This window comes from Homarus americanus, unplaced genomic scaffold (assembly GCF_018991925.1).
Source record: "Homarus americanus isolate GMGI-L3 unplaced genomic scaffold, GMGI_Hamer_2.0 scaffold18789, whole genome shotgun sequence".
Taxonomy (NCBI): Eukaryota; Metazoa; Arthropoda; class Malacostraca; order Decapoda; family Nephropidae; genus Homarus; species Homarus americanus.
The window spans coordinates 886,127-958,215 of record NW_024728725.1 but is presented as its reverse complement, the minus strand read 5'-3'; the positions used below and the strand labels follow the sequence as shown (position 1 = coordinate 958,215).

Here is a 72,089-nt window from a genome sequence, read left to right as displayed (position 1 = left end):
GAAACAAGATCAAAATCCTTCCGTAATCTGTGAACGAAGAGCAAATAAAGGAATTTCTCATCACTAATTCTCTCTTCCCTCCTTCTTTCCTCTCTCCTTTCTTCCATCCGACTTCCTCTCTTCCCTATTTCCTCTCCTCTCTCATTTCTTCCCTCCTTCCTTCCTCTTTCCTTTCTTCCTCCCTTCCCTCCCTCCTTCCCTCCCCTTCATAACGTGTGTGAGAACGACCCTATCAAGGCCCGCAGGTTAATTAATCCCTCCCTCCTGACTGTCACTCACACCCCAGCAAATATATACACTTGACCCCATCCCTCTCAATCCCTACCCAATCCCTATGACATATAATGAAAAGGTCAAGTTGTAATCAAACCGCTGGACGCAATCCCTACCTCTACAAGTTGTCAATTTGTGTGTGTTTATGTGTCGCGGAGGGAAGGAGTGGTGGTTGTTGTGGTTGTGGATGGAAGGTGGAGTTAGTAGTGGGTTGTTGGGGAGGAAAAGTTGTTGATAGTGGTTGGTGGTGGAGGTAGTTTTAGATTGATATGGTAATTGTTGTTGATACTGATGGAGATGGTATAATTAGTTAGTAGTGGTGGTTGGTTAAGGGATTACATCAGTTGATGATGGTGGTGATAGTGGTAGTAAATGCTGATGATAGTGGTAGTCAGTCAATGCTGGTGATAGTGAGTGATGGTTGTTAGTGGTGGTGAAAGGTGATAATAAAGATAGTAATGGATGGTGGTAGCGCTTGTTGGTGACGCTGGTGGTGGTAGTGAGAGTCAGGTTGGGGGGGAGGGGCGAGGGTGAAGGTGAGTGGATGTGAGGGGAAGTGGAGTGGGGGTGAGGGGAAGGGTGAGTGGGGGTGAGGGAGGAGGAGCCACATGGCTTACGCAAATCCAGGAGACTATTGTGGTCTGTCTTAATGACTGACCTCCCTACCGAACTCCTCCACCCCCATGACCCCTCCTAACTCCCAGGCTTGAGGGGATCAGGATGGATAGGGAGAGATGGAATATCTCTCTCTCTCTCTCTCACCTGTCATAGAAGCATCAAGGCAAAGATCGTGTTATCTTCCTATTAACGGGAAATGTAATTATATTATCGCTTCATTCTGAGGGAGAGGGGAGGAGAGGGGACGGTGAGGGGAGGGGAGGGGGGGAGGAGGCAGATGGGAGGGTGAGGGGGAGTGAGGGAGTGAGTGAGGAGAGAGTGAGGGGGGAGTGAGTGAGGAGAGAGTGAGGGGAGAGTGAGGAGGGTGTGAAAGAGTGTAGAATAGGAAGGGTGACGGAGAGAGAGAGAGAGAGAGAGAGAGAGAGAGAGAGAGAGAGAGAGATTCTATATATTTTTTTGTTGTATGTGTAAAGTAAACTCTTGTAAATAGTACAACACACACGCACACGCACACACACACACACAGACACACACACACAAAACTCATCTAATATCACTGTTACATATTTCTAACTCACCCGAGGCTATGTAGTATCCGTAAGGCTGTATTATATAAAGGGAAATACAGGCATTTTTGTAATATATTTTCACTGTTACTGTAATCTGCTGGCAGTAACGTAGAGATAACACCTGTTTTGTTTTGTATTTTTACGGGATTAATGTCGCCAATTGTTACAGGTGATAATCAGGTGTGGATATTAATGGATAATGTGAGTAAATTAATGGGAATGGGGTAATGGGAATGGGGTAATGGATACAAGGAATGGTTTAATGGGTACATGGAATGGTTTAATGGGTAATGGGAATGGGTTAATGGGATTAGGTTAGTGAGTAATGGGAATGGATTCTTGGGCAAAGATAATAGATCAATGGGTAATTATAATCCTGTATAGAAAGTGCTAAAGTGCTTGAATTTATGGGTTGTGTGAGTAGCTTAATGGGTTGTGTGAGTAGCTTAATGGGTTGTGTGAGTAGCTTAATGGGTTGTGTGAGTAGCTTAATGGGTAAGAGTATTAGGTCATATACGAACGAATGAGTCATAGATAATATCTCATGTACGTCCCAGTCTGGCTTACTGTATAGAGACGTGGAAACCCTGCCTCCAGAAACACCCTAACATCTCTATAGCAAAGGTGTAACACAGAGCGATTAAGATGATTCCTGAACTATCTCATCTCGATTATCCAAGTAGACTGAGGGACTTAGGACTAACAACCCTTCAGACAAGGAATAAATACACAGAACCTCTCATCAAAACAACAAACACTCAACAAAAAGGAAACAAGAATCCGACTTCGATAAAAACGAACGCATCGAAATCCGACTTCCTCTTCACTTTCATCATCCGAACGACTATAAATACCTGACCTATTACCCAACCAACTTTTAACTTTCTCAAACTATCGTAAAAAAAACAGGGGATCATGGTGGGTGTTAGCGATGAATGTTGACAGGGTCTTTGGCTAGTAGCATAACCCGAGGCGCTAACGAGGTGATTCTGTAGTTAAGAGGTGTGTTTATTGGGGGGTCGACATATGCAAGCGTTTTTGAAGGTGGGTAGTTTTAAGCGGACAAAAGACTTGGTTAATACCTTGTTAAATGGGTTATGTGATCGATGAGGAGGTGCTCTCTCTCTCTCTCTCTCTCTCTCTCTCTCTCTCTCTCTCTCTCTCTCTGTAATCGATGAGGTGTTATAATACACTTGGGAGAGAGAGAGACACACACACAGAGAGAAACACAGGCATTAAGAGAGGCAGAATTTCCACTACTCAAGCACTTTGATGTATTTATGCAGGTTGGTAATGGTTAAAGGTCCTCATTCTGTTAAAGCAGAAACAACAGTACAACTACAGGTTCAACAAAACACAAACATTACTCATGACCACTGAACATTATTTGTTCACATCAGAAAACGAAAAAAAAAGAGAGAGATAAAGTGTAATCCATTTCTGGTAACCCGTTAAGGTCAGTTAGGATATAGCACACTGAACCTTAAGCCCTAAGGTAAACAAGGGTACAGCGTGGCCAACACTGAACTACACAGCCTCTCAGTTCCTCAAGTGTAAAGTTAGGTACCCTTTAACATCTAGGTGGACTTGGGGTGCCTCGCTCAGTGAACAGCTGTCGGATTCGAACCAGAGTACGTTGGGTAGGAGGGTGAGTACTATAATTACTCGACCATCGTACCCACATTAGGAAGTGAGGTGTGACAGTAGTGTGGATGTGCAGCAGTGAAGTTTGAAGCCGTGTGGAAGTAAAACAGTGAGGATATGAAACAGTATGGACGTAAAACAGTGAAACATGAAGCACTAATTGTGTGAAACAGATGAACCAATGAATGAAACAGCGAGGTGAGGAGTTGTGTAAAGTAATGCACTAACATTAAGAGTTCTAAATACACTTCATAATTATACCTGTAAGTTTAGTTAAAACAACATTCTAAAGAACCTCACTCATGTTAACACCCTGGGAAGCTGTATTTCTGAAAGACTCGATGTTGCTACTGGTTGTTTTGACGTTTCTACAAATAAATCCTAAAATCTGGTGGTCTCATATAGAACAAAATCCTGTAATCTTAAAATCTGGTGGGTAATTATATAGCAACACCTTACAAATTCTAAAATCGGGGGGAGGTTTATATATCAAAATCCTGTAATCTTAAAAGCTGGTGGACATCTCTATAACAAAATCCTACAAATCTTAAGGTCCGATAGTCTTTTATATAGCAAAATCCTACAAATCCTAAAATCTGGTGGTCTTTCATATAACAAAATCCTACAAATTCTACAATCTGGTGGTCTGTTATATAGCAAAATCCTGTAATCCCGAAATCCCTTAATCCTTTGGTCTTACCCTCGTCAAATTTGGTCTGTTGGGAGAATGGTCAGTTCTGGCGCGGGTCAATGGAGGATTATCTTAAGAGGGAGAGCCAATATTCAGTGTCTAATATAACATGGACAGGCAGCACCCCCACACACCCCAGGTAGCCACACACATCAGGCAGCCCCCACACACCCTAGGCAGCCCCCACACACCCTAGGCAGCTCCCACACATCCCGGGTAGTCCCCACACACCCCAGATAGCCCTCCCTCTACACAGCTATACTCAAATGCTCTCACAATCAATAAGCCCATTGAATATCAAATCTAAAAACGGCAAACCTGATAATGGAGAAATAATATTAACCCGAACAAGAAAAATTGAGAGAGAGAGAGAGGGAGAGAAGGAGAGAGAGAGAGAGAGAGAGAGAGAGAGAGAGAGAGAGAGAGAGAGAGAGAGAGAGAGAGAGAGAGAGAGAGAGAGAGAGAGAGAGAGAGAGTGGCGTAGCTTAAGGTTTTGCAATAGCTTGTAGGGTTTAGCTGTTGACCTTTAGCTTATCTAACCCCCTGGTAAAAAAAAAAGAAATTAAGCTAGAGAGAAGCACTTTGTAACCTAACGAATGAATATGTCTAAAAACAATAAGGTTTACGTACATCAGGTATATAAATAAAGAAGTGGGATGGATTTATGTAAGGGGAAAGAACATAATAGTGTGTTAATTTTGTTACGTGTTTGTGAAGTGTATGTTGGGAAGGTATTTATTCGTGAGGCGAGAGACTGGGCACTGGTGGTACGTCTATGATGGAGTGTGACATGTGAGTGAGTGGGTTTGGGAGGGAGGGAAGGAAGGAAGGAAGGTTCGGTGATTCAACTATTAAGAGGTGATGATTCTGTTAGTTAAAAGTCAAGAGCTAGTTTAGGTGTCACATTACTGGTTACGGTTGATGTTATGTGATGTTTGTGACTCAGCCTGGATGTTTACGTCACAGGTGTTGAATCAGGGATTGTGACGCACATAGATGTACAGTCAACCAAAAATGCATCGATCTTACCCCGGATCTGGTACTTGTAATTTTATCTGGTAAAGTATGTATTCGGGAATGTGTTTGCTGGATCTATTTTCGTCTGTATCATTGTCAGGATGATTATTAAACAGTCTAAAGGTGGTACGTTTATAATAATAATAAACTAACCATCGTTATTTAAGATTATGAAAACTTTCTAAATATTCGAATGTTTCCTTAAATAGTGAAGAAATTATACTCATGAAATGGCAACTCAACTACAGTCATGGATGCCAAAAGATTATCACATCAATTTACTTCATTATTTAAGCAAATATACGAACACTAGGAAATATCTCATGATCTTAAATAACGATGAATTGTTTATTATTATAAATATGCTAAATTAGATTGTTTAATATTTATCCTGACAGCTGAAAATAGATCCACCAAACACACTCCCCATTACTATTGCCAGGTACTAAAATTACGAATACGGGAGCCAGGGTGAGTCTGATGTATCCCCAGTTGATTGAACCACTACACGAAGCATGAGTGAAGGATATGAAGAATGACTCTCTCTGTCTCTCTCTCTCTCTCTGTCTCTCTCTCTCTCTCTCTCTCTCTCTCTCTTTCTCTCTCTCTTGTTCACTCTCCCTCTCTCTCTCGTTCAGTCATTCTCTCTCCCTCTCTCTCTCAGTTCAGTCATTCTCTCTCTCTTCTCTCTGTCACTGGTGTAACAGATGGCTTCTACTGCGGGGCTGTTTTACCACAACACGACCCTCAAGCATTCATTTACTTTAACCCAATTTTGCTTTATATACTCTTCCCTCTCCCTTTCCTTCCTACTCAATTCTCCTGCTTATCCTTCTCTGCCTTTCCCTCCCTTGGTCTACCTCTCCCTCCTCACTTTCCTCCTCCCTTCACCTGTCCTCCTCTCTTCTGCCCTCACTCTTTCCCTCCTTTTACCCTCTCCCTTCCTTTTCCTCTCTCCTCCCTCTGGTGATTCTACACACACACACATTGTCAATAATACCCTAAAAAAAACAATTGTAACTAAGCATTTCTAAACAAAAAGACACAAACAAACACAACTCGAATACAAAGTTCAACAGACCATAAACAATATCTCACAAACGAATCGTACGTCAATTTTAGCCTCAAGTTCCAAATTCTTTTTTTTATACACTGTGTAATGTACAACCCACTAAATCAAAGGATAAATATATATTTTAATCAGAACACACACACACACACACTTAACCCCTAACCTAACCTAACCTAACTTAACTTCCAACTTAACTTGCTCTACCTGTTGCTAAACTTCATATTTTGTCTGTCAGAAAATTATTTATTTATGTTTTGTTTTATATTGTTTATTATTATTATTATTATTATTATTATTGTTAATATTATTATTAATATTATTATTATTATTAATATTAATATTATTAGTATTATTATTATTAATATTATTAATAATATTATTATTATTAATATTATTGTTAATATTATTATTAATATTATTATTAATATTACCTATAAGTCCTCACAGGTCTACACAACACACAGGTCCTCACAAGACCTCACAGGTCCACACATCACACAGGTCCTCACAAGACCTCACAGGTCCACACAACACACAGGTCCTCACTGGCCCACACAACACACAAGTCCTCACAGGTCCACACATCACACAGGTCCTTACAGGCCCACACAACACACAAGTCCTCACAGGTCCACACAACACACAAGTCCTCACAGGTCCATGACACAAAGTCCCTTTTCACAGGTCCATTACATCACACAGGTCCCATGTCTACACAACACACAAGTCCCTCACAGGTCCCCACACAACGCACAAGTCCCATATCCACACAACACACAAGTCCCCAGGTCCACACAACACACAAGTCCCTCAAGCAGTCCACACAACACACAAGTCCTCACAGGTCCACACAACACACAAGTCCTCACAGGTCCACACAACACACAAGTCCTCACAGGTCCACACAACACACAAGTCCTCACAGGTCCACACATCACACAAGTCCTCACAGGTCCACACAACACACAAGTCCTCACAGGTCCACACATCACACAAGTCCTCACAGGTCCACACAACACACAATTCCTCACAGGTCCACACAACACACAAGTCCTCACAGGTCCACACATCACACAGGTCCTTACAGGTTCTCACATACCACTTACCAAGTACCATAAACATTGACTTTCATTTTGTTGGTAATAACGGACACCTTCAATCAACAGGCGAGTTGCGCTGCTCGCTCACATTACACTGAAAGGACCGCATGTTTACAGGGAATGCATGACGGTGTAATAACATGCATTACAGCTATACGTATAGTTTCTTATACGCCCGTGGCACGCTACTAGACTCGGGTACTTACCTTGCTTATACGTATATAAACCTGGTTTAACAGATGGGTTTTGTTCCATTGATACGCATTCAAAGTGATGGATTACTATTCGAGATGGGAGTTGAATCGTTTGGATTATAGTGTTTTTGGTCATTATTTTCAGACTCGTATAGTGATTGTAGTGCCTGCTTCGTACAGTGGTTCATTTTGACTCTATGGTACTGATTCGAGGCGATGGTGTGTACTGTTCGAGATGGGAGTCGAATCAGTCAGGATCATAGTGTTTGAGGTCATTAATTTTCGACTCTTATAGCTACCGTACTGCCATGACTGGTTTAGTTACCTGTTTCATTGTGGGTAGTGGTGCTTCGACCCACCGAATTACTGTTCGAGACGCAAATCGAATCGTCCGAGTTATAGTGTTTCAGGTCATCATTCTCCGACTTGTACTGTGACAGCACTTAGCTCGTGTCGTCTACTCCAAACAATGGTTCATTCTGACTCTATAGTTTTGGCCATTTCGAACCAATGGATTGCTATTCGATACGGGAATTGAATCATTCGGATTACTGTGGTTTACGTCATGATTCTTTGCTTCGAATAATTGTTTCCGCCGCTAGATTCATCTCTGTTATACATAGAAGTTAATTGGTTCAGGCACAATATACTTTTAATTCGAACCAATGGATTACTGTTCGAGGCAGAAGTCGAATAGCTCGGATCATATTCTGTCAAGCCACAATTCTCTGTTTCGAGTAAATTAAAAATTATGACTTTTGCCATTTGACTCTTTCAAAAAGCGCGTCCGAATATTGCAGTAATTCGACACAAAAAAAATGTTCGAAATAGAGTTGATATGTTCGGAACTTTTTTAATTTCATAATTCTCATTTTCAAGTATTTAATTGTAATGTTCGAAGCTTCATTATCAGAAACTTTGTTCGAATACACTAAAGAGTATTGTAATAATTCGAATAACTTCCTCTAAAAAAAAAAATTAACCTGTTCGAATAACACAGTATCATACAACAATTCTCTGCTTCATCTATTCACTATTTACATTTGATACCACACTATTATGACGCTTACGCAAACATACTTACTAGTAATATACTGTTTCGAGTCTCAAGTAGAAGCTCCAGTTGTTCAGATCACATAGTCTCAAGTCATATACGTTTTCGACTCACGTAAGTACCTATGATGCATGATACTTGTAGGTACGAGGAGCACATAAGTCAGTCTGTCTGTCTGTCTGTCTGTCTGTCTCAAACACACATACATCTTATCTGTCTTTCTGTCACATACAAACACTTGTCTCTTTCTCTCACACATACACACATAAACACTTACACACACTCACCCCTCTCTCTCTCTCTCTCTCTCACGAAATTTACTGAACACGAACCACCTGATTTCTTCGTTTCGTGCTGTTTCGTGCCATAATTCCGTGGTGGGAATAATTACTTGTCCAGAACTGTACTACATTATCCCACACCCTCGTTAGCTTGTTCCAGTAACAGCTTTGTGGTTTTTGGAACAGCTCCATCCATCAGGCGGTAATGCTGTGTTCCTCACATGCTGTTACCACCTGCCACAGCACCGGTCTTGTTCGTGTGTGTGTGTGCGTGTGTGCGTGTGTGTGTGTGCGTGTGTGTGTGGGTGAGTGTTATAATAATAATTATAATAATGATATTAACAACAGCTATAACACTAATAATAATAATAATAATAATAATAATAATAATAATAATAATAATAATAATAATAATAATAATAATAATAATTATAATAATAATAATAATAATAATAATAATAATAATAATAATAATAAACAAATTAAACAATAATGACAATAATACGTAACACAAACGACTTAAACTCATTCAAACAAAACAGATTAAAATAAAAAAATCTCGCTGGAAACAAACTCTCCCTCCTTTGTTTTATTAAGTTCAATCTCGATTAAAACACAAAAGAGAATAAAAACACCAAACAAGGCTGGAATTAGCTGAGGATGCCTTGTCTAAGTTCCCCTGAGCTTGTGTTTGGTGGTGTTGAGATTAATTAAGAGGCTCAGGTGAGTTATTAAGTGATCGTCTCTCAGGTAAACACGGCAGGTACACAAGGATCATTAAGTCGAGAATACTTTGATTTGTGTGTGCGTGTCTTTCTACCTGTGTGAGTGGCGCCTCTCTCTCTCTCCAACACATTCATCAAATATCAAGTTAGCGCGCACACACACACACACACATACACACACACACACACACACACACACACACACACACACACCTAGTCACGGCCACCACCAAGCCAACAATAATTCCCTCCTACCCTCACATTCATGCCACCGGTCTCCAAATGACCGCTTATGTATGATCGACTGACCTCTTAAATAAAGCCAGACACTCTCTCACTTTCGCTCTATACTTTCTTTAGATTTCTTTTGATCTCACACATACGCTACTTACAGGGATTCCAAATGAGTTTTTTTTTTATTAGATATGGTTAATGTCTTGTTGTGTCTGTCAGCTGTTAGTTTGAAAGGCAATATATTTTGTTTTTGTTTTTTACGACTCAAACTTGTTCTTGTGGATGTGTTGTTCTCTATTTGTTCTCTATTGACAAGATGGTTTCGGAAATATGTTATCTTGGGTTTTCTTTTCGTTTTTTTATATATATTTTAGTTGACTCAATCGCCAAGGTTTTATTCTCAGTATAGAAAATGAATCCTTAAACCTTGTGTCTGTTTTCTATTAATTAGTTCTTGTCAAAGGTCAAGGTTTCGGTCTCTAATAAAGAACACTGTTATCTTATTGAACGCTGAGGATCGATACCGCTATTCAGAGGGTCTTCGAATATTACTTTATACATTTATAAGAGTCTCAATAAAATACTTTTTCATTGTGTGTGTGTGTGTGTGTGTGTGTGTGTGTGTGTGTGAGGTGGGGTAAATTTGCGATCAGTCTGTACTGTTGACGTGTACACGGCTATTAGAGAAACGCACACAGGCACTGACTAATACGTTCATACTGGGCTGATAAATTGACACCTTAATCAAAAACTGGCAACTCCCTCCTTCTCTCCCCCCCTCTCCTCCCTCCCCCTCCTTCTCTCCCTCCTCACCTCCCTCCCCTCCCCCTCTCCCCCTCCTCCCCCCTCTCACGACTAAGGGGTTCGAACCAATAGCCTGAGAACCAATAGAGTTTGTAAGTTATTCTCCACATATATACCAAGCATGTAGGTAGGTGGGTCACGTATGCTATTGGTGAAGAAGAAATGAATATCCTGACAATTTATTGTGCATTGAGAGCCTTTTTATGCTTCGGTGCTATTGAAAGTGTGTGTGTGTGTGTGTGTGTGTGTGTGTGTGAGTGTGTGTAAGCTGAGGATATTTGTATACAACTAATTATGCACACACACACACACACATCATAATATCATGTCTCTCTCTCTCTCTCTCTCTCTCTCTCTCTCTCTCTCTCTCGGTATATACGCCTCAGATCAATCACTCAATTCACAGACTTACCACAATGGCCAAAACATTCACCTCATTCAACTCTACTCCAACACAGGTGAATAGATGAGTGGGTCTACCTGTAGTCACCTTACTCACCCAGGCTCACTCACCCCTATACCACCTGCCTGTGCTGATCTATCGCCTCATACGTTCTATCATAGGTCTATTGTATCAGTTCAGGTCGGGTATATCACCAACGCGTGTGTATGTCGGTATGATGAAGCATTCCTCGATAGAAATAGTAGTGATGGTCGTATGCAAATGAAAACCGTATGTAAATTCGACAGGTGTTAACCCATATAAGATAGGTTAACATATGGTAATCTAACGAGTGTTCAGTTAACTACAGCTAATTTAACACAATTTAACCTAACCAAAGCTTACCTAACCTAACCTAAATTAACTCAACCTAAACCAAAGTAAGCTAACCTAACCTAACCTAACCTAACCTAACCTAACCTAACCTAACCTAACCTAACCTAACCTAACCTAACCTAACCTAACACAAACAATAAGTGATTTATGAATCCATATATGAATTAAATGTATATGAATAGTTAAATAAATACATACAGATACTCATGGATACATATGAGCACATATCTATAAAACACACACACACACACACACACACACACACACACACACACACACACACACACACACACACACACACACACACACACACACACACACACACACACACACACACACACACACACACACACACACACACACACACACACACACACACACAGCCTCTGGCTGCCAAGCTCTTTCAATAAACCGTTAATTACATATATATATATATACACACACACGCACACACACACACAAGATTATGTTCCACACACACACACACACACACACACATATATTTCACACACACACACACATATACTACACACACACACACACACGAAAAAACACAGTTAAAAACATAAAACAAACACAGAAATAATACTAAACACAAATAAACAGGGAAAAAAAGAGCAGCCAAGCACACAAACACCCACAAGTTAGTATGGCGAGAGTGAACGAGGCTTCAAGTCATGCAAGGTGGGACACATTAGTAAATTAAAGCTAAGGCAAACACGCGACCCTCACACACACACACACACACACACACACACACACACACACACACACACACACACATATATATAACGTAATTATTCTTGGATATCGTCAAATTAATCTGGAATTAGAAAAATCCTGACAGGGAAATCTGAGATAACGGCTGACTTAAGTTTCCCTGAACGAGGATTAAGGGATATGGTAACGGGATGAACGATAACACAAGGAAGAAAGATAACAACGAAGACAACGAGAACTGAAACGTGAGGCAACGACCAATAATTTTTTTCATAGATTAATTCGTCAACGTGACAATTTGATTTCTTTATTTCTCATTGACGGACTCTCTAATAGGGTGAAATTATTGTAGTAGTAAAGATTTTTTTTTGTAATATTAAATAAATTGTTGCAATACTGTAAAATTATTATGTAATATCAAATTCTCACCACTGAAAAAAAATACAATATATACGAAAGATTTAAAAAAAAACTTTCCAGTACAGTTTTTTCACACATTATTCTTATTTAATAATTGAAAGTAAAAAAAAAGAACTATTAATATTTTTTCCAGTGACTTTTTTATTTTTTTTTATTTTGGAATGTCTTTTAAACAGTAGTGAATAAATATAAAAAATATATAAAAAAGTATAAAAATAGAAAAAACTACATAAACTTTTTGATGTTTTCGTCAGGTCGCTATGATTCTGGCTTTTGCTGGTCTGGGGGTGCAGTGAGCAGCCTGTGCGGTGTGAACGGGCAGTGTGGGTCTATGTGTAAGGGAGGGATATTTTCAATCTAGAGGCAATCATAGAGCTGGCAGATGCAGTTTAAATATAAAGAAGGTCATATGAGATGAATTTAAGCAAAGCATATCATACATTGGTTACTGGTTACGAGCCATTGTCAATATCATTGAATATATTATCATCAATACAATAATAATACCAATACACCTCATTATTAATCACCAATCATCACTGACCGGATGTAAGAGAGACGCGAACATTTCCATATTAACAATTACAACCAGACAAAAAATTCCCCTCAACTAATTTATTATAAAGAATCAGCTGCAACTAATAATAAGAAGCTAGGCCACCGCATCAGGGGGTGCATGTTGGAGCACGGGCCAGGGACCTTTGTTTGTCTTGTGTCTGTGTTTTTATAAGGCATCACATAGGAGATTGGTTTAACAATGTTGATCCAGAGACAATAACGTGGTCTGTGGTGGTGGTGGTGGTGTGTGGTGGTATGTGTGTGGTGGTGGTGGTGTGGTGTGGTGGTGGTGTGTGGTGGTGGTGGTGATGGTGATGTGTGGTTATGGTGTGTGGTCTCCCTCCATACCACAATAATCCCCCATAGTGTGTGTGTGTGTGTGTGTGTTTGCATGTACACAACACACACAAAATCATGTACACAAAATACTCTATACATATATACATATACACACACACAAACACACACATAACACCCCCCTACAAACACATAACACCACCCCCCTACAAACACCCCCCCACAACCCCTCCCCACACACGTATCAATAACACTTTTCTTATTTACTCAGTGATAATTTGTTGATAGTTTTTACAAGTCATTATCCATGCATGTGTGGTTTACCTGTGTCGGGGGGGTCCTGGTATCTCTGACAGGTGAGTTGTGTAAGTCCAGGTAACGTGAGTCATGATTAAGAAAGGTTACTTAGTAGGGAGGGAGGTAGGAGGAGGAGAGGAGGTGAGGAGGAGGAGAAAGAGGTGAACGAGGAGGAGGAGAAAGAGAAGGTGAACGAGGAAGAGAAAGAGTAAGAAGAGGAGGTGAACGAGGAGGAGGAAAAGAAGGGTATTTATTTCAAAAAGCCACGTCGACCCAGAATCACACACCACAAATGAACTGCGTTACAATGAGCTGTTGACAATCTTGCAGCGAGTCGGGTCTTACAGCAACTAGCCGACCTATGCTGTGTTTAACCAGTTAATTCTAGTGCGATTTTGCTGTGATATTATGCTGTTGATATGTTAATGATTGTGTGAGTAATTGCGAGCGTTATTACGTTTTAATTTGTGTGTGTGTGTGTGTGTGTTCCATAGTAGATGAAAAATAATATATACCTCTCTCTCTCTCTCTCTCTCTCTCTCTCTCTCTCTCTCTCTCTCCCTCTAATGCTCCACACTACGTAATTAAAACCCAGAAATATTCATCAGGTTTGTTGGAGTTTATGGTAATTAAAATAAAAAAGTATATATAATTTTTTTTATCCTAAGAATTTAATCCTCCACAACACCTCTTTTAAATTTCGAAAGCATTGTGTTGTAGGTCTAATGGGCCCCTCTCTTAATGGGCCATAGGTTTGGCTGAGAGTTCTATTGAAGAGTTCTCCACACAATAAATTGTAATTCCCCAACACAGAACGTAATTATGATTTAAATGTTCCTGGTCTGACATTTAATAGCGCTATACTATTAACACTCCGTCCACCTGGTCCCATTCTCATACCCAATCCACCTGGTCCCACTTACACCTGGTCCACCTGGTCCTAATTTTGGTAGAGAGAGAGAGAGAGAGAGAGAGAGAGAGAGAGAGAGAGAGAGAGAGAGAGAGAGAGAGAGAGAGAGAGAGAGAGAGCAATTACAAACTCTATTGCTTCTCATAATTCCTCCCAAATGGTTTCAATTACCCGGAAAACAATATTATTCACTTATTCACTGTATTATTAATTTATTCACTGTATTAATAAACTATTGTATTCACTGTTGTTTCCTGATTTCAATGTCTCACTTACAGAGTTAATCATTTAGTTACCTGGATACTCACCTGGCTATTGTTCAATGTAATTACCTGGTTACTCACCTGTATATTGTTCGATCTATTTAATTACCTGTCTAACTTAAACAAACTTATATCAACTAATTTTATATCCCCTTTATTTACCTATTAACTAACTGTCTTTTCACCTATGTAACTATATATCTAATTACCCGTCTATCCAGCTATTGAATTATCTATCTGTTCAAATATCTATTTCATTGAGAGAGAGAGAGAGAGAGAGAGAGAGAGAGAGAGAGAGAGAGAGCTGATGGCGTCACAGTTAAGGCGTGGTCAGCGTTACCCTCGCCCAATACCTGTATTTGTCTCTAGGCGACACAATCCAAACCCTAGTGCCATACAGGGCTATACGTTGCGGCACAGAGCAAAGTAACGCTGTACAGGGCTATTCGTTGCGGCAGAGGACTAAAAGTTACGGCATAGAGCTATACATTTCGGCACAGGACTATACGTTGCGGCACAGGACTATACGTTGCGGCACAGGGCAAAGTAACGCTGTACAGGGCTATTCGTTGCGGCAGAGGACTAAAAGTTACGGCATAGAGCTATACATTGCGGGACAGGACTATACATTTCGGCACAGGACTATACGTTGCGGCACAGGACTATACGTTGCGGCACAGGGCAAAGTAACGCTGTACAGGGCTATTCGTTGCGGCAGAGGACTAAAAGTTACGGCATAGAGCTATACATTGCGGGACAGGACTATACATTTCGGCACAGGACTATACGTTGCGGCACAGGACTATACGTTGCGGCACAAGGCTATGTAATGCTATGCAAAGTCATACATCGCTATACTGCAGTTATAAGTGCTGTTTATCTGGTTTAATTCTTTACATTCTTAAGTATTTCTCTTCAAGTTTGTTCTTCTTTGGACAATCTTAGTATTTATTTGTTACCAGCTGTCATTTCAACTTATATTTGACATTCTCCTATAACACCACGTTACAAAGGCTTCAACTGACGGTATAGCGGTATAGCGGTATATCAGAGCTTTGTAATAAGAGGGAGAGCTACGAAACTGTAAACTTCAATGAGTGGTTTACAGAGCTTGCGATACATGCAGTGAAATATATCAGCGCTTTCAAATTTTTTCATCGGTACATAATAACTACAATCATTAACATAATCACCACAATCATTACATAATCACCACAATCATTACACAATCATCACGATCGTTGTAAGAATCACCACAATCATTACCTAATCACCACAATCATTACATAATCACCAAAATCATTACATAATCACCACAATCATTACACAATCACCACAATCATTGTATAATAACCACAATTATTACCTAATCACCACAATCGTTACATAATCACCACAAACGTTGTATAATCACCACAATCATTACCTAATCACCACAAACATTACATAATCACCACAATCATTACATAATCACCACAATCATTACATAATCCCACAATCATTACATATGACCACAATCGTTGTATAATCACCACATTCATTACCTAATCACCACCATCATTACACAATCTTTGAATAATCACCACAATCATTAAACAATCACCACAATCGCTGTATAATCAACACAATCATTACACAATCATTACATAATCACCACAAACGTTACATAATCACCACAATCATTACACCATTGTCACCAGTACTCCCAGTGATCCAGGATTACATATGTCGACACTTCAAGACGCTGGTCGACCTTGAGGTACCACGCACGTACGAGGAATCAGCAGATATTAAGGTGGATTACAGAGGTGTGGTGTGTATGATTCTTACCTCATCCGTCAATCAGTTTTATAAAAGTATTTAATTTAAGTGTGACTTTTCGGATCACTTGAAGATTAAACAGTCCAGCTTAAGTCACCTGAAGATTAATTATTATAACTCTAATCTAACCTAACACTAATCTAATTTAACGTAAAGCTAATCTAAATTAACCTATCCTGATATTAACCTAACTTAACCTAATGTAACTTAATTTAACCTCAAGCTAACCTAACCTATCTTAATGCTAACCTAAAGTAACTTAACCTAACCTATTTCCTCAGATAACGTTATGTTGGTTTATCTTCCAAAGAAATAGACCGGGTTGTTTAATCTTCAGGCGATCCGACTTTTCTTCATAGTAGTTAAGAAGTCCACAAGGAAAAGCATAAACGGAACATTTCTCTAAGTGTATATAGACCTGCAATACCATCAAGATGTTTCCTAATATGTGAGGCTTATCATCAACCACTAATATAATCAATCATCTAAATATTACGTGTAATCATCAAGCTTAAGGAATTTATTACAAAGTGTGTCAACTGTTCATAGAGATTAACGCTATCAAGGAATGTTTCAGTGACACACCTCTCTGTAATCCTCTGTAAGCTGTAGTTGACGTCAGGGGCGAGTCTGCTAATGGCGGGCAGTATATACGCGTCTACAGCACCTATCTGTGATCCTGGTGGTGTTGGGGTTAAGTCTGGAGATGGTGACCGCTGAGGACTGTGACCTGCCAACCTGTACAGTCATCACTGGGCAGGAAGTTCGCTGCAAGAACCCTTACGCCTGGTTCGAATTTCACCCTCACCCAACCAATCCTAACCAGTACGTGCAGTGCACTAGGTATGGCCCTCAGGTGATGACCTGTCCCCAGGGTTTGATCTGGTCCCAGTCGGCCAGTCTGTGCACCTATGACTACAATAAGCCCATTCCTGACACCGACCCCCTCGTCTGTAACTGCAACAACTGCTTCCTGCCCAACCCCGCTGATGCTACTACCTACTACTGGTGCTTCGTGAGTAGTCTTGTGTTTCTTTATGTTACATCACACACTACAGGCACAGATACAAGTTCGGGTACAAGTGTAGTGAATACCTACAAGTATGAGTACAGGTACGGAGATACAGTAGATATAGTTACAAGTACAGGTACAAGTATAATGTATATAAGTGCAGGAATCTGTTTTGTTGCTTCGGAATAAACACTAAAACGGTAACACAAAATTAATAACAAAATAACACTAAACTCCAATAAATATCCTTCTACTAATGATATTTTTTTCCTTTTTTTCTCCAACCAGGATTCGAACGGTGAGTACAAGGCGACGAGAGGTCAGGTATAAGTGGCACTCTAGAGCCAGCTGGAGTGCCACACGTGGAGAAGAGGGTGGCACCTATGAAAATATGTAAAATGTGACTGACAAGTTTGTGTGTGTGTTAAGTATCAAAAGAGAAGGAAACGTAAGTAGCAGTTGGTGAAGCATATGTGTCTGTCTCTCTGGAAAAGCTAATGTTGCTACCTTCACTGTTTATCGTCTCTCTCTCTGTCTCTCTCTCTCTCACTAATCATCTCTCTCACCCGCTACAGGTGATGGAGTAGCAACACCCAACAAGCAAGCCTGCGCCCCCGGCACCACCTTTAATCAGGCCATCTACCGCTGCACTTAAACTGCGCCTCCACCACCACCTGCGCCACCCAGGTGAGTCACAATTCATTTCCTGTTCCACACCCAGGGACTGTCCCAGACACAAACACGAGAAAATGATCCTTTGCTTTAAAACTAACTAACTCTCTCTCTCTCTCTCTCTCTCTCTCTCTCTCTCTCTCTCTCTCTCTCAGTTTAACCACAAGGTGTCTTAAAATCTCCCGAAGGTGGTATCAGGTAAAGCCCTTGTTAACTCCGGTTTACAGTGACGATACAACCTACTGCAGGAGGGAGAGTGCTCACGGTAACACAGGCTGAATCACCGCCTCCACTCCACACCTTCAAGAGAGGCTCTTAGGTCTTGGCTCTAGTACAGTGCCAGTAAGGGTGTCACCTCCTGCATCGCTACCGGCGTTAATAATTCCACTGACCTGAAGATTAATAGACTTGCTTTATTCTTCTTCTTCTTCTTCTTATTATTATTATTATTATTAATATTTTTTTATAGTTTATTGTTATTATTATTATTATTATTATTATTATTATTATTATTATTATTATCATTATCATCATTATTATTATTATTATTATTATTGTCATTATTATTATAGTTTACTATTATTTACTTAAATTACCCATAGTCAATGCCTTTAAAAGCACTCCAACACACCCACAGAAACACCTGGTGGATATGATGATGATTGCCTGGAAGAAGAGCAGCAACAACAATAAAGCAGCCAGGGGAAACGACAAGAACAATAAACAACAACAAAAGCAGGAACCACAAGAGTCAGAGAAACGACAAGAAGAAAAAACAACAACAAAAGGCAGGAACAAATAAAGTCAGAGGAACTTTCCTAGCTATAACAAATACAGTATAGCATACAATAAATACAACAGCAGTAACTTCAACAACAAAAGAACAGGATTTACTAATATCAAGAACGACAACAAATACAATAACAATGAACCGTAATAACAAGCACAACCAGAACATCAACAAGTTCAAATGCCAGCCACAACAACAACAACAACAACAATAAGAGTGGCCATAACAAAAATCCATTTCACTGGATAGGAATCAGCTTGACAGTGTACACAACAATGACTGGCTTGTGTTGACACCCTCCACACACACTTGCTGCCTCTACACACACCTGCTGCCTCTACACACATCTGCTGGCTCCATACACCTGCTAATAGGCACATATTTGTCAATTTTGCACTGCTTCGGTTCTTATCAACCTATGTTGCTCTGTGTTCTCATTTAGTGTCTAATTGCTTTTCTTTCACTAATAAAAATATAAAAAAATATCATATTTGTATTTTATTTCGAACTGTATTTTCTAATCACGAAATGACAAAATAATAATACTGTAATGGGAAAAAATAGCAAATAAAATCGAAAAAAAAAACATGGACAAATAAAAAATTTCAACAACAATAAATCAATAAAAAGAATAACAAAATGAAAAATAAAATCACACAATCTTAAAAAAAATACAAAAACACGAACAAGAAATATAAAATATAACGAAAAAGTCCAGAAACCTAAAAAGAAAATCATACATAATATAAAAAATAATCATAAAACACGAGAGAAACCTAAAAAAAAAATCACAAGAATAACAAAAACAATATAAAATCCCTCAAACACGAAACCAAAGTTGTATAACAGTCAGTCAGCGCTCCACTAACCAGACATACTTGATGGGAATATTATCCCACAGTAATTTGCGATACTCCCCTTAATTACAATATAACTCTACACGGCTATCGTTCTGTGTTCGTATAATTACTAAAAAAAATAAGACTTTTGTGCATATTTAAAGTTTCTTATGAGTGTTATTGCTATGTGGATCACCTCACACTGACCTGTTATGTTGTTAAGAAGAAATAATAATAATAATAATAATAATAATAATAATAATAATAATAATAATAATAACAATAATAACAATAACAATAACAATAACAATAACAATAATAACAATAACAATAACAATAACAATAAAATAATAACAATAACAATAATAAAGTAATAATAATAATAATAACAATAACATTAACAATAACATTAACAATAACATTAACGATAACATTAACAATAACATTAACATTAACAATAACATTAACAATAACATTAATTAAAATTAAAATAAAAGTAATAATAATGCAAATGCAAATGCAAATGCAAATAAAAATAAAAATAAAAATAAAAATAAATAAAAATAAAAATAAAAATATAAATGTAAATATAAATATAAATAAATATAATATAAATAAAAATAAAAATAAAAACAAAAACAAAAACAAAAATACAAATACAGATACACATAATAATAATGAAAATAAAAATAAAAATAAAAATAAAAATAAAATAATAATAATAATAATAATAATAATAATAATAATAATAATAATAATAATAATAATAATAATAATAAAAATAAAAATAATAATAATAATGATGATGATGATGATGATGATGATGTTGATGATAAAATTAAATAAATGAATAATAATAATATTTATAATAATTATTATTATTATTTTAATAATAATAAAGTTTTTTAACAATATCTCCCATTCAAATTACTTTCTTATTATGATCATCACACTATTATTCACACTATCCTCATCATAATCCCCACAACATCATCAAAACAAACAAACTGACGTAAACAAGTAAACAACATACAGACCCACCATATACCTCGAGGTTAAAGTCTTGCGGCCAGAGACACAACATGAGCTGAGTTTCCCATTGATCAGAATTTTTCACGGCAGCATCATAGCCCAGAGGCTGACCGACGGAATGATTCATTTAAGGTACAGGAACACGGGAAACAACACAGTCTATACCTGTATTAGTGTCCGTGTGTTGGAGAGTATGTGGTATGGTTAGGTATGTGGTATGGTTAGGTTAGGTATGTGGTATGGTTAGCTTAGGTATGAGGTAGTGTTCCATTAGGAATGTGGTAGTGTTACGATAGGTATGTGGGAGTGTTAGGTTAGGTATGTGGAAATGTAAAGTTCGGAATGTGGAAGTGTTAGGATAGGAATGTGGTAGTTATAAGTTAGGAATGTGGTAGTGTTAGGTTAGGAGTGTGGTAGTGTTAGGTTAGGTATGAGGTAGTGTTAAGTTAAGAATGTGGTAGTGTTAGGTTAGGAGTGTGGTAGTGTTAGGTTAGGTATGAGGTAGTGTTAAGTTAAGAATGTGATAGTGTTAGGTTAGGTATGAGGTAGTGTTAAGTTAAGAATGTGGTAGTGTTAGGTTAGGTATGAGGTAGTGTTAGGTTAGGTGTGTGGTAGTGTTAGGTTAGGTGTGTGGTAGTATTAGGTTAGGAGTGTGGTAGTGTTAGGTTAGGAATGTGGTAGTGTTAGGTTATGTACGAGTATGTGGTAGCGTTAGGTATGTGGAAGTGTTAAATATGTGGTAGAACTTTTTACTCTTATTTCTTTTATTAAAACAAATTGACACAACCGATTTACACATATAAAAAAATCCTTTTCGTAACTTTAAACTTTATTTATGTTGTTGATATTAACACGTGTTTATACTTCAATTAACACATGTTGACATTTGAGGCAGGTATTGCGTGTCTGTCTTGATGTTTGGCTAATGATACTAACGGTAGGGGCTGTAAATTAGTACTTAGGACGCTAACCTATCCTAACCTAACTTAATCTAACCTATTCCCTCAGGTAACGTTATGTTGGTTTATCTTCTGGAGAAATAGACTAGGGTGTTTAATCTTCAGGCGATCCGACTTTCTTCATAGTAATTAATGATATAACGCCATCAGGAAATGCATAAACTGAACATTTCTCTAAGTGTATGTAGACTTGCAATACCATCAAGATGTTTCCTAATATGTGAGGCTTATCCTCAATCACTAATATAATCAATCATCTAAATATTACGTGTAATCATCAAGCTTAAGGAATTTTATACAAAGTGACTCAAATTCTCATAGAGATTAACGTTATCAAGGAATGTTTCAGTGACACACCTCTCTGTAATCCTCTGTAAGCTGTAGTTGACGTCAGGGGGAGCGAGTCTATGATAGCGAGGGCAGGTACTTAAACCGCGTCCCCAGCACCATACAGCCAGAGTATTCCAACATTTGTTAGACAACACATCAACCAAATAATAAGTAGCAGCTCCTACACTTGGTGATAGAACCCTCCCAAAACCTCTAACATGAAGCTTTTCACCACTACATCCACCCTGGTGATCCTGGTGGTCTTGGGGATAAATCTGGAGATGGTGACCGCTGAGGACTGTGACCTGCCATCCTGTACAGTCATCTCTGGGCAGGAAGTTCGCTGCAAGAACCCTTACGCCTGGTTCGAATTTCACCCTCACCCAACCAATCCTAACCAGTTCGTACAGTGCACTAGGTATGGCCCTCAGGTGATGACCTGTCCCCAGGGTTTGATTTGGTCCCAGTTACACAGGCTGTGCAACTATGACTACAATAAGCCCATTCCTGACACCGACCCCCTCGTCTGTAACTGCAACAACTGCTTCCTGCCCAACCCCGCTGATGCTACTACCTACTACTGGTGCTTCGTGAGTGGTCTTGTGTTTCTTTATGTTACATCACACACTACAGGCACAGATACAAGCTCGGATACAAGTGTAGGGAATACCTACAAGTATGAGTACAGGTACGGAAATACAGTAGATATACTGTAGTTACAAGTACAGGTACAAGTATAATGTATTAAGTGCAAGAAACTGTTTTGTTGCTTCGGAATAAACACTAAAACGGTAACACAAAATTAATAATAAAATAACACTAAACTCCAATAAATATCCTTCTACTAATGTTATTTTTTTCCTTTTTTTTCTCCAACCAGGATTCGAACGGTCAGTATAAGGCATCGAGAGGTCAGGTATAAGTGGCACTCTAGAGCCAGCTGGGGTGCCACACGTGGAGAAGAGGGTGGCACCTGTTGTTAGTATGTAAAATGTGACTGAAAAGTTTGTGTGTGTGTTAAGTATCAAAAGAGGAGGAAACGTAAGTACCAGTTGGTGAAGCATATGTGTCTGTGTCCCTGCAAAAAATAACGTCGCTCTCTCTCTCTCTCTAATCATCTCTCTCCCCCGCTACAGGTGATGGAGTAATAACACCCCACGAGCAAGCCTGCGCCCCCGGCACCACCTATAATCAGGCCATCAAGCGATGCACTTAAACTGCGCCTCCACCACCATTTGCGCCACCCAAGTGAGTCACAGTTTATTACCTGTCCCATATCCAGGTACTGTCCCAGACACAAACACGAGAAAATAGTCCTTTGCTTTAAAACTCTCTCTCTCTCTCTCTCTCAGTTTAATCACAAAGTGTCTTAGAATCTCCCGAAGGTGGTATCAGGTAAAGTCCTTGTTAACTCCGGTTTACAGTGACGATACAACCTACTGCAGGAGGGAGAGTGCTCACGGTAACACAGGCTCAACCACCACCTCCACTCCACACCTTCAAGAGAGGCACTTAGGTTTTGGCTCTAGTACAGTGCCAGTAAGGGTGTCACCTCCTGCATCGCTACCGGCGTTAATAATTCCTTTGACCTGAAGATGAATAGACTTGCTTTATTAATATTATTATTAATTTACTTTTATTATTATTATTATCGTTATTACCTTATGATTACTACTTTTTATTGTTATTGTTGTTATTATTAGTAGTGGTATTACTGTATTATTATTTTTATTATCAACATTATTATTATAGTTTATTATTATTTACTTAAACTAACCTATAGCCAATTGTTATACCAATATTTCCACACACCCACAGGAACACCTGGTGGATATGACGACGATGACTATCTGGAAGAGCAGCAACAACAAACAACAAAGCAGCAACAACAAACAACAAAGCAGCAACAACAAAAGAACAGGATTTACTATTACCAAGAAGGACAACAAATACAACAACAATGAACCGCAGTACCGAGTACAGCCAGAACATCAAAAACTTTAAATGCCAGCCACAACAACAATAAAAACAACAACTACAACAACAGCAATGGCAACAACTTCAAGAGCAGCAACAACGTCAACAAAAACATCTACAACACCAACAATAACAATGGCCATAACAAAAATCCATTTCACTGGATAGGAATCAGCTTGACAGTGTGCACAACAATGACTGGCTTGTGTTGACACCCTCCACACACACACCTGCTGCCTCTATACACACCTGCTCTTACACACCTGCTGTCTCCACACACCTGCTACTACGTACATATTTGTCAATTTTGCACAGCTTCTGTTCTTATTAACCCATGTTGCTCTGCATTCTCTAATAAGAACTTGTTTTGGTCATTCAGTAAATCATTTTCATTTACACTGGAATTATGTAAACACTTGTATATGGCCGATTTTTTTCATCTTACATATTATATCTAAGGAATATAATTTACAATTGTCCTTTTTAATCTTGCAATCAAGTAATCCAGTATAGAAAATTATTTACAACTGGCTTTTAATAGATTAAAATGTAAACAAAAATATTCATAAATGTGCTTTTCTTTCCCAAATAAATATCCATAAAAAATATCATATTTGTATTTTATTTCGAACTGTATTTTCCAATCACTAAATCATAAAAAACTATTAGTAAAAAAACTGTGAAAAAATTAAAACTGAAAAAAATCCCAACACTAATAAAAAAATAAAGACAATAAAAAACTGTGAAAAATAAAATTACACAAAAATCACAAAAAAAACAAGAAATACCCAAAGCACGAAAAAAATCCATAAACTTAAAAAGAAAAATCACACATAGTATAAAAAATCATAAAACACAAGAAAAACACGAGGCAAAAACTAATTATTACAAGAATAACAAAAACAATGAAAAAATCCCACAAACACGAAACCGAAGTTGTATAACAGACAGTCAGCGCTCCACTAACCAGACATACTTGATGGCAATATTATCATACAGTAATATGCGATACTTCCCTTAATTACAATATAACTCTACAGGGCTATCGTTCTGTGGTCGTATAATTACTAAAAAAATGATCAGGCTTTATTGTGCATATTCAAAGTTTCTTATGATTGTTATGTTGGTGGTTTATAATAATAATAATAATAATAATAATAATAATAATAATAATAATAATAATAATAATAATAATAATAATAATAATAATAATAATAATCTTGAATTTTATTTCCTTTAAAATCAAATCATGATCATCATCTTCATCCGACTGTGAGAAACATTTAGGAATAGGAATCTTAAGCCAAGTCAACAATGTGTATTTGCTTGAAACAAGACTAACAAAGTACTTGGGTTCATACTAAGGAGTGTTAGTTACAAGACTAGCGAGGTTATCCTAAAACTATATCTTGCATTTGTGAGACCTCAATAGGATTACGCAGTTCAGTTCTGGTCACCGTACTACAGAATGGATATAGAATCTCAAGAAAGAATTAAGAGGGCAATGACACGACTAATCCCTCGCATTAAGAACCTGAGTACACAGACAGGTTAAAGCATCTAAATTTGCACTCTCTCTCGAGACGATGAGTGAGGGGCGATATGATCGAGGTGAATAAATGGAAGTCAGGGCTAAACAAAGGTGGAATAACAAAGGTACTCAAACAAACCAACCAGGAGCGAACTCGTAGCAATTTTGAGGTAGCAGGTTGTAAGCAGCTGTCAAACAGGGAGGTTCTACGGCCTGGGAAGATATTGGAAGCCTTATGTGTTGTCTAATGGTAGACCATGCTGCTATATAGCATCACGAAATTGAGACCAAGTTCAAGTTCTTCATCTGTCAGCCTGCCTCATTTACACACAATTGCAGGTCTCAATTGTTTCTCTTACTTGACAACACGACATACATATAGCGTTTCTCACTATTGATTTTTTCTCCATTTTTGTATTTCAATCGTAATTTATTATTATTATTATTATTATTATTATTATTATTATTATTGTCATTATTATTATTACAGTGTTTTTATTATTATTATTTTCATTATTATTTTATTTTAATTTTTATTATAAATTTAGTTTACTATGAATAATTACTAAATTTTCGCTCCCGAGGCTCCGATGTGGGTCAGTCACGTGTGCCCTGGTGGGCTAAACCCCGAACAACAAAAACAAAGAAAGGAAAGACAAATTTAGATTTAGGGGCGAGATAGGTAAACATTGGTTTGAAAATAGAGTAGTGGATGAATGGAACAAGTTACCAAACATCATCATTAACTCGAATACACTGGCTAGCTTCGAACATGTGTTGAATGGATATATGAGCGATAGGGGTTGGGTGTAAACGGGACTGTCTAGTATGGGCTAATAGGCCCGTTTGAGTTTCCTCCATTGATATGTTCTTACGTTCACAACATCATCAAAACATAAACAAAGTGACGTAAACAAGTAAACAACATACAGACCCACCATATACCTCGAGGTTTAAGTCTTGCGGCCAGAGACACAACATGAGCTGAGTTTCCCATTGATCAGAATTTTTCACGGCAGCATCATAGCCCAGAGGCTGACCGACGGAATGATTCATTTAAGGCACAGGAACACGGGAAACAACACAGTCTATACCTGTATTAGTGTCCGTGTGTTGGAGAGTATGTGGTATGGTTAGGTATGTGGTATGGTTAGGTTAGGTATGTGGTATGGTTAGCTTAGGTATGAGGTAGTGTTCCATTAGGAATGTGGTAGTGTTACGATAGGTATGTGGGAGTGTTAGGTTAGGTATGTGGAAATGTAAAGTTCGGAATGTGGAAGTGTTAGGATAGGAATGTGGTAGTTATAAGTTAGGAATGTGGTAGTGTTAGGTTAGGAGTGTGGTAGTGTTAGGTTAGGTATGAGGTAGTGTTAAGTTAAGAATGTGGTAGTGTTAGGTTAGGAGTGTGGTAGTGTTAGGTTAGGTATGAGGTAGTGTTAAGTTAAGAATGTGATAGTGTTAGGTTAGGTATGAGGTAGTGTTAAGTTAAGAATGTGGTAGTGTTAGGTTAGGTATGAGGTAGTGTTAGGTTAGGTGTGTGGTAGTGTTAGGTTAGGTGTGTGGTAGTATTAGGTTAGGAGTGTGGTAGTGTTAGGTTAGGAATGTGGTAGTGTTAGGTTATGTACGAGTATGTGGTAGCGTTAGGTATGTGGAAGTGTTAAATATGTGGTAGAACTTTTTACTCTTATTTCTTTTATTAAAACAAATTGACACAACCGATTTACACATATAAAAAAATCCTTTTCGTAACTTTAAACTTTATTTATGTTGTTGATATTAACACGTGTTTATACTTCAATTAACACATGTTGACATTTGAGGCAGGTATTGCGTGTCTGTCTTGATGTTTGGCTAATGATACTAACGGTAGGGGCTGTAAATTAGTACTTAGGACGCTAACCTATCCTAACCTAACTTAATCTAACCTATTCCCTCAGGTAACGTTATGTTGGTTTATCTTCAGGAGAATTAGACCGGGGTGTTTAATCTTCAGGCGATCCGACTTTCTTCATAGTAATTAATGATATAAGTCCATCAGGAAAAGCATAAACGGAACATTTCTCTAAGTGTATATAGTGTTGCAATACCATCAAGATGTTTCCTAATATGTGAGGCTTATCATCAACCACTAATATATTCAATCATCTAAATATTACGTGTAATCATCAAGCTTAAGGAATTTTATATAAGTGTGTCAACTTCTGATAGAGATTAACGTTATCAAGGAATGTTTCAGTTACACACATCTCTGTAATCCTCTGTAAGCTGTAGTCGACGTCAGGGGGGGCGAGTCTACGATAGCGAGGGCAGGTACTTATACCGCGTCCCCAACACCATACAGCCAGAGTATTCCAACATTTGTTAGACAACACATCAACCAAATCATAAGTAACAGCTCTTACACTTGGTGATACAACCCTCCCAAAACCTCTAGCATGAAGCTGTTCACCACTACATCCACCCTGGTGATCCTGGTGGTGTTGGGGTTAAGTCTGGAGATGGTGACCGCTGAGGACTGTGACCTGCCATCCTGTGCAGTCATCTCTGGGCAGGAAGTTCGCTGTAAGAACCCTTACGCCTGGTTCGAATATCACCCTCACCCAACCAATCCTAACTTGTACGTACAGTGCACAAGGTATGGCCCTCAGGTGATGAGCTGTCCCGAGAGTTTGATCTGGTCCCAGTCGTCCAGACTGTGCAACTATGACAATAAGCCCATTCCTGAAAACTGTAACTGCAACAACTGCTTCCTGCCAAACCCCGCTGATGCTACTACCTACTACTGGTGCTTCGTGAGTAGTCTTGTGTTTCTTTATGTTAAATCACACACTACAGGCACAGATACAAGTTCGGGTACAAGTGTAGGGAATACCTACAAGTATGAGTACAGGTACTGAGATACAGTAGATATAGTTACAAGTAAAGGTACAAGTATAATGTATTAAGCGCAAGAAACTGTTTTGTTGCTTCGGAATAAACACTAAAACGGTAACACAAAATTAATAATAAAATAACACTAAACTCCAATAAATATCCTTCTACTAATGTTATTTTTTTCCTTTTTTTCTCCAACCAGGATTCGAACGGTGAGTATAAGGCATCGAGAGGTCAGGTATAAGTGACACTCTAGAGCCAGCTGGGGTGCCACACGTGGAGAAGAGGGTGGCACCTGTTGTTAGTATGTAAAATTTGACTGAAAAGTTTGTGTGTGTGTTAAGTATCAAAAGAGGAGGAAACGTAAGTACCAGTTGGTGAAGCATATGTGTCTGTCTCTCTGCAAAAAATAACGTCGCTCTCTCTCTCTCTCTCTCTAATCATCTCTCTCCCCCGCTACAGGTGATGGAGTAATAACACCCCACGAGCAAGCCTGCGCCCCCGGCACCACCTATAATCAGGCCATCAAGCGCTGCACTTAAACTGCGCCTCCACCACCATTTGCGCCACCCAGGTGAGTCACAGTTTATTACCTGTCCCACATACAGTTACTGTCCCAGACACAAACACGAGAAAATAGTCCTTTGCTTTAAAACTCTCTCAGTTTAATCACAAAGTGTCTTAGAATCTCACGAAGGTGGTATCAGGTAAAGTCCTTGTTAACTCCGGTTTACAGTGACGATACAACCTACTGCAGGAGAGAGAGTGCTCACGGTAACACAGGCTGAATCACCGCCTCCACTCCACACCTTCAAGAGAGGCACTTAGGTTTTGGCTCTAGTACAGTGCCAGTAAGGGTGTCACCTCCTGCATCGCTACCGGCGTTAATAATTCCACTGACCTGATGATTAATAGACTTGCTTTATTATTATTATTATTATTATTATTATTATTATTATTATTATTATTATTACTTTACGATTATTACTAAAATTATTATTGTTATTATTATTATTATTTTCATTATCATCATTACTATTATAGTTTATTATTAATTACTTAAATTATTATTGTTATTATTATTATTATTTTCATTATCATCATTACTATTATAGTTTATTATTAATTACTTAAACTAACCTACAGCCAATTGCTTTACCATTATTTCCACACACCCACAGGAACACCTGGTGGATATGATGACGATGACTATCTGGAAGAGCAGCAACAACAAACAACAAAGCAGCAACAACAAAAGAACAGGATTTACTATTACCAAGAAGGACAACAAATACAACAACAATGAACCGTACTACCGAGTACAGCCAGAACATCAAAAACTTTATATGCCAGCCACAACAACAATAAAAACAAGTACAACAACAGCAATGGCTACAACTACAAAAGCAGCAACAACGTCAACAAAAACATCTACAACACCAACAATAACAGTGGCCACTGGCCATAACAAAAATCCATTTCACTGGATAGGAATCAGCTTGACAGTGTACACAACAATGACTGGCTTGTGTTGACACCCTCCACACACACACACCTGCTGCCTCTATACACACCTGCTCTTACACACCTGCTGTCTCCACACACCTGCTACTACGTACATATTTGTCAATTTTGCACAGCTTCTGTTCTTATTAACCCATGTTGCTCTGCATTCTCTTATAAGAACTTGTTTTGATCATTCAATAAATCAGTTTCATTTACACTGGAATTATGTAAACACTTGTATATGGCCGATTTTTTTCATCTTGCATATTATATCTAAGGAATATAATTTACAATTGTCCTTTTTAATCTTGCAATCACGTAATCGAGTATTGAAAATTATTTACAACTGGATTTTAATAGATAAAAATGTAAAGAAAATATTCATAAATGTGCTTTTCTTTCCCAAATATAAATCCATAAAAAATAAAAATTTTGAATTTATTTCGAACTGTATTTTCCAATCACTAAATCATAAAAAACTAATAATAAGAAACTGAAAAAAAATTAAAACTGAAAAAAATCTCATCACTAATAAAAAAATAAAGATAATAAAAAACTGAAAAATAAAATCACACAAACATAAAAATCACAAAAAAACAAAAATGAGAATTACCCAAAACACGAAAAAATCCATAAACTTAAAAATAAAATCACACCTAATATAAAAAAGTCATAAAACACAAGAAAAACACGATGCAAAACTAATTATTACAAGAATAACAAAAACAATGAAAAAATCCCACAAACACGAAAGAAACGTTGTATAACAGACAGTCAGCGCTCCACTAACCAGACATACTTGATGGCAATATTATCATACAGTAATATGCGATACTTCCCATAATTACAATATAACTCTACACGGCTATCGTTCTGTGGTCGTATAATTACTAAAAAAAATGATCAGGCTTTATCGTGCATATTCAAAGTTTCTTATGATTGTTATGTTGGTGGTAAATAATAATAATATTATTAATAATAATAATAATAATAATAATAATAATAATAATAATAATAATAATAATAATAATAATAATAATAATAATAATAATAATAATAATAATCTTTAATTTTATTTCCTTTAAAATCAAATCATCATCATCATCTTCATCCGACTGTGAGAAACATTTAGGAGTAGGAATCTTAAGCCAAGTCAACAATGTGTATTTGCTTGAAACAAGACTAACAAAGTACTTGGGTTCATACTAAGGAGTGTTAGTTACAAGACTAGCGAGGTTATCCTAAAACTATATCTTGCATTTGTGAGACCTCAATAGGATTACGCAGTTCAGTTCTGGTCACCGTACTACAGAATGGATATAGAATCTCAAGAAAGAATTAAGAGGGCAATGACACGACTAATCCCTCGCATTAAGAACCTGAGTACACAGACAGGTTAAAGTATCATAATTTGCACTCTCTCGAGAGACGATGAGTGAGGGGCGATATGATCGAGGTGAATAAATGGAAGTCAGGGCTAAACAAAGGTGGTATATCAAAGGTACTCAAACTAACCAACCAGGAGCGAACTCGTAGCAATTTTGAGGCAGCAGGTTGTAAGCAGCTGTCAAACAGGGAGGTTCTACGGCCTTGGAAGATATTGGAAGCCTAATGTGTTGTCTAATAGTAGACCATGCTGCTATATGGCATCACGAAAATTGAGACCAAGTTCCAAGTTCATCATCTGTCCTTCCGCCTCATTTACACACAATTGCAGGTCTCAATTGTTTCTCTTACTTGACAACACGACATACATATAGCGTTTCTCACTATTGATTTTTTCTCCATTTTTGTATTTCAATCGTAATTTATTATTATTATTATTATTATTATTATTATTATTATTATTATTATTATTGTCATTATTATTATTACAGTGTTTTTATTATTATTATTTTCATTATTATTTTATTTTAATTTTTATTATAAATTTAGTTTACTATGAATAATTACTAAATTTTCGCTCCCGAGGCTCCGATGTGGGTCAGTCACGTGTGCCCTGGTGGGCTAAACCCCGAACAACAAAAACAAAGAAAGGAAAGACAAATTTAGATTTAGGGGCGAGATAGGTAAACATTGGTTTGAAAATAGAGTAGTGGATGAATGGAACAAGTTACCAAACATCATCATTAACTCGAATACACTGGCTAGCTTCGAACATGTGTTGAATGGATATATGAGCGATAGGGGTTGGGTGTAAACGGGACTGTCTAGTATGGGCTAATAGGCCCGTTTGAGTTTCCTCCATTGATATGTTCTTACGTTCACAACATCATCAAAACATAAACAAAGTGACGTAAACAAGTAAACAACATACAGACCCACCATATACCTCGAGGTTAAAGTCTTGCGGCCAGAGACACAACATGAGCTGAGTTTCCCATTGATCAGAATTTTTCACGGCAGCATCATAGCCCAGAGGCTGACCGACGGAATGATTCATTTAAGGCACAGGAACACGGGAAACAACACAGTCTATACCTGTATTAGTGTCCGTGTGTTGGAGAGTATGTGGTATGGTTAGGTATGTGGTATGGTTAGGTTAGGTATGTGGTATGGTTAGCTTAGGTATGAGGTAGTGTTCCATTAGGAATGTGGTAGTGTTACGATAGGTATGTGGGAGTGTTAGGTTAGGTATGTGGAAATGTAAAGTTCGGAATGTGGAAGTGTTAGGATAGGAATGTGGTAGTTATAAGTTAGGAATGTGGTAGTGTTAGGTTAGGAGTGTGGTAGTGTTAGGTTAGGTATGAGGTAGTGTTAAGTTAAGAATGTGGTAGTGTTAGGTTAGGAGTGTGGTAGTGTTAGGTTAGGTATGAGGTAGTGTTAAGTTAAGAATGTGATAGTGTTAGGTTAGGTATGAGGTAGTGTTAAGTTAAGAATGTGGTAGTGTTAGGTTAGGTATGAGGTAGTGTTAGGTTAGGTGTGTGGTAGTGTTAGGTTAGGTGTGTGGTAGTATTAGGTTAGGAGTGTGGTAGTGTTAGGTTAGGAATGTGGTAGTGTTAGGTTATGTACGAGTATGTGGTAGCGTTAGGTATGTGGAAGTGTTAAATATGTGGTAGAACTTTTTACTCTTATTTCTTTTATTAAAACAAATTGACACAACCGATTTACACATATAAAAAAATCCTTTTCGTAACTTTAAACTTTATTTATGTTGTTGATATTAACACGTGTTTATACTTCAATTAACACATGTTGACATTTGAGGCAGGTATTGCGTGTCTGTCTTGATGTTTGGCTAATGATACTAACGGTAGGGGCTGTAAATTAGTACTTAGGACGCTAACCTATCCTAACCTAACTTAATCTAACCTATTCCCTCAGGTAACGTTATGTTGGTTTATCTTCTGGAGAAATAGACTAGGGTGTTTAATCTTCAGGCGATCCGACTTTCTTCATAGTAATTAATGATATAACGCCATCAGGAAATGCATAAACTGAACATTTCTCTAAGTGTATGTAGACTTGCAATACCATCAAGATGTTTCCTAATATGTGAGGCTTATCCTCAATCACTAATATAATCAATCATCTAAATATTACGTGTAATCATCAAGCTTAAGGAATTTTATACAAAGTGACTCAAATTCTCATAGAGATTAACGTTATCAAGGAATGTTTCAGTGACACACCTCTCTGTAATCCTCTGTAAGCTGTAGTTGACGTCAGGGGGAGCGAGTCTATGATAGCGAGGGCAGGTACTTAAACCGCGTCCCCAGCACCATACAGCCAGAGTATTCCAACATTTGTTAGACAACACATCAACCAAATAATAAGTAGCAGCTCCTACACTTGGTGATAGAACCCTCCCAAAACCTCTAACATGAAGCTTTTCACCACTACATCCACCCTGGTGATCCTGGTGGTCTTGGGGATAAATCTGGAGATGGTGACCGCTGAGGACTGTGACCTGCCATCCTGTACAGTCATCTCTGGGCAGGAAGTTCGCTGCAAGAACCCTTACGCCTGGTTCGAATTTCACCCTCACCCAACCAATCCTAACCAGTTCGTACAGTGCACTAGGTATGGCCCTCAGGTGATGACCTGTCCCCAGGGTTTGATTTGGTCCCAGTTACACAGGCTGTGCAACTATGACTACAATAAGCCCATTCCTGACACCGACCCCCTCGTCTGTAACTGCAACAACTGCTTCCTGCCCAACCCCGCTGATGCTACTACCTACTACTGGTGCTTCGTGAGTGGTCTTGTGTTTCTTTATGTTACATCACACACTACAGGCACAGATACAAGCTCGGATACAAGTGTAGGGAATACCTACAAGTATGAGTACAGGTACGGAAATACAGTAGATATACTGTAGTTACAAGTACAGGTACAAGTATAATGTATTAAGTGCAAGAAACTGTTTTGTTGCTTCGGAATAAACACTAAAACGGTAACACAAAATTAATAATAAAATAACACTAAACTCCATTAAATATCCTTCTACTAATGTTATTTTTTTCCTTTTTTTCCAACAAGGATTCGAACGGTGAGTACTTGGCATCGAGAGGTCAGGTATAAGTGGCACTCTAGGCCAGCTGGAGTGCCTCACGTGGAGAAGAGGGTGGCACCTGTTGTAAGTATGCAAAATGTGACTGACAAGTTTGTGTGTGTGTTAAGTATCAAAAGAGAAGGAAACGTAAGTAGCAGTTGGAGAAGCATATGTGTCTGTCTCTCTGGAAAAGGTAACGTCGTTCTCTCTTCAGTATTTATCTTCACCCCCCCCGTTCTCTCTCTCTCTCTCTCTCTCTCTCTCTCTCTCTCTCTCTCTCTTTTTCTCTCACTAATCAGCTCTCTCACCCGCTACAGGTGATGGAGTAGCAACACCCAACAAGCAAGCCTGCGCCCCCGGCACCACCTTTAATCAGGCCATCTACCGCTGCACTTAAACTGCGCCTCCACCACCACCTGCGCCACCCAGGTGAGTCACAATTCATTTCCTGTCCCACACCCAGGGACTGTCCCAGACACAAACACGAGAAAATGATCCTTTGCTTTAAAACTAACTAACTCTCTCTCTCTCTCTCTCTCTCTCTCTCTCTCTCTCTCTCTCTCTCTCAGTTTAACCACAAGGTGTCTTAAAATCTCCCGAAGGTGGTATCAGGTAAAGCCCTTGTTAACTCCGGTTTACAGTGACGATACAACCTACTGCAGGAGGGAGAGTGCTCACGGTAACACAGGCTGAATCACCGCCTCCACTCCACACCTTCAAGAGAGGCTCTTAGGTCTTGGCTCTAGTACAGTGCCAGTAAGGGTGTCACCTCCTGCATCGCTACCGGCGTTAATAATTCCACTGACCTGAAGATTAATAGACTTGCTTTATTCTTCTTCTTCTTCTTCTTCTTATTATTATTATTATTATTATTATTAATATTTTTTTATAGTTTATTGTTATTATTATTATTATTATTATTATTATTATTATTATTATTATTATCATTATCATCATTATTATTATTATTATTATTATTGTCATTATTATTATAGTTTACTATTATTTACTTAAATTACCCATAGTCAATGCCTTTAAAAGCACTCCAACACACCCACAGAAACACCTGGTGGATATGATGATGATTGCCTGGAAGAAGAGCAGCAACAACAATAAAGCAGCCAGGGGAAACGACAAGAACAATAAACAACAACAAAAGGCAGGAACAAATAAAGTCAGAGGAACTTTCCTAGCTATAACAAATACAGTATAGCATACAATAAATACAACAGCAGTAACAACAACAACAAAAGAACAGGATTTACTAATATCAAGAACGACAACAAATACAATAACAATGAACCGTAATAACAAGCACAACCAGAACACCAACAAGTTCAAATGCCAGCCACAACAACAACAACAACAATAACAGTGGCCATAACAAAAATCCATTTCACTGGATAGGAATCAGCTTGACAGTGTACACAACAATGACTGGCTTGTGTTGACACCCTCCACACACACTTGCTGCCTCTACACAGACCTGCTGGCTTTACACATCTGCTGGCTCCATACACCTGCTAATAGGCACATATTTGTCAATTTTGCACTGCTTCGGTTCTTATCAACCTATGTTGCTCTGTGTTCTCATTTAGTGTCTAATTGCTTTTCTTTCACTAATAAAAATATAAAAAAATATCATATTTGTATTTTATTTCGAACTGTATTTTCCAATCACGAAATGACAAAATAATAATACTGTAATCGGAAAAAATAGCAAATAAAATCGAAAAAAAACATGGACAAATAAAAAATTTCAACAACAATAAATCAATAAAAATAATAACAAAATGAAAAATAAAATCACACAATCTTAAAAAAAAATGCAAAAATACGAACAAGAAATATAATATAAAACGAAAAAGTCCAGAAACCTAAAAAGAAAATCATACATAATATAAAAAAAAATCATAAAACACGAGAGAAACCTAAAAAAAAAAATCACAAGAATAACAAAAACAATATAAAATCCCTCAAACACGAAACCAAAGTTGTATAACAGACAGTCAGCGCTCCACTAACCAGACATACTTGATGGCAATATTATCCCACAGTAATTTGCGATACTCCCCTTAATTACAATATAACTCTACACGGCTATCGTTCTGTGTTCGTATAATTACTAAAAAAAATAAGACTTTTGTGCATATTTAAAGTTTCTTATGAGTGTTATTGCTATGTGGATCACCTCACACTGACCTGTTATGTTATTAAGAAGAAATAATAATAATAATAATAATAATAATAATAATAATAATAATAATAATAATAACAATAACAATAACAATAACAATAAAAATAACAATAAAAATAAAATAATAACAATAACAATAATAAAGTAATAATAATAATAACAATAACAATAACATTAACATTAACAATAACATTAACAATAGCATTAACGATAACATTAACAATAACATTAACATTAACAATAACATTAACAATAACATTAACATTAACAATGGCATTGACATTGTGATAATAGTAACAATGATTAGTTAAAGGTTAAAGATAAAGGAAATTAATAATGATACAAGTACAATAAAAGTAAAATAAAATATAAAATAAAGATAAAGTAATATAAAATAAAGATAAAGAAATATGATATAAATACTAAATAAATAAATATAAATATAAATAAAATGAAAATAAAACAAGAAACTAAAACAAAGGAAATGCAAATACAGATACAAATGCAGATACAAATGCAGATACACATAAAATAAAATAAAATAAAATAAAATAAAATAAAATAAAATAATAATAATAATAATAATAATAATAATAATAATAATAATAATAATAATAATAATAATAATAATAATAATAATAATAATAATAAAAATAATAATAATAATAATAATAATGATGATGATGATGATGATGTTGTTGATGATAAAATGAAATAAATGAATAATAATAATATTAATAATAATTATTATTATAATAATAATAATAAAGTTTTTTAACAATATCTCCCATTAAAATTACCTTCTTATTATAATCATCACACTATTATTCACACTATCATCATCATAATCCCCACAACATCATCACAACATAAACAAACTGACGTAAACAAGTAAACAACATACAGACCCACCATATACCTCGAGGTTAAAGTCTTGCGGCCAGAGACACAACATGAGCTGAGTTTCCCATTGATCAGAATTTTTCACGGCAGCATCATAGCCCAGAGGCTGGCCGACGGAATGATTCATTTAAGGCACAGGAACACGGGAAACAACACAGTCTATACCTGTATTAGTGTCCGTGTGTTGGAGAGTATGTGGTATGGTTAGGTATGTGGTATGGTTAGGTTAGGTATGTGGTATGGTTAGGTTAGGTATGTGGTATGGTTAGGTTAGGAGCATGGTAGTGTTAGGTTAGGTATGAGGTAGTGTTCAGTTAGGAATGTGGAAGTGTTAAGTTAGAAATGTAGTAGTGTAAAGTTAGGTATGTGCTTGTGTACGGTTAGGAATGTGGTAGTGTTAGGTAAGGTATGAGGTAGTGTTAGGTATGTGGTAACGTTAGGTATGTGGAAGTGTTAAATATGCGGTAGAACTTTTTACTCTTATTTCTCTTATTAAAACAAATTGACACAACTGATTTACACTCATAAAAAATCTTTTTAGTAACTTTAAACTTCATTTATGTTGTTGATATTAACACGTGTTTATACTTCAATTAACACCTGTTGACATTTGAGGCAGGTATTGTGTGTGTGTCTTGATGTTTGGCTAATGATACTAACGTTAGGGGCTGTAAATTAGTACTTAGGACGCTAACCTATCCTAACCTAACTTAATCTAACTTATTCCCTGAGGTAACGTTATGTTGGTTTATCTTCTGGAGAATTAGACCGGGGTGTTTAATCTTCAGGCGATCCGACTTTCTTCATAGTAATTAATGATATAAGTCCATCAGGAAAAGCATAAACGGAACATTTCTCTAAGTGTATATAGAGTTGCAATACCATCAAGATGTTTCCTAATATATGAGGCTTATCATCAACCACTAATATATTCAATCATCTAAATATTACGTGTAATCATCAAGCTTAAGGAATTTTATACAAGTGTGTCAACTTCTCATAGAGATTAACGTTATCAAGGAATGTTTCAGTTACACACATCTCTGTAATCCTCTGTAAGCTGTAGTCGACGTCAGGGGGGGCGAGTCTACAATAGCGAGGGCAGGTACTTATACCGCGTCCCCAGCACCATACAGCCAGAGTATGACAACATTTGTTAGACAACACACCAACCAAATCATAAGTAACAGCTCCTACACTTGGTGATACAACCCTCCCAAAACCTCTAGCATGAAGCTGTTCACCACTACATCCACCCTGGTGATCCTGGTGGTGTTGGGGTTAAGTCTGGAGATGGTGACCGCTGAGGACTGTGACCTGCCATCCTGTGCAGTCATCTCTGGGCAGGAAGTTCGCTGCAAGAACCCTTACGCCTGGTTCGAATATCACCCTCACCCAACCAATCCTAACTTGTACGTACAGTGCACAAGGTATGGCCCTCAGGTGATGAGCTGTCCCGAGAGTTTGATCTGGTCCCAGTCGTCCAGACTGTGCAACTATGACAATAAGCCCATTCCTGAAAACTGTAACTGCAACAACTGCTTCCTGCCAAACCCCGCTGATGCTACTACCTACTACTGGTGCTTCGTGAGTAGTCTTGTGTTTCTTTATGTTAAATCACACACTACAGGCACAGATACAAGTTCGGGTACAAGTGTAGGGAATACCTACAAGTATGAGTACAGGTACTGAGATACAGTAGATATAGTTACAAGTAAAGGTACAAGTATAATGTATTAAGCGCAAGAAACTGTTTTGTTGCTTCGGAATAAACACTAAAACGGTAACACAAAATTAATAATAAAATAACACTAAACTCCAATAAATATCCTTCTACTAATGTTATTTTTTTCCTTTTTTTCTCCAACCAGGATTCGAACGGTGAGTATAAGGCATCGAGAGGTCAGGTATAAGTGACACTCTAGAGCCAGCTGGGGTGCCACACGTGGAGAAGAGGGTGGCACCTGTTGTTAGTATGTAAAATTTGACTGAAAAGTTTGTGTGTGTGTTAAGTATCAAAAGAGGAGGAAACGTAAGTACCAGTTGGTGAAGCATATGTGTCTGTCTCTCTGCAAAAAATAACGTCGCTCTCTCTCTCTCTCTCTCTAATCATCTCTCTCCCCCGCTACAGGTGATGGAGTAATAACACCCCACGAGCAAGCCTGCGCCCCCGGCACCACCTATAATCAGGCCATCAAGCGCTGCACTTAAACTGCGCCTCCACCACCATTTGCGCCACCCAGGTGAGTCACAGTTTATTACCTGTCCCACATACAGTTACTGTCCCAGACACAAACACGAGAAAATAGTCCTTTGCTTTAAAACTCTCTCTCTCTCTCTCTCAGTTTAATCACAAAGTGTCTTAGAATCTCACGAAGGTGGTATCAGGTAAAGTCCTTGTTAACTCCGGTTTACAGTGACGATACAACCTACTGCAGGAGAGAGAGTGCTCACGGTAACACAGGCTGAATCACCGCCTCCACTCCACACCTTCAAGAGAGGCACTTAGGTTTTGGCTCTAGTACAGTGCCAGTAAGGGTGTCACCTCCTGCATCGCTACCGGCGTTAATAATTCCACTGACCTGATGATTAATAGACTTGCTTTATTATTATTATTATTATTATTATTATTATTATTATTATTATTATTATTACTTTACGATTATTACTAAAATTATTATTGTTATTATTATTATTATTTTCATTATCATCATTACTATTATAGTTTATTATTAATTACTTAAACTAACCTACAGCCAATTGCTTTACCATTATTTCCACACACCCACAGGAACACCTGGTGGATATGATGACGATGACTATCTGGAAGAGCAGCAACAACAAACAACAAAGCAGCAACAACAAAAGAACAGGATTTACTATTACCAAGAAGGACAACAAATACAACAACAATGAACCGTACTACCGAGTACAGCCAGAACATCAAAAACTTTATATGCCAGCCACAACAACAATAAAAACAAGTACAACAACAGCAATGGCTACAACTACAAAAGCAGCAACAACGTCAACAAAAACATCTACAACACCAACAATAACAGTGGCCACTGGCCATAACAAAAATCCATTTCACTGGATAGGAATCAGCTTGACAGTGTACACAACAATGACTGGCTTGTGTTGACACCCTCCACACACACACACCTGCTGCCTCTATACACACCTGCTCTTACACACCTGCTGTCTCCACACACCTGCTACTACGTACATATTTGTCAATTTTGCACAGCTTCTGTTCTTATTAACCCATGTTGCTCTGCATTCTCTTATAAGAACTTGTTTTGATCATTCAATAAATCAGTTTCATTTACACTGGAATTATGTAAACACTTGTATATGGCCGATTTTTTTCATCTTGCATATTATATCTAAGGAATATAATTTACAATTGTCCTTTTTAATCTTGCAATCACGTAATCGAGTATTGAAAATTATTTACAACTGGATTTTAATAGATAAAAATGTAAAGAAAATATTCATAAATGTGCTTTTCTTTCCCAAATATAAATCCATAAAAAATAAAAATTTTGAATTTATTTCGAACTGTATTTTCCAATCACTAAATCATAAAAAACTAATAATAAGAAACTGAAAAAAAATTAAAACTGAAAAAAATCTCATCACTAATAAAAAAATAAAGATAATAAAAAACTGAAAAATAAAATCACACAAACATAAAAATCACAAAAAAACAAAAATGAGAATTACCCAAAACACGAAAAAATCCATAAACTTAAAAATAAAATCACACCTAATATAAAAAAGTCATAAAACACAAGAAAAACACGATGCAAAACTAATTATTACAAGAATAACAAAAACAATGAAAAAATCCCACAAACACGAAAGAAACGTTGTATAACAGACAGTCAGCGCTCCACTAACCAGACATACTTGATGGCAATATTATCATACAGTAATATGCGATACTTCCCATAATTACAATATAACTCTACACGGCTATCGTTCTGTGGTCGTATAATTACTAAAAAAAATGATCAGGCTTTATCGTGCATATTCAAAGTTTCTTATGATTGTTATGTTGGTGGTAAATAATAATAATATTATTAATAATAATAATAATAATAATAATAATAATAATAATAATAATAATAATAATAATAATAATAATAATAATAATAATAATAATAATAATAATCTTTAATTTTATTTCCTTTAAAATCAAATCATCATCATCATCTTCATCCGACTGTGAGAAACATTTAGGAGTAGGAATCTTAAGCCAAGTCAACAATGTGTATTTGCTTGAAACAAGACTAACAAAGTACTTGGGTTCATACTAAGGAGTGTTAGTTACAAGACTAGCGAGGTTATCCTAAAACTATATCTTGCATTTGTGAGACCTCAATAGGATTACGCAGTTCAGTTCTGGTCACCGTACTACAGAATGGATATAGAATCCCAATAAAGAATTAAGAGGGCAATGACACGACTAATCCCTGGCATTAGGAACCTGAGTACACAGACAGGTTAAAGTATCATAATTTGCACTCTCTCGAGAGACGATGAGTGAGGGGCGATATGATCGAGGTGAATAAATGGAAGTCAGGGCTAAACAAAGGTGGTATATCAAAGGTACTCAAACTAACCAACCAGGAGCGAACTCGTAGCAATTTTGAGGCAGCAGGTTGTAAGCAGCTGTCAAACAGGGAGGTTCTACGGCCTTGGAAGATATTGGAAGCCTAATGTGTTGTCTAATAGTAGACCATGCTGCTATATGGCATCACGAAAATTGAGACCAAGTTCCAAGTTCATCATCTGTCCTTCCGCCTCATTTACACACAATTGCAGGTCTCAATTGTTTCTCTTACTTGACAACACGACATACATATAGCGTTTCTCACTATTGATTTTTTCTCCATTTTTGTATTTCAATCGTAATTTATTATTATTATTATTATTATTATTATTATTATTATTATTATTATTATTGTCATTATTATTATTACAGTGTTTTTATTATTATTATTTTCATTATTATTTTATTTTAATTTTTATTATAAATTTAGTTTACTATGAATAATTACTAAATTTTCGCTCCCGAGGCTCCGATGTGGGTCAGTCACGTGTGCCCTGGTGGGCTAAACCCCGAACAACAAAAACAAAGAAAGGAAAGACAAATTTAGATTTAGGGGCGAGATAGGTAAACATTGGTTTGAAAATAGAGTAGTGGATGAATGGAACAAGTTACCAAACATCATCATTAACTCGAATACACTGGCTAGCTTCGAACATGTGTTGAATGGATATATGAGCGATAGGGGTTGGGTGTAAACGGGACTGTCTAGTATGGGCTAATAGGCCCGTTTGAGTTTCCTCCATTGATATGTTCTTACGTTCACAACATCATCAAAACATAAACAAAGTGACGTAAACAAGTAAACAACATACAGACCCACCATATACCTCGAGGTTAAAGTCTTGCGGCCAGAGACACAACATGAGCTGAGTTTCCCATTGATCAGAATTTTTCACGGCAGCATCATAGCCCAGAGGCTGACCGACGGAATGATTCATTTAAGGTATAGGAACACGGGAAACAACACAGTCTATACCTGTATTAGTGTCCGTGTGTTGGAGAGTATGTGGTATGGTTAGGTATGTGGTATGGTTAGGTTAGGTATGTGGTATGGTTAGGTTAGGAGCATGGTAGTGTTAGGTTAGGTATGAGGTAGTGTTCAGTTAGGAATGTGGAAGTGTTAAGTTAGAAATGTAGTAGTGTAAAGTTAGGTATGTGCTTGTGTACGGTTAGGTATGTGGTAGTGTTAGGTAAGGTATGAGGTAGTGTTAGGTATGTGGTAACGTTAGGTATGTGGAAGTGTTAAATATGCGGTAGAACTTTTTACTCTTATTTCTCTTATTAAAACAAAGTGACACAACCGATTTACACTCATAAAAAATCTTTTTAGTAACTTTAAACTTCATTTATGTTGTTGATATTAACACGTGTTTATACTTCAATTAACACCTGTTGACATTTGAGGCAGGTATTGTGTGTCTGTCTTGATGTTTGGCTAATGATACTAACGGTAGGGGCTGTAAATTAGTACTTAGGACGCTAACCTATCCTAATCTAACTTAATCTAACCTATTCCCTCAGGTAACGTTATGTTGGTTTATCTTCAGGAGAATTAGACCGGGGTGTTTAATCTTCAGGCGATCCGACTTTCTTCATAGTAATTAATGATATAAGTCCATCAGGAAAAGCATAAACGGAACATTTCTCTAAGTGTATATAGTGTTGCAATACCATCAAGATGTTTCCTAATATGTGAGGCTTATCATCAAACACTAATATATTCAATCATCTAAATATTACGTGTAATCATCAAGCTTAAGGAATTTTATATAAGTGTGTCAACTTCTGATAGAGATTAACGTTATCAAGGAATGTTTCAGTTACACACATCTCTGTAATCCTCTGTAAGCTGTAGTCGACGTCAGGGGGGGCGAGTCTACGATAGCGAGGGCAGGTACTTATACCGCGTCCCCAGCACCATACAGCCAGAGTATTCCAACATTTGTTAGACAACACATCAACCAAATCATAAGTAACAGCTCTTACACTTGGTGATACAACCCTCCCAAAACCTCTAGCATGAAGCTGTTCACCACTACATCCACCCTGGTGATCCTGGTGGTGTTGGGGTTAAGTCTGGAGATGGTGACCGCTGAGGACTGTGACCTGCCATCCTGTGCAGTCATCTCTGGGCAGGAAGTTCGCTGTAAGAACCCTTACGCCTGGTTCGAATATCACCCTCACCCAACAAATCCTAACTTGTACGTACAGTGCACAAGGTATGGCCCTCAGGTGATGAGCTGTCCCGAGAGTTTGATCTGGTCCCAGTCGTCCAGACTGTGCAACTATGACAATAAGCCCATTCCTGAAAACTGTAACTGCAACAACTGCTTCCTGCCAAACCCCGCTGATGCTACTACCTACTACTGGTGCTTCGTGAGTAGTCTTGTGTTTCTTTATGTTACATCCACCACTACAGGCACAGATACAAGTTCGGGTACAAGTGTAGGGAATACCTACAAGTATGAGTACAGGTACTGAAATACAGTAGATATAGTTACAAGTACAGGTACAAGTATAATGTATTAAGTGCAAGAAACTGTTTTGTTCCTTCGGAATAAACACTAAAACGGTAACACAAAATTAATAATAAAATAACAATAAACTCCATTAAATATCCTTCTACTAATGTTATTTTTTTCCTTTTTTTTCCAACCAGGATTCGAACGGTGAGTATAAGGCATCGAGAGGTCAGGTATAAGTGGCACTCTAGAGTCACCTGGGGTGCCACACGTGGAGAAGAGGGTGGCACCTGTTGTAAGTATGAAAAATGTGACTGACAAGTTTGTGTGTGTGTTAAGTATCAAGAGAGAAGGAAACGTAAGTAGCAGTTGGTGAAGCATATGTGTCTGTCCTGCAAAACTCTAGGTGATGCGATATACTTACAAGCAAGCCTGCGCCCCCGGCACCACCTTTAATCAGGCCATCTACCGCTGCACTTAAACTGCGCCTCCACCACCACCTGCGCCACCCAGGTGAGTCACAATTCATTTCCTGTTCCACACCCAGGGACTGTCCCAGACACAAACACGAGAAAATGATCCTTTGCTTTAAAACTAACTCTCTCTCTCTCTCTCTCTCTCTCTCAGTTTAACCACAAGGTGTCTTAAAATCTCCCGAAGGTGGTATCAGGTAAAGCCCTTGTTAACTCCGGTTTACAGTGACGATACAACCTACTGCAGGAGGGAGAGTGCTCACGGTAACACAGGCTCAACCACCACCTCCACTCCACACCTTCAAGAGAGGCACTTAGGTTTTGGCTCTAGTACAGTGCCAGTAAGGGTGTCACCTCCTGCATCGCTACCGGCGTTAATAATTCCTTTGACCTGAAGATGAATAGACTTGCTTTATTAATATTATTATTAATTTACTTTTATTATTATTATTATCGTTATTACCTTATGATTACTACTTTTTATTGTTATTGTTGATATTATTAGTAGTGGTATTACTGTATTATTATTTTTATTATCAACATTATTATTATAGTTTATTATTATTTACTTAAACTAACCTATAGCCAATTGTTATACCAATATTTCCACACACCCACAGGAACACCTGGTGGATATGACGACGATGACTATCTGGAAGAGCAGCAACAACAAACAACAAAGCAGCAACAACAAACAACAAAGCAGCAACAACAAACAACAAAGCAGCAACAACAAAAGAAAAGGATTTACTATTACCAAGAAGGACAACAAATACAACAACAATGAACCGCAGTACCGAGTACAGCCAGAACATCAAAAACTTTAAATGCCAGCCACAACAACAATAAAAACAACAACTACAACAACAGCAATGGCAACAACTTCAAGAGCAGCAACAACGTCAACAAAAACATCTACAACAACAACAACAACAATGGCCATAACAAAAATCAATTTCACTGGATAAGAATCAGCTTGACAGTGTACACAACAATGACTGGCTTGTGTTGACACCCTCCACACACACACCTGCTGCCTCTATACACACCTGCTCTTACACACATGCTGTCTCCACACACCTGCTAATACGTACATATTTGTCAATTTTGCACAGCTTCTGTTCTTATTAACCCATGTTGCTCTGCATTCTCTTATAAGAACTTGTTTTGATCATTCAGTAAATCAGTTTCATTTACACTGGAATTATGTAAACACTTGTATATGGCCGATTTCTTTCATCTTACATATTATATCTAAGGAATATAATTTACAATTGTCCTTTTTAATCTTGCAATCAAGTAATCCATTATAGAAAATTATTTACAACTGGCTTTTAATAGATTAAAATGTAAACAAAAATATTCATAAATGTGCTTTTCTTTCCCAAATAAATATCCATAAAAAATATCATATTTGTATTTTATTTCGAACTGTATTTTCCAATCACTAAATCATAAAAAACTATTAGTAAAAAAACTGTGAAAAAATTAAAACTGAAAAAAATCCCAACACTAATAAAAAAATAAAGACAATAAAAAACTGTGAAAAATAAAATTACACAAAAATCACAAAAAAAACAAGAAATACCCAAAGCACGAAAAAAATCCATAAACTTAAAAAGAAAAATCACACATAGTATAAAAAATCATAAAACACAAGAAAAACACGAGGCAAAAACTAATTATTACAAGAATAACAAAAACAATGAAAAAATCCCACAAACACGAAACCGAAGTTGTATAACAGACAGTCAGCGCTCCACTAACCAGACATACTTGATGGCAATATTATCATACAGTAATATGCGATACTTCCCTTAATTACAATATAACTCTACAGGGCTATCGTTCTGTGGTCGTATAATTACTAAAAAAATGATCAGGCTTTATTGTGCATATTCAAAGTTTCTTATGATTGTTATGTTGGTGGTTTATAATAATAATAATAATAATAATAATAATAATAATAATAATAATAATAATAATAATAATAATAATAATAATAATAATAATAATAATCTTGAATTTTATTTCCTTTAAAATCAAATCATGATCATCATCTTCATCCGACTGTGAGAAACATTTAGGAATAGGAATCTTAAGCCAAGTCAACAATGTGTATTTGCTTGAAACAAGACTAACAAAGTACTTGGGTTCATACTAAGGAGTGTTAGTTACAAGACTAGCGAGGTTATCCTAAAACTATATCTTGCATTTGTGAGACCTCAATAGGATTACGCAGTTCAGTTCTGGTCACCGTACTACAGAATGGATATAGAATCTCAAGAAAGAATTAAGAGGGCAATGACACGACTAATCCCTCGCATTAAGAACCTGAGTACACAGACAGGTTAAAGCATCTAAATTTGCACTCTCTCTCGAGACGATGAGTGAGGGGCGATATGATCGAGGTGAATAAATGGAAGTCAGGGCTAAACAAAGGTGGAATAACAAAGGTACTCAAACAAACCAACCAGGAGCGAACTCGTAGCAATTTTGAGGTAGCAGGTTGTAAGCAGCTGTCAAACAGGGAGGTTCTACGGCCTGGGAAGATATTGGAAGCCTTATGTGTTGTCTAATGGTAGACCATGCTGCTATATGGCATCACGAAAATTGAGATCAAGTTCAAGGTTCCTGATCTGTCCTTCTGCCTCATTTACACACAATTGCAGGTCTCAATTGTTTCTCTTACTTGACAACACGACATACATATAGCGTTTCTCACTATTGATTTTTTCTCCATTTTTGTATTTCTTTATAGTAATTTATTATTATTATTATTATTATTATTATTATTATTATTATTATTATTATTATTATTATTATTGTCAATATTATTATTACAGTGTTTTTATTATTATTATTTTCATTATTATTTTATTTTACTTTTTATTATAAATTTAGTTTACTATGAATAATTACTATATTTTCGCTCCCGAGGCTCCGATGTGGGTCAGTCACGTGTGCCCTGGTGGGCTAAACCCCGAACAACAAAAAACAAACAAAGGAAAGACAAATTTAGATTTAGGGGCGAGATAAGTAAACATTGGTTTGAAAATAGAGTAGTGGATGAGAGGAACAAGTTACCAAACATCATCATTAACTCGAATACACTGGCAAGCTTCAAACATGTGTTGAATGATTATATGAGCGATATGGGTTGGGTGTAAACGGGACTGTCTAGTATGGGCCAATAGGCTCGTTTCAGTTTCCTCCATTCTTATGTTCTTACGTTCACAACATCATCAAAACCTAAACAAACTAACGTAAACAAGTAAACAACATACAGACCCACCATATACCTCGAGGTTAAAGTCTTGCGGCCAGAGACACAACATGAGCTGAGTTTCCCATTGATCGGAATTTTTCACGGCAGCATCATAGTCCAGAGGCTGACCGACGGAATGATTCATTTAAGGTACAGGAACACGGGAAACAACACAGTCTATACCTGTATTAGTGTCCGTGTGTTGGAGAGTATGTGGTATGGTTAGGTATGTGGTATGGTTAGCTTAGGTATGAGGTAGTGATCCATCAGGAATGTGGTAGTGTTAGGATAGGTATGTGGGAGTGTTAGGTTAGGTATGTGGAAATGTAAATTTCGGAATGTGGTAGTGTTAGGTTATGTATGTGGTAGTGTTAGGTTAGGTATGTGGTAGTGTTAGGTTATGTATGTGGTAGTGTTAGGTTAGGAGTGTGGTAGTGTTAGGTTAGGAGTGTGGTAGTGTTAGGTTAGGTATGTGGTAAATGTTAGGTTAGCAATGTGGTAGTGTTAGGTTATGTACGAGTATGTGGTAGCGTTAGGTATGTGGAAATATTTAATATGTGGTTGAACTATTTTACTCATATTTCTCTTATTAAAACAAAGTGACACAACCGATTTACATTTATAAAAAAAATCCTTTTAGTAACTTTAAACTTCATTTATGTTGTTGATATTAACACGTGTTTATACTTCAATTAACACCTGTTGACATTTGAGGCAGGTATTGTGTGTCTGTCTTGATGTTTGGCTAATGATACTAACGTTAGGGGAAGTAAATTAGTACTTAGGACGCTAACCTATCCTAACCTAACTTAATCTAACCTATTCCCTCAGGTAACGTTATGTTGGTTTATCTTCTGGAGAATTAGACCGGGGTGTTTAATCTTCAGGCGATCCGACTTTCTTCATAGTAATTAATGATATAAGTCCATCAGGAAAAGCATAAACGGAACATTTCTCTAAGTGTATATAGACTTGCAATACCATCAAGATGTTTCCTAATATGTGAGGCTTATCATCAACCACTAATATATTCAATCATCTAAATATTACGTGTAATCATCAAGCTTAAGGAATTTTATACAAGTGTGTCAACTTCTCATAGAGATTAACGTTATCAAGGAATATTTCAGTTACACACATCTCTGTAATCCTCTGTAAGCTGTAGTTGACGTCAGGGGGGGCGAGTCTACGATAGCGAGGGCAGGTACTTATACCGCGTCCCCAGCACCATACAGCCAGAGTATTCCAACATTTGTTAGACAACACATCAACCAAATCATAAGTAACAGCTCCTACACTTGCTGATACAACTCTCCCAAAACCTCTAGCATGAAGCTGTTCACCACTACATCCACCCTGGTGATCCTGGTGGTGTTGGGGTTAAGTCTGGAGATGGTGACCGCTGAGGACTGTGACCTGCCAACCTGTACAGTCATCTCTGGGCAGGAAGTTCGCTGCAAGAACCCTTACGCCTGGTTCGAATTTCACCCTCACCCAGCCAATCCTAACCAGTACGTGCAGTGCACTAGGTATGGCCCTCAGGTGATGACCTGTCCCCAGGGTTTGATCTGGTCACAGTCGTCCAGTCTGTGCACCTATGACTACAATAAGCCCATTCCTGACACCGACCCCCTCGTCTGTAACTGCAACAACTGCTTCCTGCCCAACCCCGCTGATGCTACTACCTACTACTGGTGCTTCGTGAGTAGTCTTGTGTTTCTTTATGTTACATCACACACTACAGGCACAGATACAAGTTCGGGTACAAGTGTAGGGAATACCTACAAGTATGAGTACAGGTACTGAAATACAGTAGATATAGTTACAAGTACAGGTACAAGTATAATGTATTAAGTGCAAGAAACTGTTTTGTTCCTTCGGAATAAACACTAAAACGGTAACACAAAATTAATAATAAAATAACAATAAACTCCATTAAATATCCTTCTACTAATGTTATTTTTTTCCTTTTTTTTCCAACCAGGATTCGAACGGTGAGTATAAGGCATCGAGAGGTCAGGTATAAGTGGCACTCTAGAGTCACCTGGGGTGCCACACGTGGAGAAGAGGGTGGCACCTGTTGTAAGTATGAAAAATGTGACTGACAAGTTTGTGTGTGTGTTAAGTATCAAGAGAGAAGGAAACGTAAGTAGCAGTTGGTGAAGCATATGTGTCTGTGTATCTGCAAAAGCTAATGTCGCTACCTTCACTGTTTATCGTCTGTCTCTCTCTCTGTCTCTGTCTCTCTCTCTCTCTCTCTCTCTCTCTCTCTCTCTCTCAATAATCATCTCTCTCACCCGCTACAGGTGATGGAGTAGCAACACCCAACAAGCAAGCCTGCGCCCCCGGCACCACCTTTAATCAGGCCATCTACCGCTGCACTTAAACTGCGCCTCCACCACCACCTGCGCCACCCAGGTGAGTCACAATTCATTTCCTGTTCCACACCCAGGGACTGTCCCAGACACAAACACGAGAAAATGATCCTTTGCTTTAAAACTAACTCTCTCTCTCTCTCTCTCTCTCTCTCAGTTTAACCACAAGGTGTCTTAAAATCTCCCGAAGGTGGTATCAGGTAAAGCCCTTGTTAACTCCGGTTTACAGTGACGATACAACCTACTGCAGGAGGGAGAGTGCTCACGGTAACACAGGCTGAATCACCGCCTCCACTCCACACCTTCAAGAGAGGCTCTTAGGTCTTGGCTCTAGTACAGTGCCAGTAAGGGTGTCACCTCCTGCATCGCTACCGGCGTTAATAATTCCACTGACCTGAAGATTAATAGACTTGCTTTATTCTTCTTCTTCTTCTTCTTATTATTATTATTATTATTAATATTTTTTTATAGTTTATTGTTATTATTATTATTATTATTATTATTATTATTATTATTATTATTATCATTATCATCATTATTATTATTATTATTATTATTGTCATTATTATTATAGTTTACTATTATTTACTTAAATTACCCATAGTCAATGCCTTTAAAAGCACTCCAACACACCCACAGAAACACCTGGTGGATATGATGATGATTGCCTGGAAGAAGAGCAGCAACAACAATAAAGCAGCCAGGGGAAACGACAAGAACAATAAACAACAACAAAAGCAGGAACCACAAGAGTCAGAGAAACGACAAGAACAATAAACAACAACAAAAGGCAGGAACAAATAAAGTCAGAGGAACTTTCCTAGCTATAACAAATACAGTATAGCATACAATAAATACAACAGCAGTAACAACAACAACAAAAGAACAGGATTTACTAATATCAAGAACGACAACAAATACAATAACAATGAACCGTAATAACAAGCACAACCAGAACACCAACAAGTTCAAATGCCAGCCACAACAACAACAACAACAATAACAGTGGCCATAACAAAAATCCATTTCACTGGATAGGAATCAGCTTGACAGTGTACACAACAATGACTGGCTTGTGTTGACACCCTCCACACACACTTGCTGCCTCTACACAGACCTGCTGGCTTTACACATCTGCTGGCTCCATACACCTGCTAATACGCACATATTTGTCAATTTTGCACTGCTTCGGTTCTTATCAACCTATGTTGCTCTGTGTTCTCATTTAGTGTCTAATTGCTTTTCTTTCACTAATAAAAATAAAAAAAATATCATATTTGTATTTTATTTCGAACTGTATTTTCCAATCACGAAATGACAAAATAATAATAATCGGAAAAAATAGTAAATAAAATCGAAAAAAAAACATGGACAAATAAAAAATTTCAACAACAATAAATCAATAAAAAGAATAACAAAATGAAAAATAAAATCACACAATCTTAAAAAAAATACAAAAACACGAACAAGAAATATAATATAAAACGAAAAAGTCCAGAAACCTAAAAAGAAAATCATACATAATATAAAAAATAATCATAAAACACGAGAGAAACCTAAAAAAAAAAATCACAAGAATAACAAAAACAATATAAAATCCCTCAAACACGAAACCAAAGTTGTATAACAGACAGTCAGCGCTCCACTAACCAGACATACTTGATGGCAATATTATCCCACAGTAATTTGCGATACTTCCCTTAATTACAATATAACTCTACACGGCTATCGTTCTGTGTTCGTATAATTACTAAAAAAAATAAGACTTTTGTGCATATTTAAAGTTTCTTATGAGTGTTATTGCTATGTGGATCACCTCACACTGACCTGTTATGTTATTAAGAAGAAATAATAATAATAATAATAATAATAATAATAATAATAATAATAATAATAATAACAATAATAACAATAACAATAACAATAACAATAAAAAGAAAATAATAACAATGACAATAATAAAGTAATAATAATAATAATAACAATAACAATAACATTAACAATAACATTAACAATAACATTAACAATAACATTAACAATAACATTAACAATAACATTAACATTAACAATAACATTAACAATAACATTAACAATAACATTAACATTAACAATAACATTAACAATAACATTAACATTAACAATAATAATAACAATAATTAATTAAAATTAAAATAAAAGTAATAATAATGCAAATGCAAAGGCAAATAAAAATAAAAATAAAAATAAAAATAAAAATAAATAAAAATAAAAATAAAAATATAAATGTAAATATAAATATAAATAAATATAATATAAATAAAAATAAAAATAAAAACAAAAACAAAAACAAAAATACAAATACAGATACAAATACAGATACACATAATAATAATGAAAATAAAAATAAAAATAAAATAATAATAATAATAATAATAATAATAATAATAATAATAATAATAATAATAATAATAAAAATAAAAATAATAATAATAATGATGATGATGATGATGATGATGATGTTGATGATAAAATTAAATAAATGAATAATAATAATATTAATAATAATTATTATTATTATTTTAATAATAATAAAGTTTTTTAACAATATCTCCCATTCAAATTACCTTCTTATTATAATCATCAAACTATTATTCACACTATCCTCATCATAATCCCCACAACATCATCAAAACAAACAAACTGACGTAAACAAGTAAACAACATACAGACCCACCATATACCTCGAGGTTAAAGTCTTGCGGCCAGAGACACAACATGAGCTGAGTTTCCCATTGATCAGAATTTTTCACGGCAGCATCATAGCCCAGAGGCTGACCGACGGAATGATTCATTTAAGGTACAGGAACACGGGAAACAACACAGTCTATACCTGTATTAGTGTCCGTGTGTTGGAGAGTATGTGGTATGGTTAGGTATGTGGTATGGTTAGGTTAGGTATGTGGTATGGTTAGGTTAGGAGCATGGTAGTGTTAGGTTAGGTATGAGGTAGTGTTCAGTTAGGAATGTGGAAGTGTTAAGTTAGAAATGTAGTAGTGTAAAGTTAGGTATGTGCTTGTGTACGGTTAGGTATGTGGTAGTGTTAGGTAAGGTATGAGGTAGTGTTAGGTATGTGGTAACGTTAGGTATGTGGAAGTGTTAAATATGCGGTAGAACTTTTTACTCTTATTTCTCTTATTAAAACAAAGTGACACAACCGATTTACACTCATAAAAAAACTTTTTAGTAACTTTAAACTTCATTTATGTTGTTGATATTAACACGTGTTTATACTTCAATTAACACCTGTTGACATTTGAGGCAGGTATTGTGTGTCTGTCTTGATGTTTGGCTAATGATACTAACGGTAGGGGCTGTAAATTAGTACTTAGGACGCTAACCTATCCTAACCTAACTTAATCTAACCTATTCCCTCAGGTAACGTTATGTTGGTTTATCTTCTGGAGAATTAGACCGGGGTGTTTAATCTTCAGGCGATCCGACTTTCTTCATAGTAATTAATGATATAAGTCCATCAGGAAAAGCATAAACGGAACATTTCTCTAAGTGTATATAGTGTTGCAATACCATCAAGATGTTTCCTAATATGTGAGGCTTATCATCAACCACTAATATATTCAATCATCTAAATATTACGTGTAATCATCAAGCTTAAGGAATTTTATATAAGTGTGTCAACTTCTGATAGAGATTAACGTTATCAAGGAATGTTTCAGTTACACACATCTCTGTAATCCTCTGTAAGCTGTAGTCGACGTCAGGGGGGGCGAGTCTACGATAGCGAGGGCAGGTACTTATACCGCGTCCCCAACACCATACAGCCAGAGTATTCCAACATTTGTTAGACAACACATCAACCAAATCATAAGTAACAGCTCTTACACTTGGTGATACAACCCTCCCAAAACCTCTAGCATGAAGCTGTTCACCACTACATCCACCCTGGTGATCCTGGTGGTGTTGGGGTTAAGTCTGGAGATGGTGACCGCTGAGGACTGTGACCTGCCATCCTGTGCAGTCATCTCTGGGCAGGAAGTTCGCTGTAAGAACCCTTACGCCTGGTTCGAATATCACCCTCACCCAACCAATCCTAACTTGTACGTACAGTGCACAAGGTATGGCCCTCAGGTGATGAGCTGTCCCGAGAGTTTGATCTGGTCCCAGTCGTCCAGACTGTGCAACTATGACAATAAGCCCATTCCTGAAAACTGTAACTGCAACAACTGCTTCCTGCCAAACCCCGCTGATGCTACTACCTACTACTGGTGCTTCGTGAGTAGTCTTGTGTTTCTTTATGTTACATCACACACTACAGGCACAGATACAAGTTCGGGTACAAGTGTAGGGAATACCTACAAGTATGAGTACAGGTACGGAGATACAGTAGATATAGTTATAAGTACAGGTACAAGAAAAATGTATTAAGTGCAAGAAACTGTTTTGTTGCTTCGGAATAAACACTAAAACGGTAACACAAAATTAATAATAAAATAACACTAAACTCCAATAAATATCCTTCTACTAATGTTATTTTTTTCCTTTTTTTTCTCCAACCAGGATTCGAACGGTCAGTATAAGGCATCGAGAGGTCAGGTATAAGTGGCACTCTAGAGCCAGCTGGGGTGCCACACGTGGAGAAGAGGGTGGCACCTGTTGTTAGTATGTAAAATGTGACTGAAAAGTTTGTGTGTGTGTTAAGTATCAAAAGAGGAGGAAACGTAAGTACCAGTTGGTGAAGCATATGTGTCTGTGTCCCTGCAAAAAATAACGTCGCTCTCTCTCTCTCTCTCTCTCTAATCATCTCTCTCCCCCGCTACAGGTGATGGAGTAATAACACCCCACGAGCAAGCCTGCGCCCCCGGCACCACCTATAATCAGGCCATCAAGCGATGCACTTAAACTGCGCCTCCACCACCATTTGCGCCACCCAGGTGAGTCACAGTTTATTACCTGTCCCATATCCAGGTACTGTCCCAGACACAAACACGAGAAAATAGTCCTTTGCTTTAAAACTCTCTCTCTCTCTCTCTCTCTCTCTCTCTCTCTCTCTCTCAGTTTAATCACAAAGTGTCTTAGAATCTCCCGAAGGTGGTATCAGGTAAAGTCCTTGTTAACTCCGGTTTACAGTGACGATACAACCTACTGCAGGAGGGAGAGTGCTCACGGTAACACAGGCTCAACCACCACCTCCACTCCACACCTTCAAGAGAGGCACTTAGGTTTTGGCTCTAGTACAGTGCCAGTAAGGGTGTCACCTCCTGCATCGCTACCGGCGTTAATAATTCCTTTGACCTGAAGATGAATAGACTTGCTTTATTAATATTATTATTAATTTACTTTTATTATTATTATTATCGTTATTACCTTATGATTACTACTTTTTATTGTTATTGTTGTTATTATTAGTAGTGGTATTACTGTATTATTATTTTTATTATCAACATTATTATTATAGTTTATTATTATTTACTTAAACTAACCTATAGCCAATTGTTATACCAATATTTCCACACACCCACAGGAACACCTGGTGGATATGATGACGATGACTATCTGGAAGAGCAGCAACAACAAACAACAAAGCAGCAACAACAAACAACAAAGCAGCAACAACAAAAGAACAGGATTTACTATTACCAAGAAGGACAACAAATACAACAACAATGAACCGCAGTACCGAGTACAGCCAGAACATCAAAAACTTTAAATGCCAGCCACAACAACAATAAAAACAACTACAACAACAGCAATGGCAACAACTTCAAGAGCAGCAACAACATCAACAAAAACATCTACAACAACAACAACAACAGTGGCCATAACAAAAATCAATTTCACTGGATAAGAATCAGCTTGACAGTGTACACAACAATGACTGGCTTGTGTTGACACCCTCCACACACACACCTGCTGCCTCTATACACACCTGCTCTTACACACATGCTGTCTCCACACACCTGCTAATACGTACATATTTGTCAATTTTGCACAGCTTCTGTTCTTATTAACCCATGTTGCTCTGCATTCTCTTATAAGAACTTGTTTTGATCATTCAGTAAATCAGTTTCATTTACACTGGAATTATGTAAACACTTGTATATGGCCGATTTCTTTCATCTTACATATTATATCTAAGGAATATAATTTACAATTGTCCTTTTTAATCTTGCAATCAAGTAATCCATTATAGAAAATTATTTACAACTGGCTTTTAATAGATTAAAATGTAAACAAAAATATTCATAAATGTGCTTTTCTTTCCCAAATAAATATCCATAAAAAATATCATATTTGTATTTTATTTCGAACTGTATTTTCCAATCACTAAATCATAAAAAACTATTAGTAAAAAACTGTGAAAAAATTAAAACTGAAAAAAATCCCAACACTAATAAAAAAATAAAGACAATAAAAAACTGTGAAAAATAAAATTACAAAAAAATCACAAAAAACAAGAAATACCCAAAGCACGAAAAAAATCCATAAACTTAAAAAGAAAAATCACACATAGTATAAAAAATCATATAACACAAGAAAAACACGAGGCAAAAATTAATTATTACAAGAATAAAAAAAACAATGAAAAAATCCCACAAACACGAAACCGAAGCTGTATAACAGACAGTCAGCGCTCCACTAACCAGACATACTTGATGGCAATATTATCATACAGCAATATGCGATACTTCCCTTAATTACAATATAACTCTACACGGCTATCGTTCTGTGTTCGTATAATTACTATAAAAATGTTCAGGTTTTATTGTGCATATTTAAAGTTTCTTATGAGTGTTATGTTGGTGGTAATAATAATATTAATAACAATAACAATAACAATAACAATAATAATAATAATAATAATAATAATAATAATAATAATAATAATAATAAAAATAATAATAATAATAATGTTTAATTTTATTTCATTTAAAATCAGATCATCATCATCATCTTCGTCCGACTGTGAGAAAGATTTAGGAGTAGTAATCTTACCCCAAGCCAACAATATGTATTTGCTTGAAACAAGACTAACAAAGTACTTCGCTTCATACAAAGGATTGTTAGTTATAAGACTAGCGCGGTTATCCTAAAACTATATCTTGCATTTGTGAGACCTCAATAGGATTACGCAGTTCAGTTCTAGTCACCGTACTACAGAATGGATATAGAATCACAATAAAGAATTAAGAGGGCAATGACACGACTAATCCCTGGCATTAGGAACCTGAGTACACAGACAGGATAAAGTATCATAATTTGCACTCTCTCGAGAGACGATGAGTGAGGGGCGATATGATCGAGGTGAATAAATGGAAGTCAGGGCTAAACAAAGGTGGTATAACAAAGGTACTCAAACTAACCAACCAGGAGCGAACTCGTAGCAATTTTGAGGTAGCAGGTTGTAAGCAGTTGTCAAACAGGGAGGTTCTACGGCCTGGGAAGATATTGGAAGCCTTATGTGTTGTCTAATGGTAGACCATGCTGCTATATGGCATCACGAAAATTGAGACCAAGTTCCAGGTTCCTGATCTGTCCTTCTGCCTCATTTACACACAATTGCAGGTCTCAATTGTTTCTCTTACTTGACAACACGACATACATATAGCGTTTCTCACTATTGGTTTTTTCTCCATTTTTGTATTTCTTTATAGTAATTTATTATTATTATTATTATTATTATTATTATTATTATTATTATTATTATTATTATTATTATTATTATTATTACAGTGTTTTTATTATTATTGTTTTTATTATTATTTTATTTTACTTTTTATTATAAATTTAATTTACTATGAATAATTATTAAATTTTCGCTCCCGAGGCTCTGATGTGGGTCAGTCACGTGTGCCCTGGTGGGCTAAACACCGAACAACAAAAAACAAGGAAAGGAAAGACAAATTTAGATTTAGGGGCGAGATAGGTAAACATTCGTTTGGAAATAGAGTAGTGGATGAATGGAAGAAGTTACCATACATCATTATTAACTCGAATACACTGGATAGCTTCAAACATGTGTTGAATGAATATATAACGACAGAGGTTGGGTGTAAACGGCACTGTCTAGTATGGGCCAATAGGCCCGTTTGAGTTTCCTCCATTAATATGTTCTTACGTTCACAACATCATCAAAACATAAACAAACTGAAGTAAACAAGTAAACAACATACAGACCCACCATATACCTCGAGGTTAAAGTCTTGCGGCCAGAGACACAACATGAGCTGAGTTTCCCATTGATCGGAATTTTTCACGGCAGCATCATAGCCCAGAGGCTGACCGACGGAATGATTCATTTAAGGAACAGGAACACGGGAAACAACACAGTCTATACCTGTATTAGTGTCCGTGTGTTGGAGAGTATGTGGTATGATTAGGTATGTGGTAAGGTTACCTTAGGTATGTGGTATGGTTAGGTTAGGTGCATGGTAGTGTTAGGGTAGGTATGAGCTAGTGTTAAGTTAGGAATGTGGTAGTGTTAGGATATGTATGTGGTAGTGTTAGGTTAGGTATGTGGAAGTGTTAGGATATGTATGTGGTAGTGTTAGGTTATGTATGTGGTAGTGTTAGGTTAGGTATGTGGAAGTGTTAAGTTAGGAATGTGGTAGTGTTAGGTTATGTATGTGGTAGTGTTAGGTTAGGTATGTGGAAGTGTTAGGATATGTATGTGGTAGTGTTAGGTTAGGTATGAGGTAGTGTTAGGTTAGGAGTGTGGTAGTGTTAGGTTAGGAGTGTGGTAGTGTTAGGTTAGGAGTGTGGTAGTGTTAGGTTAGGAGTGTGGTAGTGTTAGGTTAGGTATATGGTAGCGTTAGATATGTGGAAGTGTTAAATATGTGGTAGAACTTTTTACTCTTATTTCTTTTATTAAAACAAATTGACACAACCGATTTACGCCTATAAAAAAATCCTTTTAGTAACTTTAAACTTCATTTATGTTGTTTATATTAACACGTGTTTTTACTTCAATTAACACCCGTTGACATTTGAGGCAGGTATTGTGTGTCTGTCTTGATGTTTGGCTAATGATACTAACGGTAGGGGCTGTAAATTAGTACTTAGGACGCTAACCTATCCTATCCTAACTTAATCTAACCTATTCCCTGAGGTAACGTTATGTTGGTTTATCTTCTGGAGAATTAGACTGGGGTGTTTAATCTTCAGGCGATCCGACTTTCTTCATATTAATTAATGATATAAGTCCATCAGGAAAAGCATAAACGGAACATTTCTCTAAGTGTATATAGACTTCCAATACCATCAAGATGTTTCCTAATATGCGAGGCTTATCATCAACCACAAATATAATCAATCATCTAAACATTACGTGTAATCATCAAGCTTAAGGAGTTTTATACAAAGTGGCTCAAATTCTCATAGAGATGAACGTTATCAAGGAATGTTTCAGTGACACACATCTCTGTAATCCTCTGTAAGCTGTAGTTGACGTCAGGGGGAGCGAGTCTATGATAGCGAGGGCAGGTACTTATACCGCGTCCCCACCACCATACAGCCAGAGTATTCCAACGTTTGTTAGACAACACATGAACCAAATCATAAGTAACAGCTCCTACACTTGCTGATACAACCGTTCCAAAACCTCTAGCATGAAGCTGTTCACCACTACATCCACCCTGGTGATCCTGGTGGTGTTGGGGATAAGTCTGGAGATGGTGACCGCTGAGGACTGTGACCTGCCATCCTGTGTAGTCATCTCTGGGCAGGAAGTTCGCTGCAAGAACCCTTACGCCTGGTTCGAATATCACCCTCACCCAACCAATCCTAACTTGTACGTACAGTGCACAAGGTATGGCCCTCAGGTTATGAGCTGTCCTGAGAGTTTGATCTGGTCCCAGTCGTCCAGACTGTGCAACTATGACAATAAGCCCATTCCTAAAAACTGTAACTGCAACAACTGCTTCCTGCCAAACCCCGCTGATGCTACTACCTACTACTGGTGCTTCGTGAGTAGTCTTGTGTTTCTTTATGTTACATCACACACTACAGGCACAGATACAAGTTCGGGTACAAGTGTAGGGAATACCTACAAGTATGAGTACAGGTACGGAGATACAGTAGATATAGTTACAAGTACAGGTACAAGTATAATGTATTAAGTGCAAGAAACTGTTTTGTTGCTTCGGAATAAACACTAAAACGGTAACACAAAATTAATAATAAAATAACACTAAACTCCAATAAATATCCTTCTACTAATGTTATTTTTTTCCTTTTTTTCTCCAACCAGGATTCGAACGGTGAGTACAAGGCATCGAGAGGTCAGGTATAAGTGGCACTCTAGAGCCAGCTGGGGTGCCACACGTGGAGAAGAGGTTGGCACCTGTTGTTAGTATGTAAAATGTGACTGACAAGTTAGTGTGTGTGTTAAGTATCAAAAGAGGAGGAAACGTAAGTAGCAGTTGGTGAAGCATATGTGCCTGTGTCCCTGCAAAAGATAACGTCGCTCTCTCTCTCTCTCTCTCTCTCTCTCTCTCTCTCTCTCTCTCTAATCATCTCTCTCCCCCGCTACAGGTGATGGAGTAATAACACCCCACGTGCAAGCCTGCGCCCCCGGCACCACCTATAATCAGGCCATCAAGCGATGCACTTAAACTGCGCCTCCAACACCATCTGCGCCACCCAGGTGAGTCACAGTTTATTACCTATCCCATATCCAGGTACTGTCCCAGACACAAACACGAGAAAATAGTCCTTTTGTTTTATCTCTCTCAGCTTAATTCACAAGGTGTCTTAGAATTTAGGGTTGTATCAGGTAAACCCTTGTTAACCTGGTTTATAGTAACGATACAATCCCATTGCAGGAGGGAGAGTGCTCACGGTAACACAGGCTCAACCACCACCTCCACTCCACACCTTCAAGAGAGGCACTTAGGTTTTGGCTCTAGTACAGTGCCAGTAAGGGTGTCACCTCCTGCATCGCTACTGGCGTTAATAATTCCACTGACCTGATGATTAATAGACTTGCTTTATTATTATTATTATTATTATTATTATTATTATTATTATTATTCGTATTATTTTTATTTTTATTATTATTATTATCATTATTACCTTATGATTATTTTTAAATTATTATTATTATTAGTAGTAGTAGTAGTCTTATTACTTTATTATTAATATTATTATCATTTTTATTATTAATTACTAAACCAATCCTGCATACAGCCAATTAAGAGCTTACTATTATTTATACACCAACAGGAACAATACTCCGGTGTATATGATAAAATAAGATGACTATCAGGAAGACCAGCAACAACAAACAACAAAGCAGCAACAACAAAAGAACAGGATTTACTATTACCAAGAAGGACAACAAATACAACAACAATGAACCGTAGTACCGAGTACAGCCAGAACATCAAAAACTTTATATGCCAGCCACAACAACAATAAAAACAACAACTACAACAACAGCAATGGCTACAACTACAAGAGCAGCAACAACGTCAACAAAAACATCTACAACACCAACAATAACAATGGCCAAAACAAAAATCCATTTCACTGGATAGGAATCAGCTTGACAGTGTACACAACAATGGCTGGCTTGTGTTGACACCCTCCACACACACACCTGCTGGCTCTATACGCACCTGCTGTCTCCACACACCTGCTACTACGTACATATTTGTCAATTTTGCACAGCTTCTGTTCTTATTAACCCATGTTGCTCTGCATTCTCTAATAAGAACTTGTTTTAATCATTCAGTAAATCATTTTCATTTACACTGGAATTATGTAAACACTTGTATATGGCCGATTTTTTCATCTTACATATTATATCTAAGGAATATAATTTACAATTGTCCTTTTTAATCTTGCAATCAAGTAATCCAGTATAGAAAATTATTTACAACTGGCTTTTAATAGATAAAAATGTAAAGAAAATATTCATAAATGTGCTTTTCTTTCCCAAATAAAAATCCATAAAAAATAAAAATTTTGAATTTATTTCGAACTGTATTTTCCAATCACTAAATCATAAAAAACTCATAAGAAACTGAAAAAAATCTCATCACTAATAAAAAAATAAAGATAATAAAAAACTAAAAAATAAAATCACACAAACATAAAAATCACAAAAAACAAAAATAAGAATTACCCAAAACACGAAAAAATCCATAAACTTAAAAATAAAATCACACCTAATATAAAAAATCATTAAACACAAGAAAAACACGATGCAAAACTAATTATTACAAGAATAACAAAAACAATGAAAAAATCCCACAAACACGAAACAAAAGTTGTATAACAGACAGTCAGCGCTCCACTAACCAGACATACTTGATGGCAATATTATCCCACAGTAATTTGCGATACTTCCCTTAATTACAATATAACTCTAAACGGCTATCGTTCTGTGTTCGTATAATTACTAAAAAAATGATCAGGCTTTATTGTGCATATTCAAAGTTTCTTATGATTGTTATGTTGGTGGTTTATAATAATAATAATAATAATAATAATAATAATAATAATAATAATAATAATAATAATAATAATAATAATAATAATAATAATAATTAAAATAATAATAATAATAATAATAATAATAATAATAATAATAATAATAATAATCTTTAATTTTATTTCTTTTAAAATCAAATCATGATCATCATCTTCATCCGACTGTGAGAAACATTTAGGAGTAGGAATCTTAAGCCAAGTCAACAATGTGTATTTGCTTGAAACAAGACTAACAAAGTACTTGGGTTCATACTAAGGAGTGTTAGTTACAAGACTAGCGAGGTTATCCTAAAACTATATCTTGCATTTGTGAGACCTCAATAGGATTACGCAGTTCAGTTCTGGTCACCGTACTACAGAATGGATATAGAATCTCAAGAAAGAATTAAGAGGGCTATGATAAGACTAATCCCTCGCATTAAGAACCTGAGTACACAGACAGGTTAAAGCATCTAAATTTGCACTCTCTCGAGAGACGATGAGTGAGGGGCGATATGATCGAGGTGAATAAATGGAAGTCAGGGCTAAACAAAGGTGGTATAACAAAGGTATTCAAACTATCCAATCAGCAGCGAACTCGTAGCAATTTTGAGGTAGCAGGTTGTAGCAGCTGTCAAACAGGGAGGTTCTACGGCCTGGGAAGATATTGGAAGCCTTATGTGTTGTCTAATGGTAGACCATGCTGCTATATGGCATCACGAAAATTGAGACCAAGTTCCAAGCTCTTCATCTGTCCTTCTGCCTCATTTACACACAATTGCAGGTCTCAATTGTTTCTCTTACTTGACAACACGACATACATATAGCGTTTCTCATTATTGATTTTTTCTCCATTTTTGTATTTCTTTATAGTAATTTATTATTGTTATTATTATTATTATTATTGTCATTATTATTATTACTGTGTTTTTATTATTATTATTTTCATTATTATTTTATTTTACTTTTTATTATAAATTTAGTTTACTATGAATAATTACTAAATTTTCGCTCCCGAGGCTCCGATGTGGGTCAGTCACGTGTGCCCTGGTGGGCTAAACCCCGAACAACAAAAAACAAAGAAAGGAAAGACAAATTTAGATTTAGGGGCGAGATAGGTAAACATTGGTTTGAAAATAGAGTAGTGGATGAATGGAACAAGTTACCAAACATCATCATTAACTCGAATACACTGGCTAGCTTCGAACATGTGTTGAATGGATATATGAGTGATAGGGGTTGGGTGTAAACGGGACTGTCTAGTATGGGCCAATAGGCCCGTTTGAGTTTCCTCCATTGATATGTTCTTACGTTCACAACATCATCAAAACATAAACAAAGTGACGTAAACAAGTAAACAACATACAGACCCACCATATACCTCGAGGTTAAAGTCTTGCGGCCAGAGACACAACATGAGCTGAGTTTCCCATTGATCAGAATTTTTCACGGCAGCATCATAGCCCAGAGGCTGACCGACGGAATGATTCATTTAAGGCACAGGAACGCGGGAAACAACACAGTCTATACCTGTATTAGTGTCCGTGTGTTGGAGAGTATGTGGTATGGTTAGGTATGTGGTATGGTTAGGTTAGGTATGTGGTATGGTTAGCTTAGGTATGAGGTAGTGTTCCATTAGGACTGTGGTAGTGTTACGATAGGTATGTGGGAGTGTTAGGTTAAGTATGTGGAAATGTAAAGTTAGGGATGTGGAAGTGTTAGGATAGGAATGTGGTTATGGCAAGTTAAGAATGTTGTAGTGTTAGGTTAGGGATGAGGTAGTTATAAGTTAGGAATGTGGTAGTGTTAGGTTATGTATGTGGTAGTGTTAGGTTAGGAGTGTGGTAGTGCTAGGTTAGGTATGAGGTAGTGTTAAGTTAAGAATGTGGTAGTAAGATAGGGTGGTAGTGTTAAGTTAAGAATGTGGTAGTGTTAGTTTAGGTATGAGGTGGTGTTAACTTAAGAATGTGGTAGTGTTAGGTTAGGTATGAGGTAGTGTTAAGTTAAGAATGTTGTAGTGTTAGGTTAGGGATGAGGTAGTTATAAGTTATGTATGTGTTAGTGTTAGGTTAGGAGTGTGGTAGTGTTAGGTTAGGTATGAGGTAGTGTTAAGTTAAGAATGTGGTAGTGTTAGGTTATGTACGAGTATGTGGTAGCGTTAGGTATTTCTTTTATTAAAACAAAGTGACACAACCGATTTACATTTATAAAAAAAAATCCTTTTAGTAACTTTAAATTTCATTTATGTTGTTTATATTAACACGTGTTTATACTTCAATTAACACCTGTTGACATTTGAGGCAGGTATTGTGTGTCTGTCTTGATGTTTGGCTAATGATACTAACGGTAGGGGCTGTAAATTAGTACTTAGGACGCTCACCTATCCTAACCTACCTTAATCTAACCTATTCCCTCAGGTAACGTTATGTTGGTTTATCTTCTGGAGAATTAGACCGGGGTGTTTAATCTTCAGGCGATCCGACATTTTTCATAGTAATTAATGATATAAGTCCATCAGGAAAAGCATAACTAATATATAATCAATCATCTGAATGTTACGTGTAATCATCAAGCTTATGGAATTTTATAGAAAGTGTGTCAACTGTTCATAGAGATTAACGATATCAAGGATTGTTTCACTGACACACCTCTCTGTAATCCTCTGTAAGCTGTAGTTGACGTCAGGGGGAGCGAGTCTATGATGGCGAGGGCAGGTACTTATACCGCGTCCCCACCACCATACAGCCAGAGTATTCCAACGTTTGTTAGACAACACATCAACCAAATCATAAGTAACAGCTCCTACACTTGCTGATACAACCGTTCCAAAACCTCTAGCATGAAGCTGTTCACCACTACATCCACCCTGGTGATCCTGGTGGTGTTGGGGTTAAGTCTGGAGATGGTGACCGCTGAGGACTGTGACCTGCCAACCTGTACAGTCATCTCTGGGCAGGAAGTTCGCTGCAAGACCACTTACGAATATCACCCTCACCCAACCAATCCTAACTTGTTTGTACAGTGCACAATGTATGGCCCTCAGGTGATGAGCTGTCCCGAGAGTTTGATCTGGTCCCAGTCGTCCAGTCTGTGCAACTATGACAATAAGCCCATTCCTAAAAACTGTAACTGCAACAACTGCTTCCTACCCAACCCCGCTGATGCTACTACCTACTACTGGTGCTTCGTGAGTAGTCTTGTGTTTCTTTATGTTACATCACACACTACAGGCACAGCTACAAGTTCGGGTACAAGTGTAGGGAATACCTACAAGTATGAGTACACGTACGAAAATACAGTAGATATAGTTACAAGTACATGTACAAGTATAATGTATTAAGTGCAAGAAACTGTTTTGTTGCTTCGGAATAAACACTAAAACGGTAACACAAAATTAATAATAAAATAACACTAAACTCCAATAAATATCCTTCTACTAATGTTATTTTTTTCATTTTTTTCTCCAACCAGGACTCGAACGGTGAGTACAAGGCATCGAAAGGTCAGGTATAAGTGGCACTCTAGAGCCAGCTGGGGTGCCACACGTGGAGAAGAGGATGGCACCTGTTGTTAGTATGTAAAATGTGACTGACAAGTTTGTGTGTGTGTTAAGTATCAAAAGAGGAGGAAACGTAAGTAGCAGTTGGTGAAGCATATGTGTCTGTCTCTCTGGAAAAGATAATGTCGCTCTCTCTCTCTCTCTCTCTCTCTCTCTCTCTCTCTCTAATCATTTCTCTCCCCCGCTACAGGTGATGGAGTAATAACACCCCACGAGCAAGCCTGCGCCCCCGGCACCACCTATAATCAGGCCATCAAGCGATGCACTTAAACTGAGCCTCCACCACCATCTGCGCCACCCAGGTGAGTCACAGTTTATTACCTATCCCATATCCAGGTACTGTCCCAGACACAAACACGAGAAAATAGTCCTTTGCTTTAAAACTCTCTCTCTCTCTCTCTCTCTCTCTCTCTCTCTCTCTCTCTCTCTCTCTCTCTCTCTCTCTCTCTCTCTCTCTGTTCAATCACAAGGTGTCTTAGAATCTCCCGAAGGTGGTATCAGGTAAAGCCCTTGTGAACTCCGGTTTACAGTGACGATGCAACCTACTGCAGGAGGGAGAGTGCTCACGGTAACACAGGCTTAACCACCGCCTCCACTCCACACCTTGAAGAGAGGCACTTAGGTCTTGGCTCTAGTACAGTGCCAGTAAGGGTGTCACCTCCTGCATCGCTACCGGCGTTAATAATTCATCTGACCTGAAGATTGATACACTTGCTTTAAAATTATTATTATCACTTTACTATTATTATTATAATTATCATTATTACTTTATGATTATTACTTTTTATTGTTATTGTTATTATTATTAGTAGTATTATTACTGTATTATTATTATTATTATTATTAATACTATTATTATTTTTATCATTAGTATTATAGTTAATTATTATTTACTTAAAACTAACCTACAGCCAAATGCTTTGCCATTATTTCCACACACCCACAGGAACACCTGGTGGATATGATGACGATGACTATCTGGAAGAGCAGCAACAAAAAACAAGAGTCAGGGAAACGACAAGAACAAAAACAACAACAAAAGGCAGAAAAAACAAGAATCAGAGGATCTTTCCCAGCTATAACAAATACAGGATTTACCAATACCAAGAACGACAACAAATACAATAACAATGAACCGTAATAACAAGCACAACCAAAACATCAACAAGTTTAAATGTCAGCCACAACAACAACAATGGCAACAAAAACAGCAATGGCAACAAGTACAAGAGCAACAACAACAACAACAACAACAACAATACCAGTGGCCATAACAAAAATCCATTTCGCTGGATAGGAATTAGCTTGACAGTGTACACAACAATGACTGGCTTGTGTTGACACCCTCCACACACACCTGCTGCCTCTACACACCTGCTGCCTCTACACACACCTGCTCTTACACACCTGTTGACTCCACACATCTGCTGATACGTACATATTTTCGATTTTTTCATTGCTTCTATTCTTATTAATATCTGTTGTTCTCTATTCATTATTAATATTCTTTTTTGATCATTCAGTAAAATAGTTTCATTTACAGTGTAATTATGTAAACCGCTGTAAATGGGCCCTTTTTCACCTTACACATTATATCTAAGGCATATAATTTACATATTTCGAAGAGGTAAGATTTACAACTGGCTTTTACTTGAACAAAATATGTTAACAAATAATCATAAATGTGTTCACATAATCAGTTTTTCAGTCAAATGTAAATAAATTTATATAATTTATTGCCTAATTGGTTTTCTTTCACAAATAAAAAGCAAATAAAAAATACTCTATTTTTCGAACTGTATTTTCCAATCACCAAATGACAAAAATAACAATAATAAACCCCGGGAAAAACAAACAAATCGAACAAATACCTACATAATTTCAACACCAATAAAAAATAAAAACAATAAAAACAACTACACAAAATAAAATCACACAAAAATATAAAATCCCACAAACGCGAAACCAAAGTTGTATAACAGACAGTCAGCGCTCCACTAACCAGACATACTTGATGGCAATATTATCCCACAGTAATTTGCGATACTTCCCTTAATTACAATATAACTCTACACGGCTATCGTTCTGTGTTCGTATAATTACTATAAAAATGTTCAGGTTTTATTGAGCATATTTAAAGTTTCTTATGAGTGTGTTATAGCTCTGTAGATCACCTCACACTGACCTGTTATGTTGGTTAGAAATTATAATAGTAATAATAAGAAAATAATAATAATAATAGTAAAGTTTACTAATAATAACTCCATTAAAATTATATTATTATTATTATAATCATCATCACTATTATTCCCACTATCAGCATCATCATCCCCTCAACATATGGTATGGTATGGTTAGGCATGTGGTAGTGTTAGCTTAGGTATGTGGTAGTGTTAGGTTAGGTATGTGGCAGCGCATGAATGGGTAAGTATTTCGTCGAACTTTTTCCTCTTATTTCTCTACTTAAAACAATAAAGTAACACCATTGATTTACGACAATAGGGAAGGTAAATTAAGCCTTATATCTATGGCTGGTCTATCTGTCTGTATCTGTAAGCCAACCACACACACACACACACACACACACACGCTATAAACCTCATCCAATCCTTCCCTGACGAATTGCTCTGATATAGACCTTTATGGTTGAGCTGCGACGCAACAAAACAAATATTTGGTTGTGGGTTCGTTGGCGAGGTGACGTGATAACTAGACCACTACTTAATGTGAGAGAGAGAGAGAGAGAGAGAGAGAGAGAGAGAGAGAGAGAGAGAGAGAGAGAGAGAGAGAGAGAGAGAGAGAGAGAGAGAGAGAGAGAGAGGCCGGAATCTTAAGCAAAACTACATACTAAACCGTAACAGTATATCATTTACTCTCATTCATGTATCTTTACTCTAATTCTCTTCATTCCACAATTTATTATCTTTTTTTTTCCTTTATGCGATTCTAATTTCCTGTTGTTTTGACATCTTTATCACCTCTGTCAGTCTCTCTACTTCATTTCTTTTTAATGCCTGTAATTTTTACCATGAACGAGGATCATCAATTTCTTCTGACACATTTTACCCGATTCAGTTGCCACCTCACACAGTCATCTAACTTAAGAAGGTTAGGTTAGGTATGTGGGTACCAAACCTCTATGTGTGTGTGTGTGTGTGTGTACACCAAGCATGCATGCCTATGTACCAAAGCTACAATAGTGTGTAAGAAACGCGTGTGTGTGTGTGTGTGTGTGTGTGCGTGTGTGTGTGTGTGTGTGTGTGTGTGTGTGTGTGTGTGTGTGTGTGTGTGTGTGTGTGTGTGTGTGTTTACAGTAAAAAGCTTTACGTTTGCACAGACATTGGAAGACGAGGTTAGGTTGACTCAGTAAAAATACAAACACTACTACTGCGCTGGCTTACTATCACACACACACACACACACACACACACACACATTCTTAAGCGATTGTCATTGTACTCAAAGTGTTAAGACATCGTGCTCAAAGGAGTTAATTCATTGTGGCCAGGAAGGTTGGCACCATACTGGAGAGGTCAAAGGTTAAGGGGTCACAGTTGCCATGACACTTGGCTTTACTTGGTTGACCTCTCCTGTCCAGACAGAGGTCCAACAACAGCCACGTGCCACCTTTAAACACATGACCTGACCTAACCTGACCCTGTAACATTGTGTGACAGCTGATAACACACTCTCTCTCTCTCTCTCTCTCTCTCTCTCTCAATCGTAAAGCAGCAAAAGATGGCCACTGTAGGCAGAAGGTTCACCTGGCGTAGAAGCCATACGAGTCAATATTTGCATACATCTTTACTAAACGTGCGAATGAAAAGTATCGCCTGTCGCTGTTCATTGCTCGTACTGACGCTAATGATGCTACGGTTCTTACACAAATATTTAAAACAGACAAAGACTAAACCCAAAATCTGGTCCTGACACATAGCCCACCACTACATGGGTCTTGTCAACACTACACGTACTAACCTCCCTCGTAAGCAGGTGACCCAACACAAGGCGTCAGCACAACACATACCTGGAAAGACAAGTTTTGAGTTTATGTCAACGTCTGTCATCAAATTGTAGTATTAAATTAATCAGTGTTTATGTAAGAATCTAGGAACATGTAGCAATACCTTGAGATGAATATCAGATTAATTCAGACATACATACATGCAAACATACACACACACACAAACATACACGCACACGCAAAAAACTCATACACGTGCACACACAAACAAACACTCGCACACACAAAAAACACACACACGTACACACACACACACACAAAAGTACACACGCACACACCCTGTAGGCCAGATAACGTCATGATGGTGGTGTTCAGAAACCGTAAATATGAATTTATTTCTCATTTACTGGAAGAGAAACACCGCAGAGGTGAACCCGCGAGGCCAGCCAGACGCTTAATTACCTTCCTTATCTCACCTCTGTGTATATATATATTATAGTATCAGGTTAGGTTAGGTTAGGTTAGGTTTAGGTTAGTATTGGTTAGGTTTAGGTTACGTTAGGGTTGTATTGACGTCACAAAACACACGTGGTCAATGTTTATTTAAGTGTGTTATGGTTGGTAGACACCTCACGTGCATCATGAAACACACACACACACACACACACACACACACACACACACACAAAACCCTCATTATGTCAGGCAGTGTTACCAAGTCAGGGGATATTGTAAATTAGTTATGATAAGACTGATTGTGTATACTGATTACACATACGTAGTAATTATTTAGCAGTTGACGACCAGTGATTTGGTAACTTAGAATACGTGATTTAAGACCTTAGTTGTTGAGGCACAGTAATACATTATAATATCATCAACAAACCCGGACCTGACCTGACCTACCCGGAGTTGATTACAATCACACAAATATACACACAGATAAATAAACACATCCAATCAAATTATTCTACACAGACTAATAAACAAATCTACACAAACAAACAACAAACAAGCAAACAAACAAACAAACAAACAAACACAACAAAACACTAACCAACAGCCATTTCGATATCACAGAAAGACAAACAAACAAAAAAGAACACGCAAAGAACTGTATTATATTAATTTGAGTTTGATTATGAAATTTAATGATCATCCGCTCATATTAATATAATTTTGCCGTGAAAATGACGCGTAAAATTGCTATCATTCTCAGATAGAGGCATGCGACCTGTCTGTCTTGTGTATGTGTGTGTCTTTCTACATATGTGAGTTTTTATGTATGTATGTATGTATGTATGTATGTATGTATGTATATATATGTATGTATGTATATATGTCTGTCTGTCTGTACTTGTATGTATGTATGTATGTACCTGTATGTATGTATGTATGTATGTATGTACAGTATGTATGTATTCCCAATACCTCCACACACC

At 37.1% G+C, this 72,089-nt stretch overlaps 8 protein-coding genes and 1 long non-coding RNA gene across 13 annotated transcripts; all 9 read left to right on the top strand.

Moving 5' to 3' along the window:
- The first annotated feature begins 17,012 nt into the window (after positions 1–17,012).
- Positions 17,013–19,302, top strand: LOC121866197. The gene is made up of 4 exons (XM_042365805.1): positions 17,013–17,355; positions 17,641–17,650; positions 17,928–18,039; positions 18,662–19,302. Exons 1-3 carry the CDS (start codon positions 17,047–17,049, stop codon positions 18,005–18,007), a joined length of 399 nt encoding a protein of 132 aa, XP_042221739.1. The 5' UTR covers positions 17,013–17,046; the 3' UTR covers positions 18,008–18,039; positions 18,662–19,302.
- A 2,791-nt stretch (positions 19,303–22,093) lies between these two features.
- LOC121866193 lies at positions 22,094–24,562 on the top strand. Its single transcript, XM_042365799.1, has 4 exons — positions 22,094–22,564; positions 22,855–22,864; positions 23,111–23,222; positions 23,793–24,562. The coding sequence occupies exons 1-3, from the start codon at positions 22,193–22,195 to the stop codon at positions 23,188–23,190; spliced, it is 462 nt and encodes a 153-aa protein (XP_042221733.1). The 5' UTR covers positions 22,094–22,192; the 3' UTR covers positions 23,191–23,222; positions 23,793–24,562.
- Positions 24,563–27,813: 3,251 nt separating this feature from the next.
- Positions 27,814–29,587, top strand: LOC121866194. The gene is made up of 4 exons (XM_042365800.1): positions 27,814–28,274; positions 28,559–28,568; positions 28,819–28,930; positions 29,538–29,587. The coding sequence occupies exons 1-3, from the start codon at positions 27,918–27,920 to the stop codon at positions 28,896–28,898; spliced, it is 447 nt and encodes a 148-aa protein (XP_042221734.1). The 5' UTR covers positions 27,814–27,917; the 3' UTR covers positions 28,899–28,930; positions 29,538–29,587.
- Positions 29,588–33,587: 4,000 nt separating this feature from the next.
- LOC121866190 lies at positions 33,588–36,001 on the top strand. The gene is made up of 4 exons (XM_042365796.1): positions 33,588–34,057; positions 34,345–34,354; positions 34,675–34,786; positions 35,418–36,001. Exons 1-3 carry the CDS (start codon positions 33,686–33,688, stop codon positions 34,752–34,754), a joined length of 462 nt encoding a protein of 153 aa, XP_042221730.1. The 5' UTR covers positions 33,588–33,685; the 3' UTR covers positions 34,755–34,786; positions 35,418–36,001.
- Positions 36,002–38,606: 2,605 nt separating this feature from the next.
- On the top strand, positions 38,607–40,298 carry LOC121866195. The gene is made up of 4 exons (XM_042365801.1): positions 38,607–39,044; positions 39,329–39,338; positions 39,589–39,700; positions 40,249–40,298. The coding sequence occupies exons 1-3, from the start codon at positions 38,688–38,690 to the stop codon at positions 39,666–39,668; spliced, it is 447 nt and encodes a 148-aa protein (XP_042221735.1). The 5' UTR covers positions 38,607–38,687; the 3' UTR covers positions 39,669–39,700; positions 40,249–40,298.
- A 3,691-nt stretch (positions 40,299–43,989) lies between these two features.
- Positions 43,990–44,876, top strand: LOC121866199. Its single transcript, XM_042365806.1, has 2 exons — positions 43,990–44,454; positions 44,738–44,876. Exons 1-2 carry the CDS (start codon positions 44,098–44,100, stop codon positions 44,777–44,779), a joined length of 399 nt encoding a protein of 132 aa, XP_042221740.1. The 5' UTR covers positions 43,990–44,097; the 3' UTR covers positions 44,780–44,876.
- An 82-nt stretch (positions 44,877–44,958) lies between these two features.
- On the top strand, positions 44,959–46,424 carry LOC121866200. Its single transcript, XR_006088937.1, has 2 exons — positions 44,959–45,053; positions 45,634–46,424. It is a non-coding gene; the product is annotated as an uncharacterized LOC121866200 (long non-coding RNA).
- Positions 46,425–49,512: 3,088 nt separating this feature from the next.
- On the top strand, positions 49,513–56,941 carry LOC121866191. 3 transcript variants are annotated; one of them, XM_042365798.1, is made up of 4 exons: positions 49,513–49,982; positions 50,266–50,275; positions 50,588–50,699; positions 56,175–56,941. In XM_042365798.1, exons 1-3 carry the CDS (start codon positions 49,611–49,613, stop codon positions 50,665–50,667), a joined length of 462 nt encoding a protein of 153 aa, XP_042221732.1. In that variant the 5' UTR covers positions 49,513–49,610; the 3' UTR covers positions 50,668–50,699; positions 56,175–56,941. The 3 variants fall into 3 exon arrangements, 2 of the variants coding, with proteins under 2 accessions (XP_042221732.1, XP_042221731.1); XM_042365797.1 differs by lacking the exon at positions 56,175–56,941 and adding an exon at positions 51,296–51,427 and having other exon boundaries at positions 49,514–49,982; XR_006088935.1 differs by lacking the exons at positions 49,513–49,982; positions 50,266–50,275; positions 50,588–50,699 and adding exons at positions 54,463–54,925; positions 55,211–55,220; positions 55,473–55,584.
- A 3,213-nt stretch (positions 56,942–60,154) lies between these two features.
- Positions 60,155–68,479, top strand: LOC121866196. Of its 3 annotated transcripts, none has more exons than XM_042365802.1 (4): positions 60,155–60,615; positions 60,900–60,909; positions 66,874–66,985; positions 67,630–68,479. In XM_042365802.1, exons 1-3 carry the CDS (start codon positions 60,259–60,261, stop codon positions 66,951–66,953), a joined length of 447 nt encoding a protein of 148 aa, XP_042221736.1. In that variant the 5' UTR covers positions 60,155–60,258; the 3' UTR covers positions 66,954–66,985; positions 67,630–68,479. The 3 variants fall into 3 exon arrangements, with proteins under 3 accessions (XP_042221736.1, XP_042221737.1, XP_042221738.1); XM_042365803.1 differs by lacking the exon at positions 66,874–66,985 and adding an exon at positions 61,184–61,295 and having other exon boundaries at positions 60,156–60,615; XM_042365804.1 differs by lacking the exons at positions 60,155–60,615; positions 60,900–60,909 and adding exons at positions 65,853–66,311; positions 66,596–66,605.
- Positions 68,480–72,089: the final 3,610 nt, after the last annotated feature.

Excerpts from the sequence above, each read along its gene's own strand:
- LOC121866197 (XM_042365805.1), top strand. The coding sequence starts at position 17,047 with ATGGTGACCGCTGAGGACTGTGACCTGCCAACCTGTACAGTCATCACT.
- LOC121866193 (XM_042365799.1), top strand. The coding sequence starts at position 22,193 with ATGAAGCTTTTCACCACTACATCCACCCTGGTGATCCTGGTGGTCTTG.
- LOC121866194 (XM_042365800.1), top strand. The coding sequence starts at position 27,918 with ATGAAGCTGTTCACCACTACATCCACCCTGGTGATCCTGGTGGTGTTG.
- LOC121866190 (XM_042365796.1), top strand. The coding sequence starts at position 33,686 with ATGAAGCTTTTCACCACTACATCCACCCTGGTGATCCTGGTGGTCTTG.
- LOC121866195 (XM_042365801.1), top strand. The coding sequence starts at position 38,688 with ATGAAGCTGTTCACCACTACATCCACCCTGGTGATCCTGGTGGTGTTG.
- LOC121866199 (XM_042365806.1), top strand. The coding sequence starts at position 44,098 with ATGAAGCTGTTCACCACTACATCCACCCTGGTGATCCTGGTGGTGTTG. Across the intron at positions 44,455-44,737 it reads CTACCTACTACTGGTGCTTC|GATTCGAACGGTGAGTATAA; the intron begins GTGAGTAGTCTT and ends TTTTCCAACCAG.
- LOC121866191 (XM_042365798.1), top strand. The coding sequence starts at position 49,611 with ATGAAGCTGTTCACCACTACATCCACCCTGGTGATCCTGGTGGTGTTG.
- LOC121866196 (XM_042365802.1), top strand. The coding sequence starts at position 60,259 with ATGAAGCTGTTCACCACTACATCCACCCTGGTGATCCTGGTGGTGTTG.